Source organism: Hemicordylus capensis, chromosome 7 (assembly GCF_027244095.1).
Source record: "Hemicordylus capensis ecotype Gifberg chromosome 7, rHemCap1.1.pri, whole genome shotgun sequence".
NCBI lineage: Eukaryota > Metazoa > Chordata > Lepidosauria > Squamata > Cordylidae > Hemicordylus > Hemicordylus capensis.
Genome location: NC_069663.1, coordinates 19,724,342 through 19,794,845, shown reverse-complemented (window position 1 = coordinate 19,794,845; position 70,504 = coordinate 19,724,342). Strand labels below are relative to the sequence as shown.

Sequence of the window (70,504 nt, the reverse complement as noted above, 5' to 3'; positions counted from 1 at the left end):
ACTCCGATGACAAATTCATCCACTTGGAACACCCAGCGTCCCGGGACACGCACATTGGTGGTTGATGCAATATTGAGGATATCAGGGGTGCGGGAACCAGGGATGTTGTAATAATTTGTTTTGTCTCCACTGTCAAATCCAGCCTGGAGGGGAGGCAAAAGAGATGGATCCCAGCAAAGCTGTGGTGCCGTGTCCATTTATACGTAGTGTTGACTCTTGGACCGATTCATGGCAACTGGATGTGTGCTTGCATGAGCAAAGCAGCTGTTTCCACACTTGCAAGCCAGGCCTGTCACCAGTGTTCTCTCTAACAGGGATTCCCAGATGTTGACTACAACTCCCAGAACCCCCAAGCAAAAGCCATTGCAGCTGAGGATTCTGGGAGTTAGTCAGCAACATCTGGGAATCTCTGTTAGAGGGAGCACTGCCCGCCACCCATACATTAACACAACCATTGAATTGAGGCAGGGGTTCCCAACCTCTCCCAAGATCCTCCACCCACTTGTAAATGCTTAACCTCTGCAAACTTGGCAAAGAGGCCCCTTTTCACATGATGATGATTCTCTTTATTTAGCAAGGGGAGAGTAACTGGCCCTATCCACCCCCAGCACAGTACCTCCAGTGACTGTTGCTAGTGTCTATCTTGTGTTTCTTTTCAGATTGTGAGCCGTTTGGGACTAGGGGTCCATCTTATTTATTTATTATTTCTCTGTGTAAACTGCCCTGAGCCATTTTTAGAACAAACAAACAAATCTGTGGTCCTCCAGATGTTGCTGAACTACAATGTCCATCGCTCGCAGCCACAATTTATTGTGGCTGGGAATGATGGGAGTTGTACTTCAGCAACATTTGGAGGCCCACAGGTTGGGAACCCATGAATTAGGGACAATGTCCTTGTGGTAACCTTGTGGTTGAAGATCTACAATAGTATCTTCAGAAAGGAGGATTTCTACACTTTGGGGAAGAATCGATGGGTTCTTCCATCCCTACCCATAAATAACATTCAGGTGAAGCTGTGAAAAGGCCTTTTGCAGGAACACAGAAAAGATGCAGATTGTAGTACTGGCCACAGAATTGAGCTTCCTCAGAATCTGAGCTTTCAATATTTTTTAAAAAAATCAAACCCTCAACTTTCTAGTCCGGTTGCAAAAAACAAACTAGAAAATGGGTGTGCAAAGCCTTGTGGATCCCACAAGCCAGCCACATTACTAAATAAGACCCACATACACCAGATAGTTTCAGTGAGACTATTCCCACGATCACCCAAACGTGGTCTAAGGGAGCCCAGCCCACTTTTGGGTGAATGTGTGCTGCAATGGGAGCTGTGCAGCTCCCGACAGCTAGCCACAATAAATCCCCCTCCTCTTAAATAAGGTTAACGGAGCAATGGCTCCGTTAACCTTGTTGTGCTTGTGTGTCGCCGCGGTGCGCGGTGACACATGAATAGACCCCCGACTGGGAGGCTGCAAGCAGCCTCCTGAGCTCGGGGTCTCTCCAGGATGTGCTGTATGCTCATGCAGGACATCCTGGAACTTCCGGGGGCTGCACGGCCCCTGATCTCCGTAGCTCCCACTGGCTCCATGATGGAAAAAGTAAAACGTAGCAGGATAAGTTGTGCAACATAAGCAAAATCCGAATTTTAATTTTGTTTTGTTTGAGTTTTTAGCACAGAGTACAAAAAGCTCTGGCACAGCCTTCTAAATAGCCCTAGCCAGACATGCAGATATTTTAGACCAAAAAGTGTGCCGTTCATCTATTATTTTTAAAAAACTTATTTCTGATTAATGGAGATTGTGCGCTGGTTCTTAGATAGCATCTATATTCTGATACGGCATTTGAAGCAAACACTGGGCATACTATTGAGGTGATATTAATCAAAAATAGCCAGGAAATCTGCCCCAGATAATGACATCTAGATTTATTAGCCCTCAAACTACAATTGAATAATCTCTCTGCTCATGTATCACTCTGTTAACAAAACAGGTGTGGTCATAAATGATAAATGATGCTTTGAATATTTAGGTGGTGTTTTTTAAAAGGTCTTTCACTGAAAATCTAAGATCCTTTTCCAGGATTCTCAGTGAAAAGCACACTTCATTAATGAGGAATCTTATATTGATAACTATGCCATCCAGTCCTGTTTCTCTGAGTAAATCTTCAATAAATGATGGAACTCATTTGTCAGAAGAACATATTTCATATACCTGAATGTCTCCCATTTTAAATGAAGCCTCTCACTTGCAATTAATTTTAATGCTTTAGATGTGCTAACACATCTTGATGTTGCTCACACCGCATGATGCTGAAATTCAGCAAATCTCAATGGATGGAAAGATTAATTTGTGGCAATGGTAATGTGACATTTTTTGATTGCCTTACTTGTAACATTTGTCAGTCATTTAGTCAAATTTATGCTGTTGCTGCCTCGAGACTCTGGAACATGCTCCCTGCTGAAATAAGAGGCCACCCCCCCCACCCACCATCTCTGACAACTTTTTAAACTCTCTGAAGACCTGTTTTTTCCTCCACCCAAGTTTTTAACTGGATTGTGGTTTTAAATTGTTTGAAGTACTTCACTTTAAATCTGTCTCATGTTGTTGTAAATCGCTGAGAGACAGAAGTTTGGGGTGATCTACAAATCTGATAAACAAATCAATAAATTAATTGCCGTCTGATTGACAAATGTTATAGCTTGCTTTTCTTCCGACAGGAGTTTACACTTTATTCTCAGGAAGCCTTACCTATCCAGGCAGCTTACTGAGATATACCTGCTTGGTTGCAGTTGCAGAATTGTCTCATGTGCCGACGGACCATCCTCTGGATCAGGGATGCTCAACTTTGGCCCTCCTGCAGATGATGGCTTACAACTCCCATCATCCCTGGCTATTGGCCACTGTGGCTGGGGATTCTGGGAGTTGTAGTCCAAAAACAGCTGGGGGGTGGGGGCTAAGTTGAGCAGGCCTGCTCTGGATCTGAATCTCATCATTATACATGTATACATAATGCATTAAATGAAAGTTATATTTGTTTAGGGTTTTGACATTTCTCCGAAGGACCACTCGCCTGGCTCTGTTACGACTCTGTTGAGATTCCTTCTCATTTGCACATGATCAGATTTGCTCACCTGTGCTGGGGTTCCTCCAAGGCCCGTCTTAGCATCTCCACCACTTGCTATGCCCGTTGTCCACTGAATGTCAAGGTAGTTCATCATGATGAAGGCTATTTTCTCATTGGTGGTTAAGACAGCTTGGAAGGTGTTGGTCTGCAGCCGAAGGGGAAGAGAGATTTGGCACTACTCCCGGACTGGACTACAAGTAACTAAAGCCCCATTCAAAAGCTGGCCTGGATCAAGGAATGGATTCGCCAAACACACCACAGTGAGCCTTGCCTCCACTTCAAGACTGGACTAAAGCCCCATTCAAAAGCTGGCCTGGATCAAGGAATGGATTTACCAAAAACTCCACAGCTTGCTCATTGAGAATTATTAAACAGGATTGTCAGAATTCTGCTCTGACCCCTTAGAACCCTGTTCCTTAAAAGGCATCACAGGTGCTATCGGTGAAGCTATTCTCACAACCAGGAGGAATCGGTCTAAGGGAGCCTAGCCCGATTCCTCCTGGTTGCCTGTTGCCACGGGACCTGTGCAGCTCCTGGCGGCAAACTGCCAAAAGTACCCCTCCCCTTAAATGAGGTTAGCGGAGCGAGAACTCCACTAACCCTGTTTGGTGGATCGTGTGCTGCCATGGCGTGGCTCTGGCAACACACGAGGAGACCCCCACCGGGAAGCTAAAACATGCCTTCTGGCCCCGGGGGTCTCTCCGGAATGCCCTGTGTGCTCATGCGGGGCATCGTGGAACGTCTGGGAGCCAGCTGGCCCCTGATCCCCACCGACTCTGCCGGCTCCGTGACGGGAACCTTGGACAGCTCCCTGCCCGTGTGCAGGGAGCGCGGGCTGAGACCACTCTCCTTGCACCAACCCGAGCAGTGCTTCACACAAATTGTGTGAAGCGCCTCAGCATCCACAAACCCTCACCACTTAGCCAAACACTCCGGTAATTCCACACAATCAAAACCGATCTTCTACCTGGGATTGGTAGCTGTGTGTGCTCCAAATTTTCGGTTGTGTGGAAGCAAGGTGAGGGGAGAACTTGGGTAGAAGTGTTGTGTGGAAGCAAGGTAGGAGGGCAACCTGGGAAGAAGTGATTGTGTGGAAGCAAAGTTGGAGGGAAAGCTGGGTAGAAGTGATTGAAGCTATTCCCACAAGCACTGGAAAGTGGGCTACGGGAACTTAGCCACTTTCCAGTGGTTGTGGGAACCACCGGGCTTGCAGGTGAGCCTGGTACTCCAAGGAGGCTAGCCTATCTAAAGGACCCTCCCCTTAAATGAGGTTAACGGAGCGAGTGCTCCGTTAATCTCATTCCGTTGCTCATGGGTTGCTGCAGTGCGGGCGACACACGAGTAGACTCCCAGGCTCAGGGGTCTCTCTAGCATGCCCCACGCGCTTGTGTGGGGCATCCTGGAACTTCCATGGGCCACATGGCCCCCGATTCTTGCAGCCCCTACCAGCTCTGTGACGGAGCTGGCAGTCATGTGGGTGGCCAATTCGGCCACCCAGCCAGGAGCGTCTGCTCGTCTGCAGGGAGATCAGGGATTACATGTCAGATTACAGTCTCTGTAAAAGCTGGTTCAGAAGTTCAACTTTTTGAGCAAGGTTCAACTTGCTTAACATTGTTCTAGCGATACCATGCTCTTCAAATGTTTTTCCAGCCTTCCCCATGGAATCAGCATCTCTCCCAGTGGAGTTCTGCAGACCAATAAGCCCCCTCCTAAGTATACAGGTCATGGCAATGTTCTCCCCACTGCACTGATGCAGTGAATAAGTAGCTCCATGTGGCTGGAAGTACATTAAAGGGTACCAGAGGATACAGATGAATTGGAGACCTACCTTTTTGGAGGCAGAACCAAAGTAAGCGACATGGTCCCAGGTGGCAACCAGGGCCCAGACTGCTGTGAAAGGGACCTCAGGGAAGTACTGGTTGATGTCCTCAGTGCAACGGCTGAGCAGCTTTGGGTCCTGGGTCTGCCTCCACCAAATATCCCCACCAAACTCATTGTTGACATCACCCCAATAGGGGGCGACAAAGGGTGATCCGGCATCCAGGGGGAAAGGGTCAGGTGTGTACTGTGAGACATTCACACCAAAGGAGACCACACCGTTGTTGTTCACCTGAAGACAGAAGGAAAGGCAAACGACAGCTTATAGATATTTAGACAGATGGACAGACAGATAAAGGGGCCATTCACACAATTAAAAATTGTGTTCTTCCCAGGTTTGGGAGCTGTGTGTGCTCCCAGTTTTCGGTTGTGTGGAAGGAAGGTAGGAGGAAAATCTGGGTAGAAGTGATGGTGTGGCCTCCAAGGTAGGAGGAAAAGATACCCAGGTTTTCCTCCTACCTTGTTTCCACACAGCCGGAAATTGGGAGCACACAGAGCTCTCAAATCTGGAAAGCAGGGTCCACCCTGGTTGCATATGAAAGGGAGACTAGAAGTGTGAGCACTGTAAAATATTCCCCTCAGGGGATGGAGCCACTCTGGGAAGAGCAGAAGGTTCCACGTTCCCTCCCTGGCAGCATCTCCAAGATAGGGCTGAGAGAGATTCCTGCCAGCAACCTTGGAGAAGCCGCTGCCAGTCTGTGAAGACAATAATGAGCTAGAACTCCTTGTGTGTTGCTGTGGCGTGCAGCCGCAGCTCAGCAATACACAATTTTAAAAAACCATGGCTAATGGAGCACTCGCTCCGTTTTACTCATTTTAGGTGAGGGCTACTTAAGCGGGTGTTACCCATTTTGAGGAAACCGGGCTAGCAGTGGTTCTCACGCTCGCCCAAAAGCAGGCTAGGCTCCCTTAGCCCGCTTTTGGCCGATCGTGAGAATAGCCTCAGTGTGACGTTTCAGATATGGTCATCTGCCGCTGCACCAGGCGACACACCCTGCCTCTTCTGAGAGGTGTAAAGAGGGGATACAAAGGGATTAAGGGATACACAGAGAGAAGCAGAGGGGCAGGCTGGTAGGCCGAGCTCTGTGGCAAACGTCCTCCCGGCAGAGCAATAAAAACAAGACAGTGTTGATTCTGGCCAGGCATTACGTACAAAGAGCTTGTTGTGTTCCTTGCCATAGAAAGTGAAGGGCACTGCAGTGGAGATCATTGGAGACGTCCCATCATCTGACTTGGGATTCTTGGTGTCTCCCACGTCTGGCCCATAAGGATACATCAAGGATTCTACAGCAAAGAGAACAGCTTCTTAATGATCAGAGAGCCCTGGACAGCAACTAGTTAACAAGTGGGTCACTCGATCTCTGATTTGGTGTGTTGGGCCAACCCCAACCCCATCCTCTTTCCCCTGAAGAGGACCTATTGCTACAGTCATTGCCCTTTCCATGCCCCAGCTTCTGCCTCCTCTTTGACAACTGGAGTGGGATAGTTTGTATTCCCCAAGGAGCGGCATTTGGCCCTGAAGCGTCGTCCAGCTGCTGATCCCGACCACACAGCCTCATCTCTTAAACGGTTTAGAACCCAAACACTCACGATGCTGGTGAGAGTCCTGTGCACCATCACGAGCCATCGCCCACCCAAAGTCCATCTGAAGGTGGGAACCCTGCAAATGCTGAGTTTTGTATTGTTCTTGCCTAGCCAATGCATGTTAACTGCTAGCATAAGCGACTCAGCACAAGCTGAGGGCAGCAGAACTTTCAATGTCCCCTGCTCACTGAGCAAAGAGGCACCTTTTTAAAGTGAGGATTCTCTTTACTGAGCAGGGGGAGAGCAACTGGCCCTATCCGTCCTTAGCACAGCATGCCTCCAGGGGCTGTTGCTGGTGTCCCTTATGTTTCTTTTTTAGACTATGAGCCCTTTGAGGACAAAGAGCCATTATGTATAAATAGAGATAGCGCCATAAAATGACCAGGTTCAAACTATCATACTTTGGGCACATTATGTGAAGGCCCAGCTCCCTTGAGAAGTCCATAACGCTGGGGAAAGTTGAAGGAAAGAGATGAAGAGGATGACCAGCAGCAAAGTGGATGGACTCGATTACGACAGCAATGAAGGCACCACTGAAAGACCTAAAAGGCCAAGTTGAAGACTGATCATCCTGGAGAGAATCCATCTATGTGGTTGCTAAGAGTTGACACCGACTTGATGGCACTTAATCTCTCTCTCTCTCTCTCTCTCTAGCTATCTAGATAGAACTTTTGTTGAAAAGCGGTATGTATATATTCATCGTCATCGTATTCGTATGAAGGAGAGCTGGTCCTGTGATAGGAAGCATGAATTGTCCCCTTTGCTAAGCAGGGTCCACCTAAATAATTCCCCTTGCCCCAGCCAACTGCACCTTACCTTTTGAGTCCGGGACAGGAGATGTCAGTGCTGATCCTATAAAGCAGTAATAAAAAGAGCATCATGCCTGTGCCACGTGTACACACACAGGCAGACACAGACACACAAACACACTTGTTTAACTCCAGAAGCTTCCACTTGGTCTGTAGAGTCCATAGAGTGACTTGGTACATCACATGCCTCCTATACGTCTTTGTTTTGTAATCCTGCTGTAAAGTCCAACGGGAAATTCATGAAGGAGAGCTGCACAAGCTTCAAGGGCACATGCAGAGGAGATTCTCACGGTCCACGAAAAGTGGGCTAAGGTTGCCTAGCCCGCTTTTAGTGGATCGGGAGCTGCCACGGGAGCCACGTGGCAAACCCTCCTAATTCCCCCTCCCCTTAGCCGAGGTTCGCGGAGCGAGCGCTCCACGAACCAGGTTTTTTTAAAATTGTGAGTTGCCACAGTGCGGCTCCGTGCTGCAGCAACTCACGAGGAGACCCCCAGCGGGGAGGCAGGGCATGCTGGAGCTTCCAGGGGCTGCGCGCCCCCCCAAATTCCCCAGCGACTGCCAGCTCTGTAGCTGAGCCGGCAGTCATGTGGGCGGCTGGTTCGGCTGCCCGCAGCCGACTGACGGGTCATCTGCGAGGAGAGTGGGCTAAGCCCGCTCTCCTCGCCAGCCCCATCTTGGTGGTTCCCACTGATCGTGGGAACTGCCTCACATTTTCTACCCCAGTGTGGTGTAATGGCTGGAGTGTTGAACTAGGATGACCAGGGAGACCCAAGTTCAAATCCCTGTTCCCCATGAAACACGTTGAAGCGATTCCCACGATCACTAGAAAGTGGGCTAAGGGGGCCTAGCCCGCTTTCTAGTGATTGTGGGAACCACCAGGCTCACGGCACGCCCGGTGGTTCCAAGGCAGCTAGCAGGCCTAATTTCCCCTCCCCTTAAACGAGGCTAGCAGAGTGAGCACTCTGTGAAGCTTGGGTTTTTTTTAATCGTGTGCCACCTTGGCACTTGTGTAGGATTTGGAGTTCTGGGGGCCAGGCGGCCCCCCAATCCCCACAGCCCTCACCGGCTCCGCGACACAGCCAGTAGTCATGTTGCAAGGCTGCAGCCTTGATTGTCTGTGGGGAGACTCCTCACTGGGTGACTCTGTGCCAGCCACTTTTCTCTCTCAGCCTAACCTACCTCGCAGGGTTGTTGTGAGGAAAAACATAGCCGTGTACACCACTCTGGGCTCCTTGGAGGAAGAGCAAGATGTAGTAAATAATAATAAAAAAATTCCCATGAAGAAAGCCATAGACCAGTATCAGACCAAAGCAACCTCAACAGCACATCGCAGGCATGATTTGAGTGGAACAACTTACCCACTGCCAGAAGAAGGAGGGTACAGATGGTCTTCATAGTGGCTCTTAGGTGTGCTTGGGAGGTCTCCTGCTACCTCCTGGTGCTTCCTGCTCTTTGAGAGACTGAGGCTCTTGTGCAGCTAGAAGGGAGATGTGGGATAGATCTGAATCTGGTATATATATACCGGCCTTCCACACCTAGCTTTACAGAAACAGAGCAAACATGTCTCATAAAGGAAAGAGGACATTGGCCAAACAGCCAGGCATTTCAACATTCTAATCCCGCAAAACGTCTTGGCATATCTTTTGTGAGAAACAGCACAATAGCTGGGCAGGGCACCCCCTTGGGTTGAATGAAAGAGCAAGGGGGAAATATTCACAACCGCATACATATGCAAACAAACTTTGCACCAACCATGTTCAAGTGGTAGGGCAAAATGTCGAATGACATGATTGGCACACTATTTACTTTTGTTGGAAAAAGATCATGATGGGCGGTCTGGTCATACAGACATTGGACAGAAGAGCTGTGAGGATGGAATGATATGGAGGAGAGGCAGAAGGAAAGGTGTACACACAGTTCAGTTAAGGCAGTCCAGGAAAGGGTTTGCTGAGGAAGTGGATCCCGAGGAATGTGCTTGAAAGGAAAAGGGATCAATAAAGAGCCATTTGATTTGAGAGAGAGAGGTTGGCTATTCCGGCCATCGAGAGCAGCAGAGGATGATATCATTTCACTAATGATGGTGATAGTGGGTGTTCCACTATATTTAAAAACTCATTTAAAAAACCCAAAATAAAATACTATCCCCAGAGAATAGTAGCTAGCAGCTCAAGGATAAGATTAAGCTGGACTTCTTCTCCCTGACATACTAGTTTTCCACAGGCATGATGTCTTTGCTATGCGGGAAGATTGAGTCATGAGACCTCTCCCTGGATTTGGATAGGGTACAGTCTAAAGCCTGCTTCAGACATCGTGTGGGCGGCTGATCTGGCCACCCAGGGCTCCTGCCCTGATTGTCTGTGGGGAGAGCAGACTTAGCCCGCTCTCCCCACTTCCCTGCACAAACCGGGTCTCACTGATCGTGACACCCGGCTCTATGTGTTGATTTGGCTGGCCTGAAATGATCCTCAGCATATAGGTTTGTGATGTTATGACCCACTGTTCCCTGTATATAAAATCCCCATGTTGGACAGGGCCTTCTCCATGGCAGCCCCCAATAACCCCCTGATCTGCATGTTTCAGTGTGCCTTTGTTAGTGGTGAGTTAGGATGCTCTCTAGTTAGCGTTTGTTGTGCTGTAATCTTAATGCTGTTTTATATCTTCAATCATGGCACTTTGTTGTGATTTGTACTTCGTTTTTAATTCCATTGTCAGCTGTTCAGAGGCTGCAAGGCAAAAACTGGCACACATTTTAAAACAACAACACAATAAATCTGAAATATTTATATGTTATATAAATATAAACAAACAACAAAATAGACAATAAATAAACTTCTCTCTCTCTCTCTCTCTCTCTCTCTCTCTCTCTCTCTCTCTCTCTCTCCACACAGACAGACAGACACACACACACAGAGTTGGGTCTCACGATCACTGAGACCCGGTTTGTGCAGGAAAGTGGGGAGACCAAGCTAAGCCCGCTGTCCCCGGAGACGATCAGGGCGGCAGCCCTGGGCGGCCAGATCGGCCGCTCACACGATTGCCGGCTCCGTGACAGAGCCGGAGGGGGCTGCAAGGAGCGGGGGCCGATCGGCAAGACCCCCGGAGCCGGGAGGTGGCTTTTCGCCTCCCCTCTGGGGGTCTCCTCGTGAGTAGCCATGGCACGGAGCCACGCTGCAGCTACTCATGATATATTTTTTTAAAAAACGGGTTTGTGGAGTGCTCGCTCCGCAAACCTGGTTTTAGGGGAGGGGTACTTAGGGGGGTTACCCGCAGCCGAGCCTGGTGGTTCACATGATGGGGCAAAATCGGGCTAGCCTCCGCTAGCCTCCATCGTGTGAATAGCCTCACACTATACTTCATGCCCAGAATGTTATCTAGGACATGCTGTAAAAGGAGATTCTCATTACTTATGAGCTTCTGAAAACTTCTCGGACACCCTGTTGTAGACAGAATGGTAATATGAATACAAATACAACAAATATCTATATATCGCGTTTTAACAGAAATCCCCAAAGCGGTTTACATAGATATAAACAAACAAATAAAATGGCTGCCTGTCCCCAAAGGGCTCACAGTCTTAAAAAGGAATATGATAGACACCAGCAACAGCTACTGGAGGGATGTTGTGCTGGGGATGGATAGGGCCGGTTGCTCTCCCCCTGCTAAATAAAGATAATCACCACTTTAAATAGATGCCACTTTGCTCAGTAAGCAGTTCGTTAGTAATTCCATGGTGGGCGCATGTCGTGCAACCATTGCTCCTTTCCTCACTCCAGAAATGTTTGGCTGAGCAATATTGACATGTTTGTTTCAGATTGTCTGTATGAAAATTGATGTGTCTGGTTTGCTTAAAAAAGAAGAAGTGTGAAGGCATATTGTAGATTCTAGCCACGTTCAATAAAGTCCATCGTGCCATGGATTTTCTCATCTTTCTTGTTTCCGCTTCATAGACCTCTCTTTTTAGCACTTGCTCCTGTTCCTTTTTCCCTGCCCCTGCTCCGGTTGTTCTTTTGTCTTTCATAAATCTGATTTCTTTTACTGTGCTGCCCCTACTCTACTTATTTATTTTTTTTAAATGGGCATATAAAGACTTGGGGCATTTTCCCACCTAAAAAAAAACACAGTTCCATTTTCTGGATATAAACCAGGGGCATAACAAGGGTTGGAATGGGCCCTGGGGCAAAAAGTGAAGATGGGTCCCTGTTTCCCCCACGCCACCTTCTTCAGGGAGGCACACAGCAGGGAGCAAACAGCAAGTTGACATGGGGGGGGGGTGAGGCCTCCCTCAGGGGCCCAGCTGACACCCCCCCACACACACACTTATTCAGCTGTAAAGTAAACTAAAGTGTGCCATTTAGTTGGTGTTGACTCCTGGAGACCACAGAGCCCTGTGGTTGTCTTTGGTAGAATACAGGAAGGGTTTACCATTGCCTCTTGCCTGCACAGTATGAGATGATGCCTTTCAGCATCTTCCTATATCGCTTCTGCCCAATAAAGATGTTTCCCATAGTCTGGGGAACATGCCAGAGGAGATTCGAACCAGCAACCTCTGGCTTGATAATCAAGTCATTTCCCCGCTGCACCATTAGCTGTAGCTACATGATATAAGCAACCACAATGACAACGACAGTTATCTTTAGACTAGAGTACACAATTTCTATATGGTTAAGAATCTTTACTGTCTGTATAACTGAAAACCCACAGTTTCAGTTCTTCTTCTTCTTCCTCACACTATTTGGGAAATATTCCCTTGTGTCTCAGTGTAATACACCCCTCACAATTTTATGTCACTCTCTTCTGGAATTTTAGTGATGTTGGCCTGGTATCTTAAGATGAAGTGACCTTGAATGACTTCCGCCCCCCCACCCCCCGAGCTGCCTATGCTCTTTGTTCTCACCTTTTTTTGGTTATGGACCCAGGTTTGCTTATGCTTTCCTGAACTGCGCATAACTTTCTTCCACCTTTAATAGAATATTAAACTTCCTCCTTCTTCTTCCCTCATTATATTGTATGAACCTTCTACAGTACATTGTTGTGTCCCCCCCCCCCCGCACCCCCGAGTTTGACAATATCCTTTCAAACATCTCTTTGGTTTGCAATCCTAAACACGCTTACCTAGAAGTAAACCTCACTGAACATGGTAGGACTAAGTAAAGTGTGCTGTCGGGTCGGTTTCATCTCCTGGCGACCACAGAGCCTTGTGGTTGTCTTTGGTAGAATACAGGAGGAGTTTACCATTGTCTCCTCAGTATTTGATGATGATGCCTTTCAGCATCGTCCTATATCGCTGCTGCCCGATATAGGTGTTTCCCATAGTCTGGGAAACATACCAGCGGGGATTCGAACCGGCAACCTCTGGCTTGCTAATCAAGTCATTTCCCCGCTGCGCCATTAGGTGGCATATGGTAGGACTAGTTTTCAGTAAAGACAGAACTTAGTAGTTATGCTATTTTCAAAATGTTGACCCGGATTTCCCCCCACCACATAGTATTATGTCAGTATCTGATGAACTACTGTTAATACCTGGTAACAAAACTAAAATTGTACACTGCTTTCCCCATAACATTTCTCTAGGGCTGCATTCACATGTAACGTGGAACCTTGGGTCCAACGGACTCGCGGTTCTGCTCCCCCCGCCCCTGCTCTCCTGTCAAAATTAAGATGTATTGTAGAGCTCCCTCTCTGCAGTCAGCAACAGAGAGAAGGGGAGACTGGCTGAGCAGGCTTCCTTGCTTCATGAAGGAAAGCCCGCACAGCTGACAGCCAGGTTGAGGGAGGAGCTTCCTCCCTCAGCTTCAGTTGGAGTTAATGCAGCCTGTGTTTCCGCATTCACACGTAATGTAGGCTGCGTTAGATCTCGGTTTGGAGTGGTAAAACTCATTACAACCCAAATTGCAGTTAGGAGAGTGGAACCTTGGGTTGCTCTCCGAACGGAACTGGAGTTCCGGGGGCATTCAGACATAACAGTCCAGTAACCTTTGGGCCCTTCAACTTTGGGGCCAAAAGCTGAAGGGGCCAAAGTTGAAGTTTGCCTCATCAGCATTGGCCCCTTCAATTCCAGTTCTGCATTACATGTAAATGTGGCCTAGATTGGCTTTTGATCTTGCCACCTTTGAGGCAAGAGGTAATGGGTGGTAATCTATGTACACCTGCATAAACTTTTTTATATTCAATTTTGTTTCTACTACTGAGTTTATTTTATGGGCTTTCTAAACAGCTATTCCTTTGCTTCAGTCTATGCACTCACAGAATTCCTGTTTTTGCACTCACATTTATAGCTTATAATTCTCCTTACTTAAGTTCCTAACTTCCGCCCTAAGAATCTGAACCATTTCTGCTATCTGAATTTCAGCACTTTAACTAAAACTAGGCATGATGAGAAATGTGTCATTGAATTTCCCTCTTTTATTTTTTACGAGCGGATCCAGCGGAGAGCATCTGCGCCCCTAGTTTGCTGCCACCACCGCTTTCTCCCCCTGCCACTTTTTTGCCTGCCTGCCCCCGCCGTCTTCTTCCCCACCCACCCCCTGCCCTCTGGCTTCTTCCTTCCCTGCCCACTGTCTGTCTGTTTCCCCAGCTGACCCTGCCTGCTGTCCTCCTGTTTCCCCTCGCCCTGCCCCCTGCCTGCCATATTCTTCCTTCCCTGCCCATCCGCTGGCCTTCTGTTTTCCCACCTGCCTGCCCGCTGCCACTACCTGCCGCCATTTTCTTCGACCGGCGCCATTCACCACCATTTTTTTGCCCACTCGCTGGCTGACTGCCGCCGCCATTTTCTCCCTTCCCCAATCCCATGGCTATCCGGCAGATCTCCAAACTCTCACGAGAGCGGCCACAAATGGATTAGCCATGGGTATGCCTTAGAAAAATGTATATAATGATGTTGTGTGTGTGTGTGTGTGTGTGTGTGTGTGTGTGTGTGTGTGTAAAGAGCAGCTGCAAGGGCCCTTTTAATCAAGCCATATCTTTAGATTTGAGGATCTTATCCACCTGTTCTTCAGTTTTTATCATCTGAACCTGTCTCCTAGAAAAGTAAACCTTCCTGTTTTCTTTGTAAAGGAAAAGGAAGGCTGTTTGATCAGGTCACTCATTACTCATGTTGACAAGCATTAATCAATAAGGAAATATTTGCTTTCACATCTTGCCAGACACCTAAAATTTGATACCCAGTCTGTTCCTGGCTTTGCTTTTAAACCCAGAATACCACCCATAAAACCAATGGACCTTAGCTCTAAGCTTGCATGCTAATATTGACCTAATCTTTCCTAATACCTGTATGGTGACAGGTACGTCTGAATAAAGATTCTGATTTGAAGTGAGATCTCATCTAAAGTATGACATGGAAGTGTCATCTGAACCCCTCACTGCTGGTTGTGATCTAGCCCCCAGATGCCATTCATATGTGCAATCCGCTGCCCAAGATCACAGCCACAACTTGCTTCCACACGATCACTTCTACCCAGGATCTCCCCCTACCTTTCCCCCCACACAATCACTTCTATACAGCTTTCCCTCCTACCTTGCTTCCACACAACTAAAAATTGGGAGCTCAGCTCCCACGTACAGCTCTCAAACCCGGGTAGAACATGGCTTTTGATTGTGTGAATGTCATCTCTGATTAAGAGCTGCATAGAGTTTGGGGTCCTTGCCGAGAGATGTTTTAAATTACCAAGAGTAGATGCTCTTGTTGTGCCTACTGCTCCATTGGCTCTCTTTCCAACAGACTGTACTTCCTGATTTGGGGGCGGAATCCAAATCATGCTGGCCACAGTCAGGAGAAGAAGAAGAAGAGCAAAGGGACTACCATTGGAAGAAAGGGTTTCGGTGGTTCAACCATTTTATCCTATCAGTGCTGCAGAGCATTTGAGCCTCCTACCTTCCTTGGAAGGCACTTGGCTTTTGGCCTTATAATAAGAACGTAAGGAAAGTCCAGCTGGATCAGGCCCAAGGAAGCCCATCTAGTCCAGCATCCTGCTTTTCACACAATGATCCACCAGATGGGAAGTGGGAAGCCCACAGGCAAGTGGGAAGCCCACAGGCAAGAGCTGAGGACATGCCCGCTCTCCTGCAGCTACTTCCCTGCAACTGAGGCATCTTGCTTCTGAGGCTGGAGGTGGCCAATAGCCCTCAAACTAGTAGCCACTGAGGTCATTCACAAAATCAAAAACTGTGTTCTACCCGGGTTTGGGAGCTGGGTTTGCTTCCAGTTTTGGGTTGTGTGGAAGCAAGGTGGGAGGAAAACCTGGGTAGAAGTGATTGTGTACTAGCAGAGTAGGAGGAAAACCTGGGCAGCTCTTCCTCCTAACTTGCTTCTGCACAACCCAAAATTGGGAGCACACGCAGCTCCCAAACCCGGGTAGAACACAGTTTTTGATTGTGTGAATGACCTCATTGATTTAAGATGGAATTCCCTAAGCAGGGTGACCAGATGTAAGAGAGGAGAGGGGGTTTTCACCTCACTTCCGCCATGTAACAGAAGAGGGAATTCCAGGAAGGACAGCTCCCCTTTGCAGCAAATCTGATATGGCAAATTTCAGCGGCCCAATTTCTCTTCTACACTGTTATTCCAGAAACCCATTATTGCTAGAAACAGCAAGTGCACCTGGTTACTGTGTTTTCCAACAGCTCTGTTGATGCCAGGTATGCAAATAAAACTGCCTTGCATTGACAGACTGGGCTGCCCAAAATTCATTCATTGCCAGATTTTCAGTTGTGCTCAGCTGGGTAGACTTTCTCAGTGGGATTAGTTCCAGTTCTGTTCGACATTCAACAACACCAGCGAAGCATTCAATAGAAAGATTATGTCCAAAAGGCTGAGTAAATAGAATTCAGAGAAAACCTGACTCTGATTACTTGAATTATTGATCTTTGTTATACATATGGAATTATTCCCAAAAGTCTAGCCTTCCCCAGGGCATAAGGGAACATCGCCAACTGCAAAACACAGATTTTTCTCAGCTTATTTAATCAGTGATTAGGGATGTGTATGGATAGAAATTGTGATGAGTTTTGTATACAAATCAAAACCTGCTGTTTTGATTTGAACACAAATCTTACCTGCTTGCAACCAGGTTGGTTTGATTCAAACGTTATTGTATTCGAATCGAGCCAGAATTGATTTGGCCTGTGCTGGTTGGGGAGGCGAGGTAGAGCCTCTTAACTGCCTCGAAAAGCAAAAACAAAGAGGCACTGGGCACCCCCAAATCTGAAATTACCTTTATTGTGCAGACCCCTCAATAGGCTCTGCATAATAAGGAAGAAGAGGCGTGGAAGTGCCTTTCAACCGCTCCTGGTGGGAGTTGTAACTGCAGAATCTGCAGCAGTGGGCGGTGGGGGGAAATCCTCCACCCCCCTGCAGCCACCAGCTGTTTCTCTGATGCAGAAGAGATGTGTGGAGGCACCTTTTAACCACTTCTGGTGGGAGAGCAGTGCAGAGGTGGCCGCGGCGGCAAAGAGGTGGCGACTGGACCTGCCATCCCTCCCTTTGGCCAGCCTGGCTGGCTGTTCACGCTGACTGACATTGCCAGGCTAAGCAGTCTCCTTTAAAAGGCCTCAGAATTTGGCTGATTTGATTCAACTTCAAATCGAATCGCCCCTTTTTGGGGTGATCCGATTCGAAGTGGAAACACTCAAATCAGTCAGATTCATGTCTACGCTGAACATCAACAGGAGAATGCAGCCGCATCGTCTCACTGGAAACTCTTGGTCAAGCAATGCCTGAGAAGTGCGCTGAAAGCATTGCATCCCAACCAATGAAGACATGAGGCAAAGCAGGGAGCTGATCTTGCAGGAGTGAACATTAATGGTCCCCTTTGCTAAGCAGGGTCTTTGACAGACCGGTAATGTGACAGACCCTAAGCAGGGTCTGTTTGCTACGCTTTGTCTTGTGAATCCTAGCTTATCTCGAGGTATTTCCGGGTTTTTTAAATGCTGGCTTTAAGCTACTCTTTCTGAGATGGATGCTGTCTTTAGAAATGCAGATATTGCTCTGTAGTAACCTCCCCCGCCCCCGCATTGGCTAGAAGGAAAACACAGATGCATGCCATGTGAACTTGTTTTAAAACAAAACCCGAGAGCAGAGGGGATGGGCTGCTTCCCTCAATGCCGCGAGTGTACTTCAAAGTGGCTTCGCTCAACATTTACCCCAAAGCCTGAAGCCCAGTGTGAATAACTCCCAGGATATGTTGCCAGAGATTGAAGCTTGTACCTTCTGCATGCAAAGCAAATGCTCTACCACTGAGCTACATGTTCACTCCACAACCTATGAACACCTAGGAGTCAAACTAGATGCCATGTTAAAACATGCATTGCATAAAATTATTCCCCCAACTCTTTAAAAGGCAAATTAGGGACCATGTGTTACAAGAAATAGATACCCGAAAATGACTGTATATGGTAAATTTTGGCAGATATATGTGTCTTTGGGAGATCTGAATTTCACACATTTATTTGACGCAATCCTCAACTTCTTTTTTGCTGATCTCTGGTCTCCTCACAATATTACACAATTTTCTGAAATTGCAGCAATCCTCTGAAACGAAAATCACGGTTCCCTAAAAATGCCACCACACATCTGGATCAACCGGCTGTCAGTAGAATTGAATAATCTCCTTGAAAGGGACAGTTCCCTAAAACTTATTTTAAGATGAATTACACAAACTCTAATGTTGCAATAAATGGGATGGAATCAGGAACGTTTTGCAGACTACACAATACCCTATAGTTGATCCTGTTGTTACATAGACATTTAAACGGCACAATTTATTATTAACTGCCTTGCAGAAGCCTTTAGTGAAAAGGCAGCAACCGCTCATCGTAATTTGCCCAAATGCAAAGGGAAAAGATGACTATGTTATCCTGAATATTCTTTAGTAGGAAAATGATTATATTAGCAAACACTATTTCTGTACCCTTTTGTTTAGTGCAGTGGTGATGTCGAGAGGAAGAACATTACCGGGAACCTTCTACAGTGGCTGCTGGTTGAGTGTATGTGACAAGAAGTTGGCTGTCTGAATTAAAACTTGCTTCTCGAAGGGCTGCCCAGGTATGCACCAAAGGCATCCTCTTTGAGCAGCAGCAGCCTTTTGAAACTGCAGTCAAGTAGGGCCCCAGCTATTCAGGTAAGATGGAGAAGGCGAACAGAGTAACACAAGTCAAAGCCCGATGGCCCTTACTTTTGCCCTGCCAGAAACTGCAGCTTGACTGGGGCCCTTGAGCTGGCCTGCAAGGAATCCCAGCCCCAGTGGGGCTGTGACAGTTTCTTGGTCAGACCTATGGAATGAGATTTCTCCTCTTCTCTATAAAAGGGGAAGGAGCAACAGAGAGATGAGGCAGAGGTCTTCTTCCTTCTCCTTTCTCAAGCTAGGATAGGTCTGCTGAAGGTAAGAGGCTGCTTTGGATTGGGCATGTTTATTGCATTTATTTATTACATTTTAATCCTGTCTTTCCTGTTTCATGGCTGCCCCTAATCATCCTGTACTCAAAACAACTCTGGGTGGGGCGTGGCTGGGCTGAGAGATAGTGAATGGTCCTAAGGGCACACAACTGTGGACATACTTAGATTCATTCAAAGCAGATTGGGGTCCTACACTCAGCGTATGCTCAGAGTGAACAACATGCATAATTCAGTAACAGACCTCACTAAATGAATGGAGAGATACAAAAGGGGCAGATGGTGTACAGAAGAATACCTGTTAGTGACTCTTCCTTTTGGTTTGCAAAAGAAGTGTTTCCGCTGCTCAAGGATCTTTAGAATTGCAATTTAACATTTTCTGGATCAGGATTACAGAAGGAAATATTTGTCCAGACGATGAGATACTTTGTTTCTCTGATCTTGAAAAAAATGATCTTGTTCATAAACTTGGTTTTAAAATTAAATTGATGATATCAGCTACTTGTGCAGCCCTTAAAAAACAAACAAAACAGAAGTCGGTTTTGGTTTTTTTAAAAACCTGAGTATGCTCCATAAGATATTTTGGAGATCCACTTCCTATGTTAATCATGCCTCCAAGGCGGAGCATGTGAATCATGTGAATCATATCTGAATCATACCTGTATGAAGAAATTTGTGAGGTGAGAGTTTGTGAATTGGAGAATAATTCTTATAAGCAATCTCTGCCATTCCAGCTGAAGAATATTTGAAAAAAACAAAGTAGTTGGAGAATATTCTCATTCATGTCTATGTGTAACTCAGCGGTTTTCAATAGCAAGTATCGACTAGTAATTGTAAATGGCTACAGCAGTAGCTATTAGTCTGGTGGTTATAGGCCACCTCCAGCCTCAGAGGCAAGACGGCTCTAAATACCAGTTGCAGGGGGGAAACAACAAGAGATAAGGCATGCCCTCACCTTTTGCCTGTGGGCTTCCCAGAGGCATCTGGTGGACCAATGTGTGACACCGGATGCTGGACTAGATAGGCCTTGTGCCTGATCCAGAGGGGCTGATCTTGTAGTAGCAAGCATGAATTCTCCCCTTTGCTAAGCAGGATATGCCCCGGTTTGCATTTGAATGGGAGACGATGTGTGAGCACTGGAAGATATTCCCCTCAGGGGATGCTCCTTTGGGAGGAGCAGAAGGTTCCAAGTTCCCTCTCTGGTCTCTCCAAGATAGGGCTGAGAGAGACTCCTGCCTGGAGAAGCCTTGGAGAACCTTGGAGAAGCTGCTGCCAGTCTGTGTAGACAATACTGAGCGAGATGGACCAATGATCTGACTCAAGATAAGGCAGCTTCCTATATTCCTATATGTACCCAACTGTGGCTCATTTGCCAAGACCCAGCTGGGTAGGACATTTTTTTCACGTACTTCATTCAGAAGCTCAGCATGGAATCTGGGTAGGGGGCAGTCATCCTACCCAGCTGAGGCTTGACGGGTGCTCAGGCTCCCCACCTCCAACTTGGTTTTTATCTAACACACAGTAGCAAAACAGGAGCACGCCCAGCTCCCAGAACTGGTAAGGACTCAACACCTACCCAGTTTATGGCCATGTGAACTGCCTTACTGGATCCTTCTCTCTCTCACCCACAAGATCTAGTGTTTGGGGCCTCCCGCTTGCATTTGCCCAACTCTGCTTTCCTAAAGCCCCAGTCACCCCATGTGCTGTCTCACTTCCTCTCTTCTGCCTTCACCCAACCAGTATCTCAGAAGGCACCAAAGATGCTAGGAACAAAGAAATCCCCCATGTCAGGCTAATGGTGAAAAGCCTGAAGAATGCAACTGACTATGTTATGAATCTGTAGGATTCTTTAAAAAGAGCATATTTAAACCATCAATGAGAAAATTGCCTCCCTTGAAGATGCCTGCTTGGCCTGCTTGAAAGGCGGGTGTGTTTGTCCCCATTCATTACCCATCCACTTTCTCTTTCCCTCTCCTTCCAAGTAGGAGAGGAGAGCTGGTCTTGTGGTAGCAAGCATGACTTGTCCCCATAGCTAAGCAGGATCTGCCCTGGTTGCATCTGAATGGGAGACTTGATGTGTGAGCACTGCAAGATATTCCCCTCAGGGGATGAAGCCGCTCTGGGAAGAACATCAAAAGGTTCCAAGTTCCCTCCCTGGCAGCATCTCCAAGATAGGGCTGTGAGAGATCTCCTGCCTGCAACGTTGGAGAAGCCACTGCCAGTCTGTGAAGACAATACTGAGCTAGATAGACCAATGGTCTGACTCAGTATATGGCAGTTTCCTATGTTCCTAGGCTGGCTGAATCACTGACCAATATCGGCCCAGTTCTGCTAGTGAAACCTTTGACTAAGAACAGTTCCTCCTCTGATGGAAACTAACGTTCCCTTTCCTTGGTTTCCTCTGTAGGCTCTGCTTCCCCCTTTCTTCATTTTTTTCTTTTTTTTCATGTATTATTAATGTGTTTTTATCTGTTATGATTTTATCTTTGTATGAATTTTAAATGTTTTATGTTTTGATTCTGTACACCGCCTAGAGATTTTTATACTAGGAGGTATATGAATTCAAAAAAGACTAATAAATAATAAATAAATATTTGATATTTTGAATATTTATATTATTTGAGGCTGATATCTTACGGTGTCGTTGCATTGTTGGCAGTTTCATTTATGTTTTCCGTGTTTTTATTGTAAATGGCCTTGAGGATCTCTTTGGCTAGAAATAGTGGGAGAAATTGGGGTGGGACCCGGGAGGAATAATAGGGATTTGAAACAGTATATGGATGAGATCACGTTCCATGAAGTACAAATATATTTCTTCTGGTCAAACATGTTTTTGAAACAATGAAAAAATATTGCAAAACCTGTTCATGAAAACAAAACAAAACATCAACACCAACCTTCAACAAATCTAACAAAAACCACACAACCCAGCCACAAATGGGATCTCCTCATGGATCTTAGGAGATGGCAACTAGGCCATTGCGTGCAGCTCTGGGTGAGGTTTAGTCTAGACCAGTGGTCCCCAACTTGGGGGCCTCCAGATGTTGCTGAACGACAACTCCCATCAGTCTCCGCTACAATGTAGTGTGGCTGGGGATGATGGGCGTTGTAGTTCAGCAATATCTGGAGGCCCCCCGGTGGGGAACCACTGGTCTAGATGAAGTTGCTTTGGACCCAGTCTGAAGCCTCAAGCAAAGTTGCTTAGATGTAGAGTTGCAGCTCTTCCTGAAGATGTTCCCCCCCCAATGTTTCTCACCATTTCCAGCCATTAAAATCTCCAGGCTTACTTTCATTAATCACTTGGAGACTGATGCCAATTCCTGGGGAGAACTGTCCATTCTAGAGACTTGGCAATGGTGTCAACTTTACTCACATGGTAGGAATAGGCCTTTGGAGCTCTTGCAGCATCTAACCTATGCTTCATCAGTCTTTTCATCTGGCCTTAGTCTCTCTTTGGAGAGCTGGTCTTGTGGCAGCAAGCATGACTTGGCCCCTTTGCTAAGCAGAGTCTGCCCTGGTTGCATACGAATGGGAGACTTGATGTGTGACCACTGTAAGATATTCCCCTCAGGGGATGGAGTCACTCTGGGAAGAGCAGAAGGTTCCAAGTTCCCTCCCTGGCATCTCCAAGATAGAGCTGAGAGAGATTCCTGCCTGCAACCTTGGAGAAGCCACTGCCAGTCTGTGTAGGCAATACTGAGCTAGATGGACCAAGGGTCTGACTCAGTATATGGCAGCTTCCTATGTTCCTAAGCTGCTGCCAGTCTGTGCAAACAAGTCCATCTGAACTTGATGGACCAACGGTTTATTTTGGCAGAAGGCAGCTTCCCGTGTTCTTATGGCTTCTCTTAACACCAGATGAGGGATGCCACCTTTTTGGATCATTGGAAGTTTCAGAGCACACCATTTCTGCACTGAGAAAAGCTTCCCCTGACAGTTCCCCCAGTATGCCCTCTTAGGCAGCTGTTATTAAAGACCCAGATCCTCTGCGCACCTTTTCAAGAAATCTCCATATCCTGGAGGGAGAAAATGGTTGTAGGAATGTGGCATGTGCCTAAACACCCTTCTTACTCTTATTCCTCCATGTTTTGTTTTGCAGTCCTGGCAATGATGAGGATCCTGTTCATCGTGGCTGGTTTGGCCCTGTTGGGTGGTGAGTAATTCATCCATCTACCTACCTACCTACCTACCTACCTACCTACCTATTTTAATTTATATACCACCCTTCCAAAAATGGCTCAGTAATTGAGCTGTAGGGCACCTTAGCTCTCCTTTCAAGCTAACATGATGTGAATGAAGGTGTATGTGCTTAACCTGCCAGCGTGGTGTAGTGGTTAGAGTGCTGGACTAGGGCCGGGGAGACCCGAGTTCAAATCCCCATTCAGCCATGAGACTTGCTGGGTGACTCTGGGCCAGTCACTTCTCTCTCAGCCTAACCTGCTTCACAGGGTTGTTGTTGTGAGGAGAAACCTAAGTATGTAGTACACCGCTCTGGGCTCCTTGAAGGAAGAGAGGGATATAAAATGTAATAAATAAATAAATAATAACCTCAGCAGCTGAACTGAGTTTTTCAGTCTAGGGAACTGCATCCATTTGACACGCATCCACATACAGAATCTTTCTAGTTTGACCAGAACAATTTTTATTTCTTAATCTGTGCCCTTATTTTAATAATAATTTTAAAATAAACGTTCTAAAGATGCTGTTCAGTACTGCAAAATATCAAGATGATTAGCTGTAAATTAGGATCTATCTAGCTGGGAATTTATTCCAACTTCAACACAAATTCTATCGGGCATCTGCATGACATTTAAACACATCATTCTATCTATCTATCTATCATATTTTTATACTGCCTGATATGTACATCTCTAGGCGGTGTACAGAATTTAAAATATTTAAAAGTCAACACAGATTAAAATGCACGACGCAATAAAAATAGCATAAAAGAGTTATTAAAACAAATTAGTAAAATTATTAAAAATTATTAAAAATTAATTCTAATTAAAAGCCTGTGAGAACAGGAGAGTCTTGAAAGTCTTCCTGAAAACAGAGAAGGAGATGCACTTATTTCAGCAGGGAGCATCTTCCAAAGCCCTGGGGCAGCCACAGAGGAAGCCCAGTCCTGGGTCGCCACCAAATGAGCTGGTGGCAACCGTAACTGGACCTCTCCAGAAGTTCGTAACAGGCGGCAGGGTTCATGACAAAGGAGGTGCTCTCTTAAATACCCTGGACCCAAGCCCTTAAGGGCTTTATAGGTAATAACCAGCACTTAGTATTTCACCTGGAAACACATCGGCAGCCAGTGCAATTATTTTAAAACCGGTGTTATGTGGTCCTCCCCTCGTGTTGTCCCAGAGACCAATCTGGCTGTCTCATTCTGTACCAGTTGTAGCTTCCAGACTACATTCAAAGGCAGCCCCATTTAGAGTGCATTACAGCAGTCACTGTAACCATTACCAGCATATGTAAGGTAAAGTGTGCCATCAAGTCGATTTCGACTCCTGGCGACCACAGAGCACTGTGGTTATCTTTGGTAGAATACAGGAGGGGTTCACCCTTGCCTCCTCCTGCACAGTGTGAGATGATGCCTTTCAGCATCTTTCCTATATCGCTGCTGCCTAATATAGGTACCAGAGGGGATTCGAACCAGCAACCTTCTGCTGATGTACCACTGTTTTAAGGTCATTCACCTCTAGAGATGGACGTCATGTAATTTCTTAGTGCCATCTGCTGGCCATTTTCTGACAACCTGTGAAAAAGCTGTGTCCTTTTATTGTGACTCGAAAAGGATCAGCAGCAGAACATCTGCTTTGCATGCAGAAGGTCCCAGGTTCAATCCCTGGCAGCATCTCCAGGTAGGGCTGGGAGAGACTCCTGCCTGGAACCTTGGAGAGCCACTGCCAGTCAGTGTAGACCAGGGATTCTCAAACTTGGGTCCTCAGGTGTTATTGGACTTCAACTCCCATAATCCCCAGCCTCAGTGGCCTTTGGTTGGGGATTATGGGAGTTGAAGTCCAATAACACCTGAGGACCCAAGTTTGAGAATCACTGGTGTAGACAGTACTATGGCCTGACTCTGTATAAGGCAGCTTCCTATGTTCCTATGACATTGGAATAAATCACCACCTAAATAGATCCAAAGAATAAAACAAGCCTTACCTATTTCCCCACCTGCCCCCTACTCTGCATCTCTCTGTACTTATTTTTGGTTTAGGAGTCCATCTGAGATCTGTCCCAGGCCTTCAAAACTCGAGTTATTTACAGTAGTTTTCCAGAGCTAGTAAAGCAACTCCATTGGAACCCATTTTAGATCCTTCAGTATTTCAATGACTTTTCCCATAGGCTCAGTTCAGATGTCGCACAGAACCGTGGCTGAATACTGGTTCTGTGTGCCATTTACAACCCTTGGGCTCCTGTGCTCCGTCTTCACAATGGTGTGTTATACATCTTGCCCTCTTCAAGCACAGGAATTCTCAGCAGACAACAAAGGGTCAAACTGCACCATACACAGAAGATCAGTGACTTGATCTTCCAGGGTTGACCTTTTTTATTGTAGAAAAATTCCTGTAGACCAGGGTTGCTCAGCTTTGGCCCTCTTGCAGATGTTGGCCCACAACTGCCATAATCCCTCACTATTGGCCATTGTGGCTGGGAATTATGGGAGTTGTAGTCCAAAAACACCTGGAGGGCCAAAGTTGTTCATGATTGGTGTTTTCCACCCTACACAATGTCGTCTTTACCATGACAGTAGTTCTTGATGCTCAGAGGAATCGGGAGCAATGTTCCTTCATCTGTTGTCTTCTTTGTACTTATATTGTCCTTTGCCCAGTCTAATTATCTCTGTTTCCTTCTGTTCTCCTTTTCTCTGCAGGTCACAGCAAAGCAGGCTTTCATGGCAAACAGTTCATCACAGCCTTCATGCAGAATTACCTGGCTACTACTTCTGAAATAAACCTCCAGCTGTTCCTCACTGGTTACCATGACTCTACTGCAGTCACTGTGACAATGAGCAAATCTACCTATCAGAAAAGTTATACCATCAGAGAGGGCGAAACAGTGTCTGTGGAGATCCCAAAGACTGCAGAGATGAGGAGGAGTATCATGTTTGACCATTCCATTTTAATTCAGGCTGAGCACGACATTTCGGTTGTCCAATTGTTCAGGAAGAGGAATTCCGTTGCTGCCATGACAGTATATCCAGTCCAGGAGCTTGGCACAACGTATTATGTCATAACCCCACGTGATACCAAATCAATAAGCTTATTGAAAGAATTTGCAGTCATAGCTTGGGATGTTCCTACTACAGTTGAGATTTATCTGAAAGGGCAGGTGAAGTTCAACAACCAGTTGTATGCTGCACGGAACAAACTCAATGTTTCCCTTGAGGCTTTCCAAGTCATCCAGTTGCAAAGCTCAGATGATTTGTCCGGCACTCAGATACAGTCATCAGCACCCGTGGCAGTCCTGAGTGGGCATGCGTGTGTAGTGCAAAATTCCTGGTGCGATCATGTTGCTGAACAGCTCCTGCCAGTCTCCAGCTGGGGTACCACTTTCATTGTTCCCTCTGTACCTTTCCAAGACAAGCCTGACATTGCATATGTGGTTGCTGCCCAGGATACTCGTATCGATTATCACATGGGCTCCAAAAGAGGCTTTCGATACATGGTAGCCGGGGAAGTCAAAGAGTTTGAGATCCAGTTCCCAAAAGTGCTCTATATCTCTGCTAATGGGGGACTCCAAGTCCTTTTCTCCTTCACTGGCAACATGCAAAGCTACGATCCATTCCTGATGACCATTCCTGCCGTAACGAGTTATGGCCAATCCTACCACTTTAATAGAATCAGCAATTTCGAGAACTATGCCATCATCATAGCAGAAAGTTCGGAAACCAGCAGCATTAGTAGGAACAAGACGGCCATTACAGGGATTCAATGGAGAAGTGTCCCAAGGTCACAGTATTCATGGTGTGTATATGACTTGAACACTGGACCTAACTCTATCTTTCTGGAGCATCCTGAATCTCCCTTTGGTGTCTTGGTCTTTGGTGGTAGAAACCGGGAAGGTTACGGCTTCGCTCCACCGTCCTTCCACTCATCTGGTAACTAGTGAATTTATTCACTAATAAATTTATTCTACATTTATTTATGTATTCCACATTTATTCCACATCTCACATTGTGAATTTATTCCAAGTATGACATAGTGAGATTATGGTCCATATTCTCAGCCTCCGTATATTGCTTTGTCATGAGTTCTTGGGATGGGAAGGTATAAGGGGTAGATCAGGGGCCTAGAGCAGCTTTCTTATGAGGCAAGGCTACAACACCTGGGGCTCCTTAGTTTAGAAAAAAGATGACTGCGGGGAGACATGATAGAGGTCTATAAAATCATGCATGGAGTGGAGAAAGTAGATCGAGAGAAATTCTTCTCCCTCTCCCATAACACTTGAACCAGGGGTCATCCCATGAAATTGTTTGCCAGGAAATCTAGGACCAACAAATGGAAGTACTTTTTCACACAACACATAATCAACTTGTGGAATTCTCTGCCACAAGATGTGGTGACAGTCAACAACCTGGGTGGCATTAAGAGGGGTTTGGATTACTTCATGGAGGAGAGGTCTACCAACGGCTACTAGTCAGAGGGCTGTAGGCCACCTCCAGCCTCAAAGGCAGGATGCGCCTGAGTACCAGTTGCAGGAGAGTAACATCAGGAGAGAAGGCATGCCCTCAACTCCTGCCTGTGAGCTTCCCAGTGGCATCTGGTGGGCCACTGTGTGAAACAGGATGCTGGACTAGATGGGCCTTGGGCCTCATCCAGCAGGGCTGTTCTTATGTTCTAATGTAAACCACTTTAGGAACTTTGTTGAAAATTGGTATATAGATCTTCTTCTAAATCTATTTTCTATGATGCTTTCTATATTAGACGATAGACTAATAGACATGAGAATTTGCCTGATATGTTTTGATCATGGCTCAATCCTGTTCCAGGTCCATTATCTTGTCCTGAGAACAGTCACTACGAGGCCTGTGGAAATGCCTGCCCAGCAACCTGCTCTGACTGGACTGCTCCCTGCACATGTAACAACACCTGTGCAGAAATCTGCCAGTGTGACGAGGGCTACGTCCTGAGTGCCGAGAAGTGCGTCCCAGTGGAGACCTGCAACTGCACCTACGATGGCATGACCTACAAGGCAGGCGAGGAGTTCTGGGCTGGTGAAGGCTGCCATTCCCGCTGCATATGTGACCCCGAATTAGGCAAGGCAGTGTGCAGAAAGGCCTCCTGCAAGGCCAACGAAGCATGCATTGTAGCCAGAGGAGTCCGGGAATGTCGTGCCAACAGCTACTCCACCTGCACAGGATCTGGGGATCCCCACTACACCACTTTTGATGGGAAGAAGTACGACTTCCAGGGTACCTGTGTGTATCAGATGGCAGCGGTCTGCTCCGAGGACCCCACTCTCACCCCGTTCTTGGTCACGGTGGAGAACAACAACCGCGGCAGTAAAAAGGTGTCCTTCACCAAAGCGGTGACTCTGGAGGTCTACAACATGACCATCAGCCTGAGCCAAGAGTATCCTCGCAAGATTCAGGTACAAATGTGTTTTAATTGTGTTTTATTTGTGTAAAAAAATAAACCGGGCCAGGATCCGATACAGAGGGGGGAAACCTGAATCGTGTTGGAAGTGCTTTCTGAAATATAGCATGGACTTCAGGGTAAATCTGGCCAATCTGTGAATGCACACCCACCCTCCCAAAGTAAAGTTAGGGTAAAGTAATCATCTGAAAATGCTCCTGTTAGTATTTAGTATAACACGTGTGATGTTATGTTGCTGCATGGTGCATTTCTCAATCCTTCCCCACCAGCAGCCAATGGTGTGAGGCAGTGGAATGCAAAGTGTGTTGATGTCATGCCATGTTTTCTGTTATACCAGATGATACCAGCCTTATCAGAGAGAGGCACGGGACAGCAGTAGCTTTCTGCCCTTTGAACATTCCTGTTCTAGCCTTTGCCCAAATATGATGTTCACAGTGGAAAAGAAGCATTATCTTTCTTACACAGTAATATCAGAATCTGAAAGAAGCCAGAGGGAGAGCACAGTCTAACATCTTGGAAGAGTGCCATCCAGGTCCTTCTGAGCTTCAGTTCATAGGACAGATTTCTATTTTAACTGTCAGTGGCAGAAAGTTTAATTTCTTGCCTCTAAGCTTCTAGTAATATCAATGGCATCTCCTTCTATACCTCCTTGAGCCAACTCATAAATTGTACTTCTAGTTAACTTCTCATGATAATCAACTCTTTCCTTTTGTTAATCACACAGACCTCTTGACAATCTCTCCCATGTGTTTTTCAGGTCAATGGAGTCTTTGTGGACGTACCCTTCTCCTATGAAAATAAACTGAAGATCTACACCAGTGGAGTCCATGGCTTCATCAAGACAGACTTTGATCTGAGAGTCAGCTTTGACTGGTACAGCTACGCCAGGGTCATTATACCCAGCAATTATGCCAATGCCATCTGTGGACTCTGTGGCAATGCCAATCAGGATCCCAGCGATGACTTCACCATGAAGGATGGAACTCAGGCAAGTGATGAAGTCCAACTTGCAGACAGCTGGAAGTTGAGGGAGGTTCCAGGGTGCTCAGCAGGATGCACCACCGACTGCCCAGTGTGCAAAGAGGGAGAGAAACAAACCTACAAGAGTGACCAGTACTGTGGGATCCTCATCAGAAAGGATGGACCATTCAGGCAGTGCCAGGAGGCCATTGACCCAACACCTTTCTTTGATGACTGTGTCTTTGACACCTGCCAGTACAAGGGTCACCGTGATGCCCTGTGTGGTGCCATCAATGCCTATGCAACAGCCTGCCAAGCTGAGGGCATCCAGATTGGACAATGGAGATCAGCCTCCTTCTGCAGTAAGTGTTCCCTCTTAGGTGTTCATTTAATTATTAGTGTGACATTATCATCATCATCATCGTCGTCGTCGTCGTCGTCGTCGTCGTCGTCGTCGTTGTTATAGCAACATCCATGTATATGGTGCCTTACAGTGTTTGAGAGGACAGTCCACAATATATGTGGCAAGGGTCCATCAATACCTTAGAGCAGGGCTGCACAACTTTGTCCTTTCTGCAGATGTTGGACTGCAACTCCCATAAACCCTGACCATTGACCACCATGGCTGGGAATTATGGGAGCTGAAGTCCCCAAACATCTGGAGGGCCGAAGTTGTGCAGCCCTGCCTTAGAGGGTTTCATTTCACTCCAAATACTTTAATGGGGCTCTAATGGCGCAGTGGGGAAATGACTTGATTGGCAAGCCAGAGGTTGCCAGTTCAAATCCCCGCTGGTTATGTTTCCCAGAGTATGGAAAGAGCTATATCGGGCAGCAGCAATATAGGAAGATGCTGAAAGGCATCATCTCATACTGCACGGGAGATGGCAATGGTAAACCCTTCCTGTATTCTACCAGAGACAACCACAGAGCTCTGTGGGTGCCAGCAGTCGACACCGACTCAATGGCACACTTGACTTTAAGTGACACAAATGCCATTTTAATAGGCTTGACATCATTTCCACCCCTCTAGGGTTAAGTATTGTCTACAGTAGAGGCTATACTACTGGGGGGAGAGCTGGTCTTTGGGGGGAGAGCTGGTCTTGTCTTAGCAAGCATGACTTGTCTGAAGCAGGGTCCACCCCGGTTGCATTTGAATGGGAGACTGCATGTGTGAGTACTGTAAGATATTCCCCTTAGGAGATGGGGCCACTCTGGGAAGAGCACCTGCTTGTTTGCCTACAGAAGGTTCCAAGATCCCTCCCTGGCAGCATCTCCATGATAGGGCTGAGAGAGATTCCTGCCTGCAACCTTGGAGAAGCCACTGCCAGTCTGGGTAGACAATACTGCGCTCGATGGACCAAAGTTCTGACTCGGTAGAACTCTACAACTTTGGCCTTCCTGCAGATGATGGACTACAACTCTCACCATCCCTAACTATTGGTGCTGTGGCTGGGAATGATGGGAGTTGTAGTCCAACAGCTGAAGGGCTAAAGTTGTGCACCGCTCTTCTAGTCCATGGGACTACTCTACTTCCAGGCACCTGCTCTTATTATATCACATAAGTCAGAGGAAAAAAATGAATGCACTTTCTAGCTCACTGAATGATAACTGGGATAAACTGTCAAGTGTACAATGCGTACTCAGCTCAATGTTCCAAAGTTCAGCAACATTTTCTTCTCATTGTTTCGTTGCAGGCCTTCTATGTCCACGTAATTCCCATTATGAGGTCTGTGGAAATGGCTGCCCAGCCACCTGCCGCAGCCTTGCAGCTCCAGAAACCTGTGAGGAGTCATGTGCCGAAGGCTGCTTTTGCGACTCTGGATTCATCCTCAGTGGGGACCAGTGCGTCCCTCCTGCAGAGTGTGGGTGTGTGCACCAGGGCAGATACTACAAGAAGGGAGAGGGGTTCTACCCCAGCACCTCCTGCCAGGAGAAGTGCCAGTGCATGGACAATGGTGCCACCGAGTGCCAGAAGTTCTCCTGCGAAGCATACGAAGAGTGCAGGGTGGAGAACGGCATCCAAGGCTGCCATCCCATTGGATACGGAACAACTAGTGCATCTGGTGACCCCCATTACATTTCCTTTGACGGACGAAGTTTCAGCTTCCACGGCTCCTGCACTTACACCTTAGCCAAAGTCTGCAGCAACGATCCTCGGCTCGTCAACTTTTCTGTGTTAGTGGAGAATGAGAAGCCTGAGGATGGGCCTCTACCTCTAATAAGGACTGTTGTGGTGTCCATCCCTGGATATATTGTTGTCCTTCAGAAGGGAATGAAGTGGAAAGCGATGGTATGTGTCAGAGAGTGGCTGCATTTGCATGTAACGCCGAACTGTGGGTCCAGTGGACCCACGGTTCCACTCCCCCTCTCCCCACTCTCCTGTCCAAATTTGGACAGTCAAGAAGACTTCAGAGAGGCAAGGGAGCTTCCTCCTTCAATTCCTGTTCCAGGGCCATCAGCCTGCAGTTCTTAATTCAGATGTACCGCTGGTGCCTGGATCCTCGGGCAGGATCCAGAAATACTGCAGGATTCAGATGTACCGCAGGCTGCCTGGATCCAACAAAACTCACTATAACCCAAGGGCTCAGATTGGAGTTCCAATTCTGAACCCTTGGTTTTGTCCCCATGCCTGACTGTGGGTCCCTGCATTTGAATGTAATGTCTGTGGAACCGCAGGCCTGTTTAACTGCGGTTCTGTGTTCTGTGTGAATGTGCCCCGTATCTCACATCTCCCTGTGGATCAATGATGTGGAAAATGCCATGCATGCAAACCTGTGTGTGTGTGTGTGTGTGAATAGAACTAAATGCTCTGATTTTCTTTGTTCTCGATGCAGGTGGATGGAGAATTCTACACTCTGCCAGTGAACAGAGATGAGGGGAAACTCTGGATCACCCAGGAGGGGAATAATATCATTCTCCAGTCATCCTTTGGCTTCAAAGTCCTTTATGATACTACTTCATACATCCGCTTATATGTACCCAGCACTTACCAGGGACAGATGTGTGGTCTGGGTGGCAATTTCAATGGTAACATGAATGATGATTTCATGATGCCCAATGGAAAAATCGCCAAAAGTGTGAATGAGTTTGCAGCCTCTTGGAAGGTCCCTGTGGATGGAGTCAGTTGCACAGATGGCTGTGGTGAGCAATGCCCCACTTGTGATTCAGCCCAGACAGCACCATACAAGGCTGAGAGTTCCTGTGGAATGATGCAGGCCAAGTCAGGCCCTTTCAGAAAATGTCATCCGTTGGTGAGCCCTGCTGAGTACTTTGAGCACTGCCTGTATGACATGTGTGCAGGCCACGGGGCACAGGAATCCCTCTGTCGAAGCCTTCAGGCCTACATGGCTGCATGTCAGGCAGCTGGCGCCAAGGTCGAACCATGGAGAACAGCCTCCTTCTGCCGTAAGTGTAAAGATTTAGGTTTTCATTTATACTCTTTTCAAAGTGAACACCCTAAGTCACAAAACAAGTGGTTTGAGCTATTTGTGGAGCTATTTCACCCGTCTACGATATTGTGATCCTTATAGAAGAACAACTGGCAGAGGTCCCCATTTTCTGTAGTTTCAAAAAAATACAGCAGCTCTTAGATCTAGCAAATGCAGCCCTGGAAACCTCCCTTGCCTCTCCACAGCCTTTGGAACAGTGGTGCACAGCCTTTCCTGTCCCTGGGCCCTCTGCAGAAGTGTACCTAGGCAATTTTGGAGCCTGGGCCTAAAGGCCTATGGAAGCCACCCGCTGCAAATTAAGCATCATTTTTACACATAGCTTCTTGAGGGCACAAACCACACACCACCCAGGACAGACTAAAGAGAATTTGAGGGGGCCCAGGGGCTGTCGAGGCCTTGGACTTTGGCCCCAAAGTCCAGGGTAAGAGTGCATCTGGCCCTATGTCAGTTTTCAACCCAGTCCTATTTTCTCCTTGACTTCCCATTTCTGCATCTCTATCCATCTGTTTTTCACCTTTATTAGACTTCCTGTCTCCTGGCTAGCTTCTCCAGAACTCCTGTCTTCCTGCATGTCTGGCATACAGGCCAACCTGATCCTAGGGTTGAAAAGGTCTTCAGAGCCCACCATTCTCATTAACTGTTCCTTGTTTCAATTCCCTGGCTCCTCAAACTTCCTTTCCCTCCACCTACCCTTCCCTGAGTTTCCTTTTCTGCCGCAAACTGCCTCCTCCATAGAGTCTGCACTCTTTCTTCATCTATTTTGCCTCTGTGCTCCTCGCCCCTTGCAAGGAGGTCTTCCCTGTCTTCAGCCTACCTCATAAAGCAACTCCTGTTCTTAGGGCCCATACTAAAAGTTCTGACTATGTTCTCCTGAGTTGATTTCAGAAAAGGATTTGAGGGGCCCACGTAAAGCTTTATTTATTTTAATTTTATTTTATTTTACATTTCATATCCCGCTGTACCTCCAAGGAGCCCAGAGCGGTTGCCTCTAATTAGGCAGGTTTTAAAACCTCCAAATTCTTCTCTAGCTCTAATCAAATCTCAGTAAGTAATAGGACATGGGGGAGAGTATTTTGAGGGACTGGCAGGAAAGGTGCTTTGGGAATGGGGGAGCCTGGCAGAGATAGCGACTGACATTCGAACAAAGCAAACGGGGCATGCCTTATCTGTCTGAAAGGGAATTTTTGCACCATCATGCTGTATCTCACAATTTGGCACACACCGCCTTTTTTGTGCAAGTGTGAAATCTCCCTGTGTCAGTACAACTTTCATTAGTCAGGATGTCAGAAGTGTTGGGAGGGAGTGATTTTCCCAAGCTCAATATACGTTCAGAAAATGATTTCAGTTTTTTGGGGAACTCAATTTCTGAGTTAATCTGAGGTGTGCAGGGGAGTTTGTATATCTGTACCATGGTTTCCAATTCTCCTGACATCTTTGTTCCCTGAGAAACTGGAATATTTGTGAATACTCCACTTCAGGCAACTCATGGTGGATGTTTGAATCCTGTAAACCCAATATAAACAAAACAAATTTATAAATTGCAAATTATATGTGTGTGTATAATTTTTTAAAAATTTTATTTTACTACATTTATATCCCACTCTTCCTCCAAGGAGCCCAGAGCAGTGTACACGGTTATGTTTGTCCTCACAACAACCCTGTGAGGTAGATTAGGCTGAAAGAGAAGTGACTGGCCCAGAGTCACCCAGTGAGTTTCATGGCTGAATGGGGATTTGAACCCAGGTCTCCCCGGTCCTAGTCCAACACTCTAACCACTGCACCACACTGGCTATCTGGCTATTCTGTGAAAAAGAGAAGATCTTCTGTTTCCTCTCTCCACAGCCCTCGCCTGCCCAGGCAACAGCTACTATGAAATATGCACTTCGCCTTGCGATTTCAGCTGTGCCAGCGTTTCCACTTCAATCCAGTGTACAAGGGATTGCTTTGAAGGGTGCCAGTGCAATGACGGCTATATGTTTGATGGGGATGCCTGTGTGCCCATTGATGGGTGTGGCTGTGTGTATGATGGGGTGTACCTCAAGGTAAGCCTTTGCAGTACAGAGATGTCGTTGCCCTTTGGTTCTAGGAGGACCAACGTGGGTGTGGGATCATCATGGATACATAATAAGAATCAGTACATCTCTAGAATAGAAGTATAAGCTGGATTGCATATCTAAACATCACCATGGTATCTTAATTAAGCATGCTGCAGCAGCAGCCCATCAACTGGTCAGAGAATATTGGCAAAAATATTTGTTTTTGCCTTTGATTCTTCAACATAGCCTTATACCCTGATTTTATGTAACCCTCCTTCTGCATCTTTGCAGATGGAATTGTGGTCTGTATGAACATGTTTTAAACACATTTTTAAAAAGGAGAACATCATTTGAATGTTCATGTTCCTTTCCAACTCTCACACTCCTTGGGGGGTTTCCCAACAGGCTGGAGAGAGCATCATTTCAAACAACTGCACAGAGAAATGTTCCTGTAGTGGCCCAGAGAAGCTAAATTGTGAGGAGAACAGCTGCCAGTCGGGAGAGACCTGCACCCTCAGGAATGGTGTGCGTGGCTGTGTGAGGCAGGAAGGCCAATGCAAACTCACCCCAGAAGCCCAGCTCACGTCCTTTGATGGTGCCATGAGAAAGTACCTCTGCAGTGGAGTCTATGACGTGGCCTCTGTTTGTGACGGAAACGCCCTCTCCTGGTTCAGGGTATCAGTGAGCATCGGACAAGACGGTGATGACAAGTTGGTAGTTGGGAAGTCTGTCAAGGTCTACTTCCAGGATGCATCTGTCATCCTTAAAAAGAGCTCCGGGACTTGGGTAAGAGACGAGGCTAGGAGAGAAAGTATGTGAAGTTGCTGGAACCAGTCGTAAAATTCCGCATATATCGCCTTGAGGATTTTTTTTAAAATGCCTGAAGTAGGGAGGGGGTCATATCACCAACAATATCCCAGGCATGTAGAATTATGTGTGCAAGTAGGGAGTGGGAGGTAAGGGCGGGGAACCCATAGTTTGGAGTAAGCATGCATAGAAGTTATTCACATAAACAAAAACCTGGTGTTCTACCCAGGTTTGGGAGCTGTATGTGCTCCAAATTTTTGGTTGTGTGGAAGCAAGATAGGAGGAAAAGCTACCGTGGTTTTCCTCCTATCTTACTTCCACACAATCACTTCTAGGGGTGTGCATGGAACCAGCTGGTACAGTCCAGTTCAAGTCTGAACCAGACTGGGCTAGTTCAGTCCAACACCCCCTCGAACCCTCCCCCCTGTTCCAGTTTAAACTTTTAAAAAACTTACCCCCTGTGAGGGTTCTCTGAGGTGGGGGGGCGGGGGGTTTGTGGAGGTTCCTTCTCCACCACCCGCCTTTCTTCCTTCAAAAATGGCCCTGTTCCCCACTGTCACGGTGGCCATTTTGGAGGCCGCAGTGCCTGCACAATGGGTCCCTAAATAATTTGCTTTTATGTTAAAAAGGTTCACAAACCTCCCAAATGGGCCAGGGGGAGGTTGGTCCAGGGTTGGGCTGAACTAGGGGTGGTTCAACTCGACCCCGAGTCTTCGAAACGAATTGGTTCGGTTTTGAACGTGTTCGTACATCCCAAATCACTTCTCCCCAGGTTTTCCTCCTACCTTACTTCCTTAAAATCAAAAATTATACGGAATACTACTCCCAAACCCAGGAAGAATGCAGTTTCTGATTGTGTGAATGACCTCAGTGTTTCCAGAGTGATCTGAGATAGTGAACCAGGGTGTAGGAACAATGGGAATAGCCACTCATGGTTCATGAGATGATGAAACTGAACTTCTCTGGTCAAACCTTCATGATCTTGTAAGATTAATGTGAATGACAAATAACTACCTGTCCCACGTTGCTTACTTGTGATCATTACTAGAAACTAAATTCCTCACTTTAGCCAGTGAATGACTTGAGCAATCCACTCTTTACTATATATATTCTATGAGTACAGAGAGGAAAGTTAAAGTGAATTATGGTTATGCTAATTTGGTGTTCTAAATTATGCCGGTTTTATGCATGGTAGTCTCTGTTTTCTTGACTTCTAGATTTTAGGACAAAATTTGACATATGGTAGCGTTTAGATGTCTGCATTGATTGGTTCAACCTCAGTTGGTCATAGTGGCTCCTGGTTCTCAGTAGCATATGTTGGCTTCTTGGCCTTCACACATGTCTATGGCTCATTTCCTGACCCCATTTTTATATGCTCCAGGTCAATGGGCGCTCAGTGACCCTGCCCTACAGGAAAAATGGCATGTCTGTGAGCAAGGTTGATGATGGGGTTGTGATTGACCAGCACTCTCAGGTGCAAGTTCACCTCCATCCCGATGGGGAGGTGACAGTGAAAGTCTCTGAGACCTTTGCAGGGAAGCTGTGTGCCCCCTGTGGAGACTTCAATGGAGACAGCTCTGATGATCTTAAGCTGCCCAATGGGAAGGTCGAGAAGAACATTGCTGAGCTCCTCAATGCCTGGAAAGCCAAGGATGTCTAATATTAGTAAGTTGTTCTATGGAGAGCTGCTCATTCTGCCAAAGCAACCAAACCACACATTTCTCTGGGCTGTTTGGACATCTCGTGCCACATTTAGTTTTACCTAAGTTCACACCAAAAGAAACCACTTGATAAGGAAGATCTACTTCCTGCAAATAGAGTTGACTTCTGCTTCTCCCGCTCTGTTATTCTGCACTGCCAAACCTCAGCGTACAGCACAATTTGTGTCTATAACAAGGAAGAGCAGCATTTGTTTTTATAATGGACTGATATTTGTTTTCTTTTTTACGCAATAAACAAAGGTCGTGAAGGAGGAGTAATCTTTTATTCATTCACACTTATTGCAAGTCTGCAAAAGAAAAGAAAAGCAGCTCCAATTTCTTGCCTGCTTTTCTGAATGGTGGGTCCACTTTCCCACCCAGCCCCCAAATTGCATTAAAAAGCAACAACAATTCCAATGTCTCCACAATAGTCCAGTCCCTGGCCATAAGACCTGTAGGAATTTCAGAATGGACGAGGTTTCTCACTGGATCCTGTAAGGACATGCCTCTGCTGATGGAGTTATACTGGCTGCCAATAAGTTTCCGGGCGAAATGCAAGGTGCTAGCTATAACTTATAAAGCCCTAAACGGCTTAGGCCCTGGGTTTTTAAGAAAGCGTCTTCTTCACTATGAGCCACACAGCTCATTGCGGTCATCTGAGGAGGTCCGTCTCCAGTTACTGCCGACTCGTTTGGTGGCTATACAGAGACGGGCCTTCTCAGTTGCTGCCCTAAGATTTTGGAATGCACTCCCTGCTGAGATACAATACTTCCCATCTCTGGCAATTAAAAAAAAGGAATAAATCTGAAAACACATCTTTTCACCCAAGCTTTCGCAGCTTTAAAAAAATTTTCTGTTTTAATTTTATGGCTGATTCTAAATTGTTGCATTGTTTTAAGTTTTTATGTGTGTTTTAATTGTTTTATGTTAACTGCCCAGAGACGAAAGTCTGGCTGTTACAGAATAAACAAACAAACAAACAGGGCGAAATTGGTAGACATCTGGCAATTGGTGAGAAAGTTTGCTATGGCGCCATATTGGTTTTGACCAACACGTATTGAATCATACTGCAGATTTAATTTCAGCTAGCACAATGTTAGTCTGGATGTCGGCCATTGATTTCAGTGCCTCTTACTTCCAAGAAATATGGTTAGATGGCATCATTAGCTAAAGCAACAGCAACAGTGTTCCCTCTAACAGGGATTCCCAGATGTTGTTGACTACAACTCCCAGCATTCCCAGCTGCAATGGCTTTTGTTTGGGGATTATGGGAGTTGTAGTCAACATCTGGAAATCTCTGTTAGAGGGAACACTGTATAGCAGTATAAGCCAGTTCATAGGATCTAGCAGTAAACTGTTTTTCATCTCTCTTTCTTAGCAACCTCTAAAATCCCAGCAGCCTATAATGAATTCACCTTACTCCAGATGTACCTGCTATTTCAGATCATCATAGACTGCACTGATGAGAATCAAGGAGCTTCATTTTGTTCAGCAGTACGTGCCATCGACCGCATAAACAGTGCTCCTACAAACATCCTTGCTTTCCCTAGCATTTGTATTTACAAGATCTATACATCACGTGCTGATGCTGCCAAAAAGTCCATTTTGCTTTGAGTGATACCGTTTTCTGTGCTCTAAAGACAAACGTTCTGAATAAAACGGTACGAGACTAAGTTTACTTGGAGTTTGTTCAAGGTCACTCTGTATTTGGACTCTTTGTTTCGGATCCCAGTGACAGGCAAATTGATTGGCCAGCTCCATATATGCACAATGTGACCTTTCTTATTAAAAGAAAGCAAAAAAATAAATAAATAAAAAATCAAAGAGACTCAAATCTTGCTTGTCATTGGCCATAATCCAGAGAGCTACATTGGGTGTACCTAAGGGCAGGGAAGCGAGAACCTAACGGAGCTCTTCTGATGATTGGTGATCAGAGCTGCGGGGTGGTCTGTCTGCAGGGAAGGCAGGATTAACTCACCTTCCCCGCAGGTGATCTTCCCAGATGACTGGCTCGCCCGGCAGAAGACCGCCTTGCCCGGCAGCTCTGGGGGTCAGGTGCCGCTGTGCCACCCCCCAAAAGTGTTGCGGTGCCACCTCCACCCCCTGGAGCTCCAATAATGCACCACACATGTGAGCAGTGCATTATGGGAATCCCGCTCCCCTCCCCAAGTGTGTAAGCCATGTCTGCAAGCAGCCGCGGCTGACACACTATCAGAAAAACAAGGATAAGGGTGTGCTTGCTCCCTTGACCTCATTTTAATGGGAAGCTACTTAGGCGGGTTTGCCACTGTGTAGCCACCAGGATTGGGCCTGATCCCAATTGTTCATACACATGTGCAAAACCGGGCTGGGCTCCCTTAGCCCAGTTTTGCGTGTGTGTGTGTGTGTGTGTGTGTGTGTGTGTGTGTAGCCTCAATACTGATTTTAAGCTAATATCCTAGTTAAAAGTCGATCTGATTTATCTCCGGATTCAATATAAATATTAAATATAAACTCCTCCCCTCACAGGGTTAATATTCCAGTCCTTTCAGTTCCCTGTTAGCCAACAACAACCACATTTTAATCTTTTTTAGAAAAGGTTTCTCAATCTCACCAGCCTACAGGTCACAATCATCTTCCTTTCCTCCCTTCTCCCCGTTGACTGGAAAAAGGGTGTACTGTTCCTGGCAGGCCCCTCCCACCCTGACCTTATCGCCAGAGATACCGAGTCCATTGCAAGAGTTTCCCAAGCGAGGAGGACAGTGAAGTTATTTCAAAGGCAAAACAAAAGGTGCGGATAGGGCTGAGAGAGACTTCTGCCTGCCACCTTGGAGAAACCGCTGCCAATACTGAGCTAGATGGACCAATGGTCTGACTCAGCATATGGAAGCTTCCTATATTCCTATGTTCCTAAAAGAGATTTTTCCTGGGAAAGCACTTCATTTTTTGGCCCTGCTTTCAGTGTTCCTTCTAACAGGAATTCCCAGATGTTGCAGACTACAATTCCCATCATCCCCAGCCAAAGAACATTGCACCTGGGGATGCTGGGAGTTGTAGTGAACAACATCTGGGAATCCCTGTTAGAGGGAACACTGCTAGCAATGTAGGCTACACCTCCCCAATCAGGATGATCATAATATGCGAGTCAGAGCTCACCGTGCCATAGGAGAAGGGAGATTTCAGCAGATGCAGCTTTTCTCTCCTCTGTAAAGCCACAATGTGATAGTGTTCTGTCACTCTTGTAGCATAGTTGTGCTTTACAACAGTTTATTAAAGATGGGAGTTGTAGTTCAGCAACATCTGGAGAGCAACATGATACCTACAGCTGCCTGGTGGGTCTAGAGTTGGCCTTTAGTTTTTTAGTCAGTTATTTCTTGAAAATATTTAGACTGATACAAATCATTACAATTTCACATCACTAACTGATAAGAGTTTTGATCAAGCTGGCTTGCAGCCCAAATCAGAAATAATTAGAAGAGCATTTCTGATTATCTCTTCAAAAGCAGTTATGTGTCAGTCCAAGAACCACTAAAATCCTTAGGTGGGATAATAAGAATCTCAGATTTGGCCGCAAGCAAACTGATAAGGAGGGGGACCTTCATACCTAGTCAGGTGTCACCATCTAAAAGAGCCTATAGTATAATCAGGGTGAGAAAGCCATCTCTTTAATTAATACCATGCTGATTATAAACATTAGGTGCTATTTAAGGAGAGGAGAGCTGGTCTTGTGGCCGCAAGCATGAATTGTCCCCTTTGCTAAGCAGGGTCTGCCCTGGTTTGCATTTGAATGAGAGACTACATGCGTGAGCACTGGAAGATATTCCCCTCAGGGGATGGAGCCGCTCTGGGAAGAGCAGAAGGGTGCAAGTTCCCTCTCTGGCCTCTCCAAGATAGGGCTGAGAGAGACTCCTGCCTGCAACCTTGGAGAAGCCACTGCCAGTCTGTGCAGACAATACTGAGCTAGAGAGTCCAATGGTCTGACTCAGTATACGGCAGCTTCCTATGTTGCTAAATAGAAATAATTGGCTCCACTATTTCTGTGCTGAATTAGGTTTTGAAAATATGGAAGCTGATCTGATCAGGGCAGCACTGGGACCTGCCCAGCCTCAGCCCCGTAGCAAACTCCATGGCTAAAGGGCTGCCAAGAGCAACAGCCCAGAGCTGGCGAGGTTCTGGCTTCATATTGCTTACTTAGCTCTTTCAGTGGGTGTGTCAATAAAGGTGGGAGGGTTGGAGAGTTCTCTGGTAAAGCACTGAAACAGGCTTTGATGCATTCCCGAGCCCCTTCCCTTATAAAAGGGGAAGTGGCTACAGCAAGACAAAGAGAACGGGCAGAGCAGTCGTCCCTGCTTCTTTCTACTGCCTCAAGCCGAGGCAGGTCTGCTGAGGGGCTGACGGTAAGAGACAGCTCTCCTACTCCCTTCAGGACCTTCAAATCCCTCCTCAGAAGTAGGGCTGGTCTGTCTACCAAGCAGGCTTAGGTTGCCGGATCTTGGGGGTCGTGGGACAGGTGTGGACACTGCTGCCTCCATTGGGCATAGCTGCCCATTTCATGACAGTTGGGGCAGCAGCCACTGTGGGTGGGGGGGGGGCGTGGGAGTGGGGCATTTCAAGTCTGTAAGTCCACTGCTGTCTCCCCACACCACTGCCCAGCTCTGCTCGGAGTCTGGACCTGGCCATGCGCCCCGTCCTCGCTGCTCACCAGGCTACCAGGTGGGGTGGCAGTGTGGATTTTAAAAGATATAGAGGTCATTCACACAGTCAGAAACTGTGTTCTACCTGGGTTTGGGAGCCGTGTGTGCTCCCAATTTTTGGTTGTGTAGAAGCAGGGTAGGAGGAAAACCTGAGTAGAAGTGATTGTGTGGAAGCCAGGGAGGAGGAAAACCTGGGCAGCTTTTCCTCCTACCTTGCTTCCACACAATCACTTCTACCGAGATTTTTTTTCTGCCTTGCTTCCACACAATCACTTCTCCCCAGATCAGTAAAGCTGGCCCAAAATTCCCCCTCCCACTTCCCGACTGTTTTGTATGTTTAGATTGTTGGCCTTTAGTTTTTTAGTCAGTTATTTCTTGAAAATATTTAGACTGATACAAATCATTACAATTTCACATCACTAATTGATAGAGTTTTGATCAAGCTGGCTTGCAGCCCAAATCAGAAATAATTAGAAGAGCATTTCTGATTATCTCTTCAAAAGCAGTTACGTGTCAGTCCAAGAACCACTAAAATCCTTAGGTGGCATAATAAGAATCTCAAATTTGGCCGCAAGCAAACTGATAAGGAGGGGGACCTTCATACCTAGTCAGGTGTCACCATCTAAAAGAGCCTATAGTATAATCAGGGTGAGAAAGCCATCTCTTTAATTAATACCATGCTGATTATAAACATTAGGTGCTATTTAAGGAGAGGAGAGCTGGTCTTGTGGCCGCAAGCATGACTTGTCCCCTTTGCTAAGCAGGGTCTGCCCTGGCTTGCATTTGAATGAGAGACTACATGCGTGAGCACTGGAAGATATCCCCCTTAGGGGATGGAGCTGCTCTGGGAAGAGCAGAAGGGTGCAAGTTCCCTCTCTGGCCTCTCCAAGATAGGGCTGAGAGAGATTCCTGCCTGCACCTTGGAGAAGCCACTGCCAGTCTGTGCAGACAATACTGAGCTAGAGAGTCCAATGGTCTGACTCAGTATACGGCAGCTTCCTATGTTGCTAAATAGAAATAATTGACTCCACTATTTCTGTGCTGAATTAGGTTTTGAAAATATGGAAGCTGATCTGATCAGGGCAGCACTGGGACCTGCCCAGCCTCAGCCCCGTAGCAAACTCCATGGCTAAAGGGCTGCCAAGAGCAACAGCCCAGAGCTGGCAAGGTTCTGGCTTCATATTGCTTACTTAGCTCTTTCAGTGGGTGTGTCAATAAAGGTGGGAGGGTTGGAGAGTTCTCTCGTAAAGCACTGAAACAGGCTTTGATGCATTCCTGAGCAGCTTCCCTTATAAAAGGGGAAGTGGCTACAGCAAGACATGTTGCAATTTTTTTAATTAACTTTTAACAATAATAGTAACCATAACAGTCATAATAAACAGATTTATAAGTTGACTTCCCGTGCACCTCTTTTCGTGATACCAACTATAAATTTTACCCTTGTTATAACATTAATTAAGAAATGAAAAACACAAATTTAAACCTTCCACCACCATTAAACTGCCCATCCTGCATTTCAGATTTCAAATCCTGCTGTAAGATCCATAGTGGGAAAATAATTCTTTAAATAAACCAAAAAAGGTTTCCAATCTTCCTTGAAGCGTTCTAAACTTTGGTCTCTAATCAATGTTGTAAGTTTTGCCATTTCTGCATATTCTAAAGTTTTTATCAACCAATCTTCTTTTGAAGGTAGTTCGTTGGTCTTCCATTTCTGTGCATATAATATTCTAGCCGCCGTAGAAGCATACATAAAACAAGTTAAATTATTTATAGAAATTGCTCCTTGTGTTATTCCTAGCAGGAAGAATTCTGGCTTCTTAGGAAATGTCACTTTAAATATCTTCTTCAGTTCATTATATATCATGTCCCAATAGGCCTTGGCCCTCCCACATGTCCACCACATATGAAAAAAAGTACCTTCAGTATGCCCACACTTCCAACATTTGTTTGGAACATTTTTATACATTAATGCCAGTTTTTTAGGCGTTAGATACCATCTATACATCGTTTTGTAATAATTTTCCTATCTACAGCAAGACAAAGAGAATAGGCAGAGCAGTCGTCCCTGCTTCTTTCTACTGCCTCAAGCCGAGGCAGGTCTGCTGAGGGGCTGACGGTAAGAGACAGCTCTCCTACTTCCTTCAGGACCTTCAAATCCCTCCTCAGAAGTAGGGCTGGTCTGTCTACCAAGCAGGCTTAGGTTGCCGGATCTTGGGGGTCGTGGGACAGGTGTGGACACTGCTGCCTCCATTGGGCATAGCTGCCCATTTCATGACAGTTGAGGCAGCAGCCGCTGTGGGTGGGTGGGGGGGGGGGGGCGGGAGTGGGGCATTTCAAGTCTGTAAGTCCACTGCTGTCTCCCCACACCACTGCCCAGCTCTGCTCGGAGTCTGGACCTGGCCATGCGCCCCATCCTCGCTGCTCAGCAGGCCACCAGGTGGGGTGGCAGTGTGGATTTTAAAAGATATAGAGGTCATTCACACAGTCAGAAACTGTGTTCTACCTGGGTTTGGGAGCCGTGTGTGCTCCCAATTTTTGGTTGTGTAGAAGCAGGGTAGGAGGAAAACCTGAGTAGAAGTGATTGTGTGGAAGCCAGGGAGGAGGAAAACCTGGGCAGCTTTTCCTCCTACCTTGCTTCCACAGAATCACTTCTACCGAGATCAGTAAAGCTGGCCCAAAATTCCCCCTCCCACTTCCCGACTGTTTTGTATGTTTAGATTGTTGGCCTTTAGTTTTTTAGTCAGTTATTTCTTGAAAATATTTAGACTGATACAAATCATTACAATTTCACATCACTAATTGATAGAGTTTTGATCAAGCTGGCTTGCAGCCCAAATCAGAAATAATTAGAAGAGCATTTCTGATTATCTCTTCAAAAGCAGTTACGTGTCAGTCCAAGAACCACTAAAATCCTTAGGTGGCATAATAAGAATCTCAAATTTGGCCCCAAGCAAACTGATAAGGAGGGGGACCTTCATACCTAGTCAGGTGTCACCATCTAAAAGAGCCTATAGTATAATCAGGGTGAGAAAGCCATCTCTTTAATTAATACCATGCTGATTATAAACATTAGGTGCTATTTAAGGAGAGGAGAGCTGGTCTTGTGGCCGCAAGCATGACTTGTCCCCTTTGCTAAGCAGGGTCTGCCCTGGTTTGCACTTGAATGAGAGACTACGTGCGTGAGCACTGGAAGATATCCCCCTTAGGGGATGGAGCTGCTCTGGGAAGAGCAGAAGGGTGCAAGTTCCCTCTCTGGCCTCTCCAAGATAGGGCTGAGAGAGACTCCTGCCTGCAACCTTGGAGAAGCCACTGCCAGTCTGTGCAGACAATACTGAGCTAGAGAGTCCAATGGTCTGACTCAGTATACGGCAGCTTCCTATGTTGCTAAATAGAAATAATTGGCTCCACTATTTCTGTGCTGAATTAGGTTTTGAAAATATGGAAGCTGATCTGATCAGGGCAGCACTGGGACCTGCCCAGCCTCAGCCCCGTAGCAAACTCCATGGCTAAAGGGCTGCCAAGAGCAACAGCCCAGAGCTGGCGAGGTTCTGGCTTCATATTGCTTACTTAGCTCTTTCAGTGGGTGTGTCAATAAAGGTGGGAGGGTTGGAGAGTTCTCTCGTAAAGCACTGAAACAGGCTTTGATGCATTCCTGAGCAGCTTCCCTTATAAAAGGGGAAGTGGCTACAGCAAGACATGTTGCAATTTTTTTAATTAACTTTTAACAATAATAGTAACCATAACAGTCATAATAAACAGATTTATAAGTTGACTTCCCGTGCACCTCTTTTCGTGATACCAACTATAAATTTTACCCTTGTTATAACATTAATTAAGAAATGAAAAACACAAATTTAAACCTTCCACCACCATTAAACTGCCCATCCTGCATTTCAGATTTCAAATCCTGCTGTAAGATCCATAGTGGGAAAATAATTCTTTAAATAAACCAAAAAAGGTTTCCAATCTTCCTTGAAGCGTTCTAAACTTTGGTCTCTAATCAATGTTGTAAGTTTTGCCATTTCTGCATATTCTAAAGTTTTTATCAACCAATCTTCTTTTGAAGGTAGTTCGTTGGTCTTCCATTTCTGTGCATATAATATTCTAGCCGCCGTAGAAGCATACATAAAACAAGTTAAATTATTTATAGAAATTGCTCCTTGTGTTATTCCTAGCAGGAAGAATTCTGGCTTCTTAGGAAATGTCACTTTAAATATCTTCTTCAGTTCATTATATATCATGTCCCAATAGGCCTTGGCCCTCCCACATGTCCACCACATATGAAAAAAAGTACCTTCAGTATGCCCACACTTCCAACATTTGTTTGGAACATTTTTATACATTAATGCCAGTTTTTTAGGCGTTAGATACCATCTATACATCGTTTTGTAATAATTTTCCTATCTACAGCAAGACAAAGAGAATAGGCAGAGCAGTCGTCCCTGCTTCTTTCTACTGCCTCAAGCCGAGGCAGGTCTGCTGAGGGGCTGACGGTAAGAGACAGCTCTCCTACTTCCTTCAGGACCTTCAAATCCCTCCTCAGAAGTAGGGCTGGTCTGTCTACCAAGCAGGCTTAGGTTGCCGGATCTTGGGGGTCGTGGGACAGGTGTGGACACTGCTGCCTCCATTGGGCATAGCTGCCCATTTCATGACAGTTGGGGCAGCAGCCACTGTGGGTGGGGGGGGGGGGCGTGGGAGTGGGGCATTTCAAGTCTGTAAGTCCACTGCTGTCTCCCCACACCACTGCCCAGCTCTGCTCGGAGTCTGGACCTGGCCATGCGCCCCGTCCTCGCTGCTCACCAGGCCACCAGGTGGGGTGGCAGTGTGGATTTTAAAAGATATAGAGGTCATTCACACAGTCAGAAACTGTGTTCTACCTGGGTTTGGGAGCCGTGTGTGCTCCCAATTTTTGGTTGTGTAGAAGCAGGGTAGGAGGAAAACCTGAGTAGAAGTGATTGTGTGGAAGCCAGGGAGGAGGAAAACCTGGGCAGCTTTTCCTCCTACCTTGCTTCCACAGAATCACTTCTACCGAGATCAGTAAAGCTGGCCCAAAATTCCCCCTCCCACTTCCCGACTGTTTTGTATGTTTAGATTGTTGGCCTTTAGTTTTTTAGTCAGTTATTTCTTGAAAATATTTAGACTGATACAAATCATTACAATTTCACATCACTAATTGATAGAGTTTTGATCAAGCTGGCTTGCAGCCCAAATCAGAAATAATTAGAAGAGCATTTCTGATTATCTCTTCAAAAGCAGTTACGTGTCAGTCCAAGAACCACTAAAATCCTTAGGTGGCATAATAAGAATCTCAAATTTGGCCCCAAGCAAACTGATAAGGAGGGGGACCTTCATACCTAGTCAGGTGTCACCATCTAAAAGAGCCTATAGTATAATCAGGGTGAGAAAGCCATCTCTTTAATTAATACCATGCTGATTATAAACATTAGGTGCTATTTAAGGAGAGGAGAGCTGGTCTTGTGGCCGCAAGCATGACTTGTCCCCTTTGCTAAGCAGGGTCTGCCCTGGTTTGCATTTGAATGAGAGACTACGTGCGTGAGCACTGGAAGATATTCCCCTTAGGGGATGGAGCTGCTCTGGGAAGAGCAGAAGGGTGCAAGTTCCCTCTCTGGCCTCTCCAAGATAGGGCTGAGAGAGATTCCTGCCTGCAACCTTGGAGAAGCCACTGCCAGTCTGTGCAGACAATACTGAGCTAGAGAGTCCAATGGTCTGACTCAGTATACGGCAGCTTCCTATGTTGCTATATAGAAATAATTGACTCCACTATTTCTGTGCTGAATTAGGTTTTGAAAATATGGAAGCTGATCTGATCAGGGCAGCACTGGGACCTGCCCAGCCTCAGCCCCGTAGCAAACTCCATGGCTAAAGGGCTGCCAAGAGCAACAGCCCAGAGCTGGCAAGGTTCTGGCTTCATATTGCTTACTTAGCTCTTTCAGTGGGTGTGTCAATAAAGGTGGGAGGGTTGGAGAGTTCTCTCGTAAAGCACTGAAACAGGCTTTGATGCATTCCCGAGCCCCTTCCCTTATAAGAGGGGAAGTGGCTACAGCAAGACATGTTGCAATTTTTTTAATTAACTTTTAACAATAATAGTAACCATAACAGTCATAATAAACAGATTTATAAGTTGACTTCCCGTGCACCTCTTTTCGTGATACCAACTATAAATTTTACCCTTGTTATAACATTAATTAAGAAATGAAAAACACAAATTTAAACCTTCCACCACCATTAAACTGCCCATCCTGCATTTCAGATTTCAAATCCTGCTGTAAGATCCATAGTGGGAAAATAATTCTTTAAATAAACCAAAAAAGGTTTCCAATCTTCCTTGAAGCGTTCTAAACTTTGGTCTCTAATCAATGTTGTAAGTTTTGCCATTTCTGCATATTCTAAAGTTTTTATCAACCAATCTTCTTTTGAAGGTAGTTCGTTGGTCTTCCATTTCTGTGCATATAATATTCTAGCCGCCGTAGAAGCATACATAAAACAAGTTAAATTATTTATAGAAATTGCTCCTTGTGTTATTCCTAGCAGGAAGAATTCTGGCTTCTTAGGAAATGTCACTTTAAATATCTTCTTCAGTTCATTATATATCATGTCCCAATAGGCCTTGGCCCTCCCACATGTCCACCACATATGAAAAAAAGTACCTTCAGTATGCCCACACTTCCAACATTTGTTTGGAACATTTTTATACATTAATGCCAGTTTTTTAGGCGTTAGATACCATCTATACATCGTTTTGTAATAATTTTCCTATCTACAGCAAGACAAAGAGAATAGGCAGAGCAGTCGTCCCTGCTTCTTTCTACTGCCTCAAGCCGAGGCAGGTCTGCTGAGGGGCTGACGGTAAGAGACAGCTCTCCTACTTCCTTCAGGACCTTCAAATCCCTCCTCAGAAGTAGGGCTGGTCTGTCTACCAAGCAGGCTTAGGTTGCCGGATCTTGGGGGTCGTGGGACAGGTGTGGACACTGCTGCCTCCATTGGGCATAGCTGCCCATTTCATGACAGTTGGGGCAGCAGCCACTGTGGGTGGGGGGGGGGGGCGTGGGAGTGGGGCATTTCAAGTCTGTAAGTCCACTGCTGTCTCCCCACACCACTGCCCAGCTCTGCTCGGAGTCTGGACCTGGCCATGCGCCCCGTCCTCGCTGCTCACCAGGCCACCAGGTGGGGTGGCAGTGTGGATTTTAAAAGATATAGAGGTCATTCACACAGTCAGAAACTGTGTTCTACCTGGGTTTGGGAGCCGTGTGTGCTCCCAATTTTTGGTTGTGTAGAAGCAGGGTAGGAGGAAAACCTGAGTAGAAGTGATTGTGTGGAAGCCAGGGAGGAGGAAAACCTGGGCAGCTTTTCCTCCTACCTTGCTTCCACAGAATCACTTCTACCGAGATCAGTAAAGCTGGCCCAAAATTCCCCCTCCCACTTCCCGACTGTTTTGTATGTTTAGATTGTTGGCCTTTAGTTTTTTAGTCAGTTATTTCTTGAAAATATTTAGACTGATACAAATCATTACAATTTCACATCACTAATTGATAGAGTTTTGATCAAGCTGGCTTGCAGCCCAAATCAGAAATAATTAGAAGAGCATTTCTGATTATCTCTTCAAAAGCAGTTACGTGTCAGTCCAAGAACCACTAAAATCCTTAGGTGGCATAATAAGAATCTCAAATTTGGCCCCAAGCAAACTGATAAGGAGGGGGACCTTCATACCTAGTCAGGTGTCACCATCTAAAAGAGCCTATAGTATAATCAGGGTGAGAAAGCCATCTCTTTAATTAATACCATGCTGATTATAAACATTAGGTGCTATTTAAGGAGAGGAGAGCTGGTCTTGTGGCCGCAAGCATGACTTGTCCCCTTTGCTAAGCAGGGTCTGCCCTGGTTTGCATTTGAATGAGAGACTACGTGCGTGAGCACTGGAAGATATTCCCCTTAGGGGATGGAGCTGCTCTGGGAAGAGCAGAAGGGTGCAAGTTCCCTCTCTGGCCTCTCCAAGATAGGGCTGAGAGAGATTCCTGCCTGCAACCTTGGAGAAGCCACTGCCAGTCTGTGCAGACAATACTGAGCTAGAGAGTCCAATGGTCTGACTCAGTATACGGCAGCTTCCTATGTTGCTATATAGAAATAATTGACTCCACTATTTCTGTGCTGAATTAGGTTTTGAAAATATGGAAGCTGATCTGATCAGGGCAGCACTGGGACCTGCCCAGCCTCAGCCCCGTAGCAAACTCCATGGCTAAAGGGCTGCCAAGAGCAACAGCCCAGAGCTGGCGAGGTTCTGGCTCCATATTGCTTACTTAGCTCTTTCAGTGGGTGTGTCAATAAAGGTGGGAGGGTTGGAGAGTTCTCTCGTAAAGCACTGAAACAGGCTTTGATGCATTCCCGAGCCCCTTCCCTTATAAGAGGGGAAGTGGCTACAGCAAGACATGTTGCAATTTTTTTAATTAACTTTTAACAATAATAGTAACCATAACAGTCATAATAAACAGATTTATAAGTTGACTTCCCGTGCACCTCTTTTCGTGATACCAACTATAAATTTTACCCTTGTTATAACATTAATTAAGAAATGAAAAACACAAATTTAAACCTTCCACCACCATTAAACTGCCCATCCTGCATTTCAGATTTCAAATCCTGCTGTAAGATCCATAGTGGGAAAATAATTCTTTAAATAAACCAAAAAAGGTTTCCAATCTTCCTTGAAGCGTTCTAAACTTTGGTCTCTAATCAATGTTGTAAGTTTTGCCATTTCTGCATATTCTAAAGTTTTTATCAACCAATCTTCTTTTGAAGGTAGTTCGTTGGTCTTCCATTTCTGTGCATATAATATTCTAGCCGCCGTAGAAGCATACATAAAACAAGTTAAATTATTTATAGAAATTGCTCCTTGTGTTATTCCTAGCAGGAAGAATTCTGGCTTCTTAGGAAATGTCACTTTAAATATCTTCTTCAGTTCATTATATATCATGTCCCAATAGGCCTTGGCCCTCCCACATGTCCACCACATATGAAAAAAAGTACCTTCAGTATGCCCACACTTCCAACATTTGTTTGGAACATTTTTATACATTAATGCCAGTTTTTTAGGCGTTAGATACCATCTATACATCGTTTTGTAATAATTTTCCTATCTACAGCAAGACAAAGAGAATAGGCAGAGCAGTCGTCCCTGCTTCTTTCTACTGCCTCAAGCCGAGGCAGGTCTGCTGAGGGGCTGACGGTAAGAGACAGCTCTCCTACTTCCTTCAGGACCTTCAAATCCCTCCTCAGAAGTAGGGCTGGTCTGTCTACCAAGCAGGCTTAGGTTGCCGGATCTTGGGGGTCGTGGGACAGGTGTGGACACTGCTGCCTCCATTGGGCATAGCTGCCCATTTCATGACAGTTGGGGCAGCAGCCACTGTGGGTGGGGGGGGGGGGGCGTGGGAGTGGGGCATTTCAAGTCTGTAAGTCCACTGCTGTCTCCCCACACCACTGCCCAGCTCTGCTCGGAGTCTGGACCTGGCCATGCGCCCCGTCCTCGCTGCTCACCAGGCCACCAGGTGGGGTGGCAGTGTGGATTTTAAAAGATATAGAGGTCATTCACACAGTCAGAAACTGTGTTCTACCTGGGTTTGGGAGCCGTGTGTGCTCCCAATTTTTGGTTGTGTAGAAGCAGGGTAGGAGGAAAACCTGAGTAGAAGTGATTGTGTGGAAGCCAGGGAGGAGGAAAACCTGGGCAGCTTTTCCTCCTACCTTGCTTCCACAGAATCACTTCTACCGAGATCAGTAAAGCTGGCCCAAAATTCCCCCTCCCACTTCCCGACTGTTTTGTATGTTTAGATTGTTGGCCTTTAGTTTTTTAGTCAGTTATTTCTTGAAAATATTTAGACTGATACAAATCATTACAATTTCACATCACTAATTGATAGAGTTTTGATCAAGCTGGCTTGCAGCCCAAATCAGAAATAATTAGAAGAGCATTTCTGATTATCTCTTCAAAAGCAGTTACGTGTCAGTCCAAGAACCACTAAAATCCTTAGGTGGCATAATAAGAATCTCAAATTTGGCCCCAAGCAAACTGATAAGGAGGGGGACCTTCATACCTAGTCAGGTGTCACCATCTAAAAGAGCCTATAGTATAATCAGGGTGAGAAAGCCATCTCTTTAATTAATACCATGCTGATTATAAACATTAGGTGCTATTTAAGGAGAGGAGAGCTGGTCTTGTGGCCGCAAGCATGACTTGTCCCCTTTGCTAAGCAGGGTCTGCCCTGGTTTGCATTTGAATGAGAGACTACGTGCGTGAGCACTGGAAGATATTCCCCTTAGGGGATGGAGCTGCTCTGGGAAGAGCAGAAGGGTGCAAGTTCCCTCTCTGGCCTCTCCAAGATAGGGCTGAGAGAGATTCCTGCCTGCAACCTTGGAGAAGCCGCTGCCAGTCTGTGCAGACAATACTGAGCTAGAGAGTCCAATGGTCTGACTCAGTATACGGCAGCTTCCTATGTTGCTATATAGAAATAATTGACTCCACTATTTCTGTGCTGAATTAGGTTTTGAAAATATGGAAGCTGATCTGATCAGGGCAGCACTGGGACCTGCCCAGCCTCAGCCCCGTAGCAAACTCCATGGCTAAAGGGCTGCCAAGAGCAACAGCCCAGAGCTGGCGAGGTTCTGGCTCCATATTGCTTACTTAGCTCTTTCAGTGGGTGTGTCAATAAAGGTGGGAGGGTTGGAGAGTTCTCTCGTAAAGCACTGAAACAGGCTTTGATGCATTCCCGAGCCCCTTCCCTTATAAGAGGGGAAGTGGCTACAGCAAGACAAAGAGAATGGGCAGAGCAGTCGTCCCTGCTTCTTTCTACTGCCTCAAGCCGAGGCAGGTCTGCTGAGGGGCTGACGGTAAGAGACAGCTCTCCTACTCCCTTCAGGACCTTCAAATCCCTCCTCAGAAGTAGGGCTGGTCTGTCTACCAAGCAGGCCTAGGTTGCCGGATCTTGGGGGTCGTGGGACAGGTGTGGACACTGCTGCCTCCATTGGGCATAGATGCCCATTTCATGACAGTTGGGGAAGCAGCCGCTGTGGGGGGGGGGCGGGAGTGGGGCATTTCAAGTCTGTAAGTCCACTGCTGTCTCCCCACACCACTGCCCAGCTCTGCTCGGAGTCTGGACCTGGCCATGCGCCCCGTCCTCGTTGCTCACCAGGCCACCAGGTGGGGTGGCAGTGTGGATTTTAAAAGATATAGAGGTCATTCACACAGTCAGAAACTGTGTTCTACCTGGGTTTGGGAGCCGTGTGTGCTCCCAATTTTTGGTTGTGTAGAAGCAGGGTAGGAGGAAAACCTGAGTAGAAGTGATTGTGTGGAAGCCAGGGAGGAGGAAAACCTGGGCAGCTTTTCCTCCTACCTTGCTTCCACAGAATCACTTCTACCGAGATTTTTTTTTCTGCCTTGCTTCCACACAATCACTTCTCCCCAGATCAGTAAAGCTGGCCCAAAATTCCCCCTCCCACTTCCCGACTGTTTTGTATGTTTAGATTGTTGGCCTTTAGTTTTTTAGTCAGTTATTTCTTGAAAATATTTAGACTGATACAAATCATTACAATTTCACATCACTAATTGATAGAGTTTTGATCAAGCTGGCTTGCAGCCCAAATCAGAAATAATTAGAAGAGCATTTCTGATTATCTCTTCAAAAGCAGTTACGTGTCAGTCCAAGAACCACTAAAATCCTTAGGTGGCATAATAAGAATCTCAAATTTGGCCCCAAGCAAACTGATAAGGAGGGGGACCTTCATACCTAGTCAGGTGTCACCATCTAAAAGAGCCTATAGTATAATCAGGGTGAGAAAGCCATCTCTTTAATTAATACCATGCTGATTATAAACATTAGGTGCTATTTAAGGAGAGGACAGCTGGTCTTGTGGCCGCAAGCATGACTTGTCCCCTTTGCTAAGCAGGGTCTGCCCTGGCTTGCATTTGAATGAGAGACTACATGCGTGAGCACTGGAAGATATCCCCCTTAGGGGATGGAGCTGCTCTGGGAAGAGCAGAAGGGTGCAAGTTCCCTCTCTGGCCTCTCCAAGATAGGGCTGAGAGAGATTCCTGCCTGCAACCTTGGAGAAGCCGCTGCCAGTCTGTGCAGACAATACTGAGCTAGAGAGTCCAATGGTCTGACTCAGTATACGGCAGCTTCCTATGTTGCTATATAGAAATAATTGACTCCACTATTTCTGTGCTGAATTAGGTTTTGAAAATATGGAAGCTGATCTGATCAGGGCAGCACTGGGACCTGCCCAGCCTCAGCCCCGTAGCAAACTCCATGGCTAAAGGGCTGCCAAGAGCAACAGCCCAGAGCTGGCGAGGTTCTGGCTTCATATTGCTTACTTAGCTCTTTCAGTGGGTGTGTCAATAAAGGTGGGAGGGTTGGAGAGTTCTCTCGTAAAGCACTGAAACAGGCTTTGATGCATTCCTGAGCAGCTTCCCTTATAAAAGGGGAAGTGGCTACAGCAAGACAAAGAGAATGGGCAGAGCAGTCGTCCCTGCTTCTTTCTACTGCCTCAAGCCGAGGCAGGTCTGCTGAGGGGCTGACGGTAAGAGACAGCTCTCCTACTCCCTTCAGGACCTTCAAATCCCTCCTCAGAAGTAGGGCTGGTCTGTCTACCAAGCAGGCTTAGGTTGCCGGATCTTGGGGGTCGTGGGACAGGTGTGGACACTGCTGCCTCCATTGGGCATAGATGCCCATTTCATGACAGTTGGGGAAGCAGCCGCTGTGGGGGGGGGCGGGAGTGGGGCATTTCAAGTCTGTAAGTCCACTGCTGTCTCCCCACACCACTGCCCAGCTCTGCTCGGAGTCTGGACCTGGCCATGCGCCCCGTCCTCGTTGCTCACCAGGCCACCAGGTGGGGTGGCAGTGTGGATTTTAAAAGATATAGAGGTCATTCACACAGTCAGAAACTGTGTTCTACCTGGGTTTGGGAGCCGTGTGTGCTCCCAATTTTTGGTTGTGTAGAAGCAGGGTAGGAGGAAAACCTGAGTAGAAGTGATTGTGTGGAAGCCAGGGAGGAGGAAAACCTGGGCAGCTTTTCCTCCTACCTTGCTTCCACAGAATCACTTCTACCGAGATTTTTTTTCTGCCTTGCTTCCACACAATCACTTCTCCCCAGATAAGTAAAGCTAGCCCAAAATTCCCCCTCCCACTTCCCGACTGTTTTTTATGTTTCGATTTGTGTGTGTGTGTAAGTCCATTTCAACAAGGGCAGTGGAAGTCTGATATTACTTTCAAAGGTGGCTTTATTGAGAGATCCATCTCAGAAGATCAGATGAAGCAAAGACCATACATATATACATACATACATACCCTTCCATAACAGAAAAATCACACGTCCATTTCCAGATTGCATATAAAGATTACATACACCTCCCATATTTCCTTTGTGCTAGCAGAAACCAAATCCCATTCCAGATTCTTATCCCAATAAGAATAGCTGATACCAGGCTGCTCGGAACAAAATCTGAATTACTACCTAATCTATAAAGCATGCTTTGTCTGTGTTCAGTTGCCTGAACGCCAGGTATCCATTAGCCTAATAAAACATTCAATTCAAGAACTGTTTGGCATCTTTTAAAAAGCATTCCGGCACCCTGATTGGTTTTAAAAGGCACCCAAACAGGGTTGAATCAATTCAAGTTTGATTCTAATTAGAATCGAATTTTCAGACCATATTCAAATCTTATTCTAATTTGAAACAAATTTTTGGAATTCAATTTTAATTTGAAACAAATTGAAAAATTCATTTCGTGCACGTCTCTATAAACCTTAAGCACTTCCTGTTGCAGCAAAGCCACCCTTCTGGGAAAGCTCCAGGAGAAAAACAATTCGTAACTCTCACAAATTTAGTTACTCAACAATTGGCTTATTTTCCAGCCCTTCTCCAAATACATTCTGGTTGAGTGACAAAGACTATTGCATTAGCTTTGAACAAGGTCCAGTTGCAGTGAGCAAATAATGCTTTCAGACTAGCAAGCTGTTTCTGCTGCTTCAGGTCAGAGGCTCCGGTGAGAGTTTTTGGATGTGGCATGAATATCTAGCAAAATGATAGAAATCCAGATCCAGACCCTACACTCCTCCCTTGCTGCTAGCATGGTAGTGGGTGTGATCCAGCACTGATAGTAGGACATCTGTCCAAATGCAATGGGTGGGCTCCACTCTTCCTTCTAACCGGGATTCCCAGATGTTGTTCACTACAACTCCCAGCATATCCAACTGCAGTTGCCTTTGGCTGAGGATTCTGGGAGTTGTAGTCAACAACATCTGGGAATCCCGGTTAGAGGGAACACTGGTGAGATCACTACTGCATGGAGTAGTGGAGAGGAAGCTAAGTTTGTCCCCATGCCAATGAAGACACAAGGCTATGCTGGAAGTAATGGGCCACAACTGATATGAGGAGGCCAGACTGACTCCATTTTGTGTGCAAACACGACTCTCACCCCCTACATCAGGGATTCTCAACCTTGGGTCCCCAGATGTTATTAGACTTCAACTCCCATAATCCCAAACCAAAGGCCATTGGGGCTGGGGATTATGGGAGTTGAAGTCTATCAACATCTGGGGACCTAAGGATGAGAACGCCTGCCCTACATAGTTCTTTGCAGCTTAAAGTTGATGGATAAGGGCTTTATGATCAGAATTGCTTAAAGGATGATACAAGAATAGGCGCAACTGACATGAAGGTTGCTGCAGTGTCTGGAAAAAGGGGAAGTGGGTAGTTAGACATTGCTACATGACTTCATGCCAGTCAGACATGATTGCACTGATGTGCTCTTTTGAAATTGCTGATATTGACATGAATATTTAGGGAGAATTAGATAATAGTTGGGAGGGGGAAAGAAGGCGGGGGTAGCTTGTCACGTGTGAAATGCTGTAATCACTTAAGGAAATGTATAAAAATCCCCTCTGAGAAAGGAGGGGTGTCCTTTTGCTTTGTGAAATTATTCCCAAAGTGCCACCTTTGCTATTCTGCAGAATAAACTGCTTTTTAGTTTGAACCTCCACTCTCTTGGTGTGTTAATTGGACTGCACGCCAGGCAAGAGCCTGGCTTTCCGGCATAACACAACTTCATTGATTCAGGCAGCCAGTGAAACAACGGGATTGACACTCCACCTCCCACAACAGTGCAGGATCTCATCTTAATAAATGGTCAAGCTGCAAGCCCCCCGGCTCATTATTACAGATGATTACAAGCAGTCTCGGAGCAACATCATCGTCCTGAGGGTGATCGCTGCTGCTCTCTTCACTGACCCAATAAGGTCAAGGTATCAGCAGGAAGCACTGTCGCCCCCAAGCCAAGTAGCCTTTAAGATCGGCAGCCCTCCCCCTGCTGAGTAGATAAGCCCTAGCCGTGGCTCCCTGAGCTGTGGAACCTCGAGGCAAGGGTAAGGCAACCTTCGCTCTCCAGCTGTTGTTGAACTACAACTCCCATCATTCCCAGTTGTGGTGTTTTGGGTTAATCCATTCCTTGATCCAGGCCAGGTTTTGAATGGGGCTTTAGTTACTTGTATTCCAGTCCTGGGGTAGAGGCGGGGCTAACAAGCAGCCAGCAGCAAGAGGTGCTGGAAAGATGCAGGGATAACTAACAAAACAGAGGCAGGGTTAACAAACAGCCAGCAGCAAGAGGCAGTCTGTGCTTGCCTCTCTGTACACAATATCTGTCTCATTAAACTGTTAATGTTCCTAATTCCACCCCACTGCCTTATCCTGGCATACCACAACTCTTTCCCTTGGATTCTACACAAGGCAGCTTCCCATGTTCCTAAGCACAGCATTTATCTGTTCTTTTAGAAAGAAAGAAAGAAAGAAAGAAAGAAAGAAAGAAAGAAAGAAAGAAAGAAAGAAAGAAAGAAAGAAAGAAAGAAATATTCTTCTGAATATATTTCCCCTTCACCCCCTGTTTTTCAGCCATGGCAATCAAGAGGATCATTTTCATTTTGGCTGGTTTGGCACTATTGGGCGGTAAGTAAACTGGGGAGGAGAGCACCTCACCCTCTCCTTCCTTTTCCAAATGGTTATCCTAAGATTCTGTGACATAGTACAATGGGAATGGGCAGGATCTCTCCAGATTTCCCCAGAGCCCAAAAGGAAGTGAAAGTAGCTCCCTGATGTTCATCTAAAGGGAGCCACTTTCTCTTTTTAGAATTAGATGTGTACATAAATTCAGACAAAGATCCATATTAATATACAGTATGGACCAATATTAACTCATTGTGATGGGAAGACCAACAGTAGATGAAACTCAGCCTCCAATTCAAGGGGCCATCTCAAGTCTGGAGTTTACACCCAAAGGGCAGACAGTCCAAGAGGTGAGGGTGAAAGATGCATTTCACAAATTGCTTTGAATTAACTGGCCACTGAAGCAAATGAGGAGAGAAAAATTATGAGTAGGATTGAGAACATCCACCGGATTTTCTCTCATTCAAGCAGCAATAATGGACATTTGGAATAAGATTGGAAGTTTACTGGTGCTGAGTACTTCTCCTTCAGCATCTATGAGTATCAGTGCATGAAGAGAGAAGGGTTTTTAAAGACATGGAGGGAGGGCACCATAGGAATATAGTAAGCTGCCTTTTAACGCTGAGTCAGACCACTGGTCCATCTAGTTCAGTAAAATCTACACAGATCGGCAGTGGCTTCTCCAAGGTTGCAGGCAGAAGTCTCTCTCAGCCCTATCTTGGAGATGCCAGGGAGGGAACTTGGCACCTTCTGCATGAAAGCATATAGACACTCTTCCCAAAGTGGCCCCATCCCCTAAGGGGAATATCTTACAAGCCACGGAAGACCCTGCTTAGCAAAGGGGACAGTTAGTGCTTCCTACCACAAGACTAGCTCTTCTCCCCAGTGCTGATCATATTCAGAATGGCTCCAAACAGGGGCTTCTTTTCCTTTTCATCAGCACTTGCAAATCAAATATGGCCTTCATCAGATGAGAAGATTCAATATTCTTAGAGCTTGAACACTACTCAATTCATAGACAGTATTCCAGTCCAGTAAGACTCCATTCCAAAAGTCAAGTATTCCAGACAGTCGACAGTATCCCAAATTGTGTCTGCCCATATTATTAACATTATGATCTTTGACTTTTTCAAGTAATTCCTTCTCATCTCCTTCAGGCCCTTGTGGAGCAGATCCCAGAGGGAAGGAATTTGTCACAGCCTTTCTGCAGAACTACTGGCAAGAAGTACCCAATGCAGACTTCAGGCTGCTCATCACTGGGTACCATCCTGCAACGTCTGTCACAGTGATAGTGAACAACTCTACGTTTCAGAGAGCTACCATCAATGCAGGACAGACAGTGTCTGTTCATCTCCCAGGCTTCGTAGAGATGTTGGGGACCAACACCTTTGATAAGACTATGTTGATCCAAGCTGACAAAGACATCTCAGTCTTCTCCTATAACTACAAGAATTATTCAAGTGCTGCCACAGTCGTATATCCAGTCCAACAGCTGGGCTTGTTGTATTACGTGGTCACTCCGGTGGGTGACACGTCAAACACTTTCAAGGAATTTGCTGTGGTGGCCCATGAAGACCCCACTAGAGTTGACATTCATCTGAAAGGGGCTGTGAGTTTCAAAGGGCGGGATTATCCTGCAGGTAGCAGGCTTGTTGTTGACCTCGAACCCTTCCAAACAATCCAGCTGCAAAGCTCGGATGATTTATCTGGCACCAGGGTTGAATCAAGTGGGCCTGTGGCTGTCTTGAGTGGGCACAGCTGCGCTAAACAAAACACACAGTGTGACCATGTTGTTGAACAGCTCCTGCCTGTTTCCAGCTGGGGTACCACGTTCATTGTCCCCCCACTGTCCATCCAAAGTAGTTCTGATGTGGTGTATGTTGTCACCTCCCAGAGCACTTTAATCAGATACCAAGTTGGGCCGACACAAAACTCCCGTAATACAAATGCAGGACAGGTGATCCAGATTGAGGTAAAACGCCCTCACCCTCTTTATATCTCTGCTGATGCTGGAATCCAGGTTCTTTTCTTTTTCACTGGTGCTAAAACAGGAGTAGGGATCTATGACCCCTTCCTCATCAATATCCCGGCCTTGACAAGCTATTGCACATCCTACCACATTGATGGGATTAGGAAGTCTGATAATTATGCTGTCGTCATAACCAAAAGCACAGAATCCAATGGAATCACCTTCAAGAGGAAGGCCGTGGGAAACATCCAATGGAGAGTCATCCCAGGCACAGAATATTCCTGGGCTGAACATAGACTGGGCAGAGAAGATCGTGCCCTCTCCCTGGAGCATCCCAGCACACCCTTTGGACTCTACATCTTTGGAGTTTCATACATGGGGGGCTATGGTTATTCTTCCGTTTGCCCTTCCAGTAAGTATTCTCATATATATGCATAATACTGGTGCTTCCTTGTTCTGAATGGGTAATTGGACTGCAGTCTAAAGGTCATGTGGACACATATGCCAGTTCTAGAATCTCACTGGGTGACTACTGGAATGTAAAAGGAATCTTTCCATTTTCCATCTCTGCCTATGGCTGCTGCCATTACCAATATTCTGCACTGACTAACACAGGGGTTATCAGTCTTTCCTCTTGTTGCCTGCCCCGCATTTCCCCTACCTCCCAGGTCTATGCCCAGTCCCTTGTCTGCCCTTTTGAATCTGTGTGGGATCTTTGCTTCCCTCTCAGAAGGTGGACTATACACATTTTGTCAGCCTTGTTCCCTTAGAAGTTGGAATGTTCATGAACATTCTTCACCATCACAGCAGCTGAACCTATTGGTACAGGGCCAGTTCCAGTTTTCAGGTGGACCTTGGCAAACCACCTTCCATGGGCCCCCTCCTATTTGTGCAGGCCCCATTGGAGAGTCCCTAAGAAGTCTGTGAGAGTCACCACCACCCTAAGAAGTCTGTGAGCACAGAGATGGTTTCAGTGACACCTTGTTTGTCCCTTCTGTCTATCTCAGTACTGTTTACTCTGACTGGCAGTAACTCTCCAGGGTTCCAGATGAATATTTCCCAGTCTTACCTGGAGATGCCATGGATTGCACCTGGATCCAACTGCATGCAGATGCACTGCCATGGAGCGATGACCTCATCTCTCTAACATCGTGAGCACTGATTTCCAGTTGGTCTTACTCCACTTACATTGCAATTGCTCTGTTCTAGGCCAACCAGTGTCTTCATGCAGCTCAATGAAATGTGGAAGTAAGGAGCAGTGTGAGATCTTAAGAGGTCAGCCGATGTGTGTACCAAAATCTGGATCCATCTGCAGGGCTTATGGAGGCCCTCATTATCACACCTTCGACGGAAAGCACTTTGACTTCATGGGCACCTGCACCTATACCATTGCCAAGACTTGCAGTCTAGATCCAACTCTTCCTTTCTTCAGCGTTGAGGCCAAGAACGAGAACAGGGGCAATGCTCATGGTTCTTACATTGGTTCTGTGACAGTCAGAGTCTATGACACCATCATTGCGATGGCCAGAAATGAGATTGGACTTGTGAGGGTAAGTCTGAAAGACAAACATGCTTTTCTCTTGCTTTCCAGGCCTCCTATTACTTTAAATCCCTTTCTCACAATTGTTACATCCCCGCTAACTGAGCGAAGTGGCACCTTTCTAAACTGGCGATTCTCTTTATTGAGCAGAGGAGAGCAACTGGCTCTATCCAACCCCAGCACAGCATCTCTCCAGTGGCTGTGGCTGGTGTCTATCTTAGGTTTCTTTTAAGATTGTGAGCCCTTTGGGGAACAGGAGGCCATCTTTTTTAAAAAATATTTATTTATTTCTCTATGTAAACTGCTTTGGGAACTTTTGTTGAAAAGCAATATATAAAAATTCGTGGTATGAACACAAGACACTGTCTTATACTGAGTCAGACCATTGGTCTATCTAGCTCAGTATTGTCTTCACAGACTGGCAGCGGCTTCTCCAAGGTTGCAGGCAGGAGTCTCTCTCTCAGCCCTGTCTTGGAGATGCTGCCAGGGAAGGAACTTGGAACCTAGATGCTCTTCCCAGAGCAGCTCCATCCCCTGAGGGGAATCTCTTACAGTGCTCACACATATAGTTTCCCATTAATCTGCAACCAAGGCAGACCCTGCTTAGCTAAGGGGACAAGTCATTCTTGCTACCACAAGACCAGCTCTCCTCTGGTCTTGTGGTAGCAAACATTCCTACTCTAAATTCATCTTATTTAGCAGAACATCAACTAACATTCTCCTTATTCCATTGGTGACCACCTAATGGCGCAGTGGGGAAATGACTTGACTAGGAAGCCAGAGGTTGCCGGTTCGAATCCCTGCTGGTATGTTTCCCAGACTATGGGGAACTCCTCTATCGGGCAGCAGCGATATAGGAAGATGCTGAAAGGCATCATCTCAGACTGCGTGGGAGATGGCAATGGCAAATCCCTCCTGTATTCTACCAAAGGCAACCACGGGGCTCTGTGGTCGCCATGAGTCGCCACTGACTTGACGGCACACTTTATCTTTACCTATTCCATTGGTTGCATTTGACTTCTCGTGCAGGTGAATTACCAGCAGTCCCAGCTGCCCATCTCCCTGCAGGAGGGGAAACTGAGGCTCTTCCAGAGTGGGATCTCTGTCCATATTGAGACGGACTTCTCACTGAGAGTCTCCTACAACTGGGACAGCAACCTGGCGGTGAAGATCTCCAGCAGATTTTCGGAGAGCCTCTGCGGCCTTTGTGGCGACTACAATGGAGACCCAGATAATGACTTCACCATGCCTGATGGGAGCTTGGCCCCCAGTCCTGTGGAGTTTGGGAGAAGCTGGAAGGTGAAGGATGGCCATGAGTTCTGCTGGGATGATTGCAATGGGGAATGCCAAAGCTACACCCCCGAGAAAGCCAAGAAGTATAAAGCTGAGCCATTCTGTGGCTGGATCAACAAAGGGGGAGACGGCCCGTTCAGCCAGTGCCATGCCGTGATTGACCCTCAGCCCTTTCTAGATGACTGCGTCTTTGATGTCAGCTTGAATGATGGCCTCAAGAATGTGCTGTGTGATGCACTGAAGAACTATGCAGATGCCTGCCAGGGAGAAGGAGCTGCTATTTCAGACTGGAGGACACCCACTGGCTGCTGTGAGTATCCCTGTGTGTGTTGAAAAGAAGAATGGATTCAGAACTAAGGGAAGCAGGTTTTACTTCCTTCATGGAAATGTTTTCTGATATGGAACATCCCCAGATATATCTATAGGGTATAGCCAGTACAGTTCCTCTTTCTGCAGTGGAAGAACAGAAAACAGAAATGGCGTCTTAAGAAAATAATGTCTCCCACAGTCAAGTTTCTAGTCCTCTCTGCTGTAGAGAACGATAGAAAGTGACTTCAGAATGACAGGATGATGGCAAAGAGAACCTCTTTGCGTGGCTCTTGGGCACTATATGACCCATCTTTATAGCATATTTAGTTTGCAAGGGCAAATGAAAGATTTGTTGTAAGCCACCCAGAGACTTGCGTTTTGGGCGGTATACAAATATGTTAAATAAATAGACAGATAAATAAATAGTAATTTCATCCTGCTTGACCTTGCAGGAATCTTGTGCAATCCTGCTTGACCTTGGAGAACAAGTGAAGTGGGAAGCTTCATATGTCATTTCATTCATTCATTCATTCATTCATTCATTCATTCATTATCCTGCTCTTCCTCCAAGGAGCCATGGTTATGTTTATCCTCACCACCACCCTGTGCGGTAGGTTAGGCTGAGAGATACATGACTGGCCCACAGACACCCAGTCAGTTTTCTGGCTGAGTGGGGATTTGAATTCAGGTCTCCCTGGTCCTAGTCCAACACTCTAACCATTATACCATATTGGCTCTCATGGTGGCTGGCAGGCAGGGGTGTAGCTATAATTCAGTGTATGGGTTCAAAGAACCCGAGCCCCCAAGCTCCTGAGGGGCCCCCAACTCCACCTCTCCCTATTTTCTTCATTATCTCCCTCACTCCAAGGGGCTGCTGGAGGGAAGGTGGAACACAGGCCCCCTCTCCCCTAGCTACGCCCAGCAGGGAGGGGAAACCTCTGGTTTCCAGCAAGCGTGCACTCCCAGCACGGGCAAGAACTTCCTCTCCTTTCATGTTGTGTCAGGTGGCTGAGCAGCACATTTCTCCTTCAACCCGACATCTGTAACCAAGACTTGAAGCTGGGCAGCACATGTTGGGTGGTGACGGGAATCCTCATCAACCAGACACTGGTGGGTTCACACAACACAAAAGGGGTGACAGTACCAGCCTACGCTGGGAGTGGGTGCCTACTGGGAACTGGTGGTTCCCACCTGCTTCCTTGCCGCCATGAACTGTAAGCAGAGAAATCTTGGGATGAGATCTCGACTGAATGATGCATCACTCTGTGGCCCTAAGTCAAGGCTGCTCAACTTTGGCCCTCCTGCAGATGGTGGCCTACAACTCCCATAATTCCTGGCTATTGGCCACTGTAACTGGGGATTATGGGAGTGGTAGTCCAACAAGAGCTGGGGGACCTAAGTTGAACAGACCTGCTCTAAACAAACCACTTTCTGCCTCACTTCTGCAGCTGCAATGTGGGAACAATAAGGAAGAATCTTCCCTTGCAGGGTTCTTATATATGCATAATGCATATTACACACACACACACACAGAGAGAGAGAGAGAGAGAGAGAGAGAGAGAGAGAGAGAGAGAGAGCTATTTATTAGCAATAGCTATAGTTGTTACCATAGACCAGTGGTTCCTAACCAAGGTTCCTCTGGATGTTGCCGAACTACAACTCCCAGCATCCTCAGCCATAATAAATTGTAGCTGGGGATTCTGGGAGTTGTAGTTCAGCAACATCTGGAGGAACCCTGGTTGGGAACTACTGCCCTAGAGGAAGTAAAAATGGGGGACGATGTTTTTGTCAGTCTGCATGACAATTTCCATGTCTTAGCAAAAGAGGGATCAAGGTACATGGATTAGGAGGTTAATTATTAATGCATGAATTAATATTTATTTATTGATTGATTGTTTGATTTATATACCACTTTTCATTAAAATAATCTCAAAGCAGTTTACAGTATAATTAAAACAATGCATAATTAAAATACAAAGGTTCAGATAATATAAATATAAAAACAATCTATTTAAAAATTTAATAACCCATTAAAAATAATACATAAAAGACAAAGCAGCAGCAGTAAAAAAAATAGTTTAATTCAAAAGCCTGGGTGCAGTGTTCCCTCTAACAGGGATTCCCAGATGCTGTTGATTACAGCTCCCAGAATCCCCAGCTGGGGGACTGTGGGAGTTGTAGTCAACAACATCTAGGAATCCCTGTTAGAGGGAACACTCCCTGCTTGAAGAGCCACATCTTTACTTTTTCCCTTAAAAAAAAATGTCAAGGAGACTGAGGAGCAGGTGCCAGCTGGGAGAGCATTCCAACGCCTGGGGGCAATGACTGAGAAGGCCCTGTTCCGTGTGCTTGAAAATTGATCCTCTCTCACCGTCAGCACTTGTTGCAGAACCCCCTCTGATGATCTCAATGTTCCAATATTTTTGCAGTGTTCAATATGTTCCAATATTTGCATTGTTTACTTCCTCCAAGCAGTCCAGTGAAGTGTCCACGTGGCTAACCCCTTTGATCCACATAATACTTTGTCAGATGGTTCAGGCAAACACAAAATGGAGATCTGTGATCCAAGTTCATCCTCTGTCTCCTGGTGGTACTCCAGATGTACTGGTGGTACTCCAGATGTTGCCAAACGATAACTCCCACAATCCCCAGCCACAATCAGTTGTAGCTGAGGAGGATGGGAGTTGTAGTTTAGGAACATCTGGAGTACTACAGGTTGGGAACCCCTGTCCTAGTGAAATCTGGTAAAATATATTTTGCATAGGAATCCCAGGTAATTTAATCTTGCAGTGCTGACTCTCTTGTCTCTTTGACAGCCCTACCCTGCCCTGAGAACAGCCAGTACAAGGCCTGTGGACCTCCATGTCCTGCCACCTGCAACGGCGAAGCTGGTCCCACGAACTGTTCCTCATTGCCTTGTGTGGAGACCTGCCAGTGCAATGAGGGCTTTGTGCTGAATGCTGGGAAGTGCATCCCCTCAACGTCCTGTGGGTGTATCTTTGAGGGGAAACTCTTCTCCCCTGGTGAGCAGTTCTGGGGAGACGACAGCTGCACGAGACGCTGCACTTGTGACCGGGAGACGAAGCGAGTGGCCTGCCAAGCGGCGAGATGCAGGAGTGGGGAGCAATGCAAGGTGCAGGACGGCCTCCAGAACTGCTACCCCACCAGTTTCACCAGCTGCTCGGCTTCAGGGGGCCTCCACTACCTCAGCTTTGATGGCAAACGGTTCGACTTCCAGGGGAACTGTGTGTATCAGTTCACTGGGCTGCGTGAGAAGAGAAATGACCTGGAGGATTTCCTGGTGCTTGTCCAGAATGACCATCAAGGCAGCCAGTCAGTGCCTTTTCTCCAGAGGGTGGAGATCAGCATTTATGGCACAGCCATTGTGAAGAGCAGAGAACAGCCTGGAAAGGTTCTGGTGAGTTTTATCAGGTGTTCTTTGCTCTTTGAAGGCTGGTCCTTTTCCCTATTCGGGTGTGCAATCATATTCGGGTGTGCAATTCCCTATTCGGGTGTGCAATCGGGTGTCCTTTTCCCTATTCGGGTGTGCAATCCTTCTCACAGAGGCCATTTGTGCTTGCTCGGCGGCCGCCATTTTGGCTGCCGCTCCATTTTATGAAGGCCCGAACGGACCAAAAAATGGGCAGAAAAGGCCCGAGGGGGCATTTTGAAGGCCAGTGGTGGGAGGGGGAAACTTCGCAGACACACACACACACATACACACACACACACACACACACACCCCGCTGCCTCAAAGACCAGTTTTAAGATAATTTTTTTTAAAACCCTTCAAAAATTCTGCGAACCCCCCGGACTGAACTGAACCAGGAGGCAGAGTTTGGAGGGGTGCCGGACCAAACTTGCCCAGTTGGGTTCGAGTCCAGTTCAGACTCAAAACGAGCTAGGCCAGCCGGTTCCGTGCACACCACTAGTCCCATGTCCATTTTTCAATGTTTTTGAAAATTTCAAAACAGATCATACACATCTCTGTTTTTGGCCCTTGATTGTTAAAGGAAAATTCATTAACCTGGCTTCAAGCACTGCTTTCCCCATAATCCACCTTCGGAAGTCACGGGAAGCCTGAGTCAAACCGACCTCAGGTTGGCCCTCCATGATGGAATAATCGGAACTGTGGATTCCGGACCCAGCCACGGTTCCGATTCCTCCTCCAAATCTCTGATGGAACTCTCAGCTGCAAGTAAGTTACACTTACAAAAGTGAGGCTCCAGAGGTCCCTTCGTGACGCTGGTTTGGGACACTTTAGCGATGAAGCTTCTCCCACCTCTTAAACCCTATTGGCTGGCATGGCTTTCCTTCAAGGGTCAGAGGAAGCCCGCGCAGCCAGTTCGGCCTCCTTTGTGGTCTCCCATACTGCAGCTTGTGATAGTCTGGAAGAGCACTGGGGGATTGGCAGTTTATCCAAAATCCATTGGACCCACAGTTTGAGATGTGTCCGAAGGTGACCATTGGTTCCAGAGTATGAGAGAAATGAAGGAGGTAAGACCAAGTGTGCCAGCTTGAGCATCACAGAGAATCCATAACAGATTGTATGTATGTATGTATGAATTTATGTTTATATGTATGTATCTGAACATTTTAGGAAAGCACACAATACATATAAGAAAAAATGAGTTGGATATATTCAAAATGATATTGTGTGAGGTTGTTGAACTTTGTGCTCTGGGGATGTTACAGTAGCACTTCTGAATTTCCCTTTCTCCCTTGTCGAATGGGTCATAGGTGAATGGCTTGCTGAACAACCTGCCCTACAGGAGCAGAAACAATGACTTTTCCATGAACAGGAGAGGGCAAACTTTGGTGATCCAGACTGACTTCTCCCTGACAGTCACCTTTGACTGACAAAACCTGGTCGCTGTGTCTGTGCCCAGCACTTATGCCGGGGCCCTTTCTGGTCTCTGTGGGAACTTCAATGGCAACCCAGAAGATGACATGACCACGAGAGATGGCCATGTGGCTCCAGATCCAACAGCTTTTGGTCAGAGCTGGAAAGTGAGAGAGGTACCAGGCTGCAGAGAGGTTGACTTAGAAGAGTGTGTGGGCCGAGCAGCCATTAAGAGACGCCAACGGAGTCTTGTCAAGGAGTGCGGGCTCATCGCCAGCAAGTTCGGTCCTTTCCGAGATTGTCACAGCAAAGTTAATCCAGAGGGATACTTCCAAGATTGTGTGCATGATTACTGCTTATACCACCAGAAAACTGTGATGTGTCCTGTTATTGCCAGCTATGCAGCAGCCTGCCAGGCACATCATACTACTCTCAACTCTAAATGACCCCACACTCTCACTTTCTCACACTCTCTCCTTTATTACTATGACGAGTATGGGAATGAATCAATCTAGCACTCTGCACCCAAGAAAACCCTCAGAAATTCACAAAAAATCAGCCCTTTGTCCCATCCCCCTGAAATTGGGGTGGCAGCCTACACCCATTAGGCACTACCACCCCACCCCACTATTTTGGGGCAGATCCACTTTCTGCCCCCCCATCTGCCCCAAAGACACAAAAACTTCAGAAATTCACAAAAAATCAACCCTCTGTCCCATCCCCCTGAAATTGGGGTGGCAGCCTACACCCATTAGGCACTACCACCCCACCCCACTCTTTTGGGGCAGATCCACTTTCTGCCCCCCCATCTGCCCCAAAGACACAAAAACTTCAGAAATTCACAAAAAATCAACCCTCTGTCCCATCCCCCTGAAATTGGGATGGCAGCCTACTACACCCATTAGGCACTACCACCCCACCCCACTCTGCTGCCCCATATCCCACTCCAAGTCCAGCAACAGTGCCCTGCCCTGAACCTCACCTCATCCAAACTTTTTTTGCGCACTACAGTCAACAGAGAGGCACAGCCAGGAGGGAACACGCATAGCATGTGGAGGACGCACGCAAAACAACAACACTCCGCAAGTGGAGCAGCAAGGCTTGGCATGTTGCCCCCTCCTAGCCCACACAGCTTTGAAGAGTAATGCATGGATGATGATGGCAGATAAGAAGAGAATGGCAGCACGCACGTGTCTCTGGACATTTCTTTTCTGAAACCTGTCTCTGTGGCATGTGATCGCCGCATCTATGTATGGGCAAGCAATCTTCAAATAAAATGCTGTCAATCAACTCTCAAACATGACCCAATCTTCATTTGAAAACATAATATATCTCCCCACACACGCACAGGCACAGTGAATGGCACCTGTCCTGTCCTTTCCCGGGCCCCACGCGACCACACCACACCACATCACACAACAACACCACACACCACGAAGAGGTCTCTGCAACAAAGCAAGCTAGAATTGGCAGGCTTTTTCGGATTGCATCCCAATGCATACCGCAGATACTGGGCAGAAAGACTGTGTGCAATCACATGATACAACATTACCACTAGTTTAGAGTCTAGACTAGTAATATGCCTTTATTCCCCTCTGTGTGTGCACTGTGCGGGTGTGCTCACTCACTCTGCAAGAGGGTTAGGGCTGAAAGGGTTGTGTCGCCTCAGGTTGCAATGTGTGCTCTCTCTGTCTTCGTGAGACAGACATTTGTGTGAGGGCTGCACCAGCATCAAGCTCATCATTGGCGACACAGCTTTTTGGGGGGAGGGGAGGGGGGGTGCGTGTGTGTGTGTGTGCCGCTTCAGGCACAGCAGTAGTACTACTCCCATTGTGGCCAGAAAAAGCAGGCAGCAGCAGAGCAGACCATCTCACTCGGCGGCGGCGACAACCTATAGCTCAGTAGACCAAGGCAAACCACATTTTTGGATTTGAACAGAGGAGAGCATGAAGATTAAGAAAGAACATCACCTGACCAGCAAGCCAAAATCTGAAATAAGCACATCACATTGAGAAACGCAGCAGACAGACGTTTTTTAGATTTCAGCTTCAATGCAATTGTTCATGGGAGGAAGCAATGATGACAGTTTTAGCAGGCAAGCAAAAGCTAGCAATTAGCAGCAAGCCCTCTCAGTGACAGTGTGTGTGCCCCCCTCGCCAGGAGGCACAGGTCCATTGCACAGAGGCACTACTCTCCCCCAGGGATGTCCCTTCCAATCCTGACTGTGCCCCCCACACACGCACACGCAGCAGCCTGTCTCTGAGGTTGTGGATGGATGGTGCGCTGCCCTACGGCCCAGCCTTCAGCACTGGGCAAGTGGGTGCTCCCAGCATCGGGGGGGGGGGGCACCACAGATTTCTTCTGCCGAGACAGTGACTACAGCTCCCATTGTCCCTAGTCTTGATGGTGGCCAGCCATCGAGACAGTGGGAAATGGGAGTTGTAGTCTCTCTCTGCCACATCTGTGGTAACCCCTCCCTCATGCTGGGAGCACTCACTTGGCAGTCCACCATCCCAGGCTGACAGTGCAGCAGTGCCTGTGTATGCATGC

At 46.6% G+C, this 70,504-nt stretch overlaps 3 protein-coding genes across 8 annotated transcripts in view; 2 read left to right on the top strand and 1 right to left on the bottom strand.

Moving 5' to 3' along the window:
- Window positions 1-6,622, bottom strand: part of LOC128332823 (sushi, nidogen and EGF-like domain-containing protein 1) — a 7,383-nt gene extending 761 nt beyond the window's left edge. The window contains exons 1-5 of the mRNA XM_053267583.1: window positions 6,586-6,622; window positions 6,149-6,279; window positions 4,946-5,227; window positions 3,125-3,262; window positions 1-143 (exon numbers count right to left, since the gene is read on the bottom strand). The exon at window positions 1-143 is cut by the window's left edge and continues 27 nt beyond it. Of these exons, the coding sequence (XP_053123558.1) occupies window positions 1-143; window positions 3,125-3,262; window positions 4,946-5,227; window positions 6,149-6,279; window positions 6,586-6,622 (731 nt within the window). The remainder of the gene's footprint in view (window positions 144-3,124; window positions 3,263-4,945; window positions 5,228-6,148; window positions 6,280-6,585) is intronic.
- An 8,036-nt stretch (window positions 6,623-14,658) lies between these two features.
- Window positions 14,659-39,144, top strand: LOC128332822 (IgGFc-binding protein-like). The gene is made up of 11 exons (XM_053267582.1): window positions 14,659-14,668; window positions 22,874-22,927; window positions 25,649-26,875; window positions 27,767-28,368; window positions 29,131-29,695; window positions 31,028-31,623; window positions 32,168-32,738; window positions 34,625-34,824; window positions 35,224-35,604; window positions 37,007-37,290; window positions 38,704-39,144. Exons 1-10 carry the CDS (start codon window positions 14,659-14,661, stop codon window positions 37,283-37,285), a joined length of 4,485 nt encoding a protein of 1,494 aa, XP_053123557.1. The 3' UTR covers window positions 37,286-37,290; window positions 38,704-39,144.
- A 2,469-nt stretch (window positions 39,145-41,613) lies between these two features.
- LOC128332447 (IgGFc-binding protein-like) lies at window positions 41,614-69,252 on the top strand. 6 transcript variants are annotated; one of them, XM_053266728.1, is made up of 7 exons: window positions 41,614-41,701; window positions 57,833-58,003; window positions 59,158-60,381; window positions 61,179-61,519; window positions 62,539-63,112; window positions 65,928-66,529; window positions 67,852-69,252. In XM_053266728.1, exons 2-7 carry the CDS (start codon window positions 57,952-57,954, stop codon window positions 67,969-67,971), a joined length of 2,913 nt encoding a protein of 970 aa, XP_053122703.1. In that variant the 5' UTR covers window positions 41,614-41,701; window positions 57,833-57,951; the 3' UTR covers window positions 67,972-69,252. The 6 variants fall into 6 exon arrangements, with proteins under 6 accessions (XP_053122703.1, XP_053122705.1, XP_053122701.1 ...); XM_053266730.1 differs by lacking the exon at window positions 41,614-41,701 and adding an exon at window positions 54,446-54,583 and having other exon boundaries at window positions 57,853-58,003; XM_053266726.1 differs by lacking the exon at window positions 41,614-41,701 and adding an exon at window positions 54,454-54,583 and having other exon boundaries at window positions 57,841-58,003.
- Window positions 69,253-70,504: the final 1,252 nt, after the last annotated feature.

Coding starts and splice junctions, on each gene's coding strand:
- LOC128332822 (XM_053267582.1), top strand. Junction 22,928..25,648: donor TGGTTTGGCCCTGTTGGGTG/GTGAGTAATTCA, acceptor TTTTCTCTGCAG/GTCACAGCAAAGCAGGCTTT. Junction 32,739..34,624: donor GAGAACAGCCTCCTTCTGCC/GTAAGTGTAAAG, acceptor CTCTCTCCACAG/CCCTCGCCTGCCCAGGCAAC.
- LOC128332447 (XM_053266728.1), top strand. CDS start 57,952: ATGGCAATCAAGAGGATCATTTTCATTTTGGCTGGTTTGGCACTATTG. Junction 63,113..65,927: donor GAGGACACCCACTGGCTGCT/GTGAGTATCCCT, acceptor TCTCTTTGACAG/CCCTACCCTGCCCTGAGAAC. Junction 66,530..67,851: donor AACAGCCTGGAAAGGTTCTG/GTGAGTTTTATC, acceptor AATGGGTCATAG/GTGAATGGCTTGCTGAACAA.